The sequence below is a fragment of the Equus quagga genome, chromosome 14, assembly GCF_021613505.1.
Source record: "Equus quagga isolate Etosha38 chromosome 14, UCLA_HA_Equagga_1.0, whole genome shotgun sequence".
NCBI lineage: Eukaryota > Metazoa > Chordata > Mammalia > Perissodactyla > Equidae > Equus > Equus quagga.
The window spans coordinates 5,756,746-5,828,834 of NC_060280.1; positions in this window are offsets into that span (position 1 = coordinate 5,756,746).

Here is a 72,089-nt window from a genome sequence, read left to right on the forward strand (position 1 = left end):
ATCAGCCTATACTTAATTATCCCACAGGTACCTCAGATTCAGCATACTCAATACTATACCTTTGAGTCTCTAACTTCTCCTAACGCGAATCTGACTGTAGCGCTCTATTCCTCAGTTCAGGAAACAGCACCATCATCAGGGTATCATCCAACCGGGAGATCACATTCATCTTCTGACTCCCCTTGTCCACTCAGTGGCAGAATCACATCACCTTCTCAATGTCTTCCTCCCTGTAACTGCCAAAGTCTTGTTTTAGGCTCTCTTCATCTTTCCCTTCTGACTAGGCTTCTCACTTAGCCTCCCCTTCTTTCAGTCTGACTTCTGTACCGCAACTGTACTTTATAAAAATAAAATCTAATTAAGCAATCTCCTGTTTAAAATCATTTAGTTATACACTGTCACATATAAGATACAATTTAAAATCTCAGCTTATGATTCAAGGATCTTTATGAATTAGCTTCTGCCTATACACCGAGCATTATTTCCTGCTAAATCCTCATTCACACCCTAAATTCCGAGTGCACTGAGCTACTTTCACTGCCCTTTCTTACACCTCACTGGCTTTGCATACACTGTTGACCCTGTGGAAACTCTCTTTAAATTTCATATGCACCCTCTCCCCTCATGTAATTCTTTACCTGGCTAGGTAGCTCACAGTCATCCTTCAACACCCAACTCAGGCATCATCTCTGGGAAGTCTTTCTCGTCTGCCCATTCCCTCTTTTGCCTTCGTATATTTCCATACTACCTTTGAGATATATTATGCTGTTTTCTTTGGAAAGTTTAAGTCAGATTTATCAAGGTATAATTTTTATGCATAAAATAATCTCTTTTTAGATGTGCAGTTTAATGAGTTTTAACAAGTATAAACAGTGTTAAAATAAACACCACAATCAACATACAGAGTAATTCCATTCCCCCCATGCCCTTTTACTATCAACTGCCTCTCATCACTTCTAGACCTGGGCATCCACTGATCTGATTTCATCCCTGCAGTTTCTCCTGTTTCAGAATGTCATATAAAACACAAATTTTATGTGGCAATTTTTGTCTGGTTTCTTTTACTTAGCATATCGCCTTTGAGATTTATTTACATTTTCCCATGCATCAGCAGTTTGTTCCTTTTCATCACTATGTAGTATTCCATTGTATGACTTGCCACAATTTATTTTCAATTCATTAATTGATGGGCATTTAAGTCATCTGCAGTTTTGAGGTATTCTGAATAAAGCCTCCATGAATATTCACATACAAGTCTTTGGTTGCACATATTTCATTTCTTTGGGTAAATACCTAGGAGTTCAATTGCTGACCTGTATTGAAAGCGAATGTTTTAACTTACTATGAAACTAGCATATTGTTTTCCAAAACATCTATAGCATTTTTCATTCCCTCCAGCATTGTATAAGAGTTTGAGTTACTCTGCATCCTGGTTAGCACGTCTAAATTTTAGCCATTCTAGTAGATGTATTGATGTATCATTGTGGTTTCACTTTGCATTTCCCTAATGAATAATGATGCTGATGATCTCTCATGGACTCATTTTCCAACTGTACATCTTCTTTGTTGAAGTGTCCATTCAACACATTTGCCATTTTGTTAAATTTGGTTGGTTCATTTTGTATTATTGAGTTGTAGGATTATATATGTATATATATTATATGTGTATACATATATGTATAATCCTACAACTCAATAATACATATACATGTATATTTATATACATACATAAATATATGTATATATTATGTGTATATGCATGTGTATATGTGTGTATAATATTCTGGATATTAATATTTTATATATAATTTGTAAATTCTTCTCCAGATTGCGAGTTGACTTCTCATTTTCTTAAGTGTCTCCTGAAAATAGAAGTTTTAAATTTTAAAAATTTAATTTTAACTATTTTGTAAAATTTTTTTAACAATTATTTTTATCATTCATTCATTTTGTTCCCTAAGAAATCTTTGTGGAACCCAAGTTTACAAATATTCTCTGTTTTCAACTAAAAATTTTGTAGTTTTAGTTCTATAATATACTTCAAGTTTTTTATATAATGTGACACACCGTTCATTTTTATATGAGATTATCAATTGTTCCATTTGTTGACAACACTAACTTTTCCCCATTGAATTACAGTGCAGCTCTGCTGAAACTCAATTGACCATACACCTGTGCGTTTATTTCTGGACTCTCTATACTGTTCCAGTTATATATTTGCATATCCTTGCACAAACACTATACTCTCTTTATCAATCTGGCTTTACAATAAATCTTGAAATCAGATAATATGTCTTTCTACATTTTTTTTTCAAAGTTGTTTGGACCATACAATGTTACTAGAATTCCCAAATTTCAGCTTATCCATTTGAAGAAAATACACCTCTCCGGAATTCTGATTGGGCTAAGAGTCAATCTATATAGCAATTTAGAATGAAAATTTAATTTATCTCAGCAATGGTTTGTAGGTTTCAGTGTACAAATATATTTTTCAAGATTTTTCCAAAAGTATTTAATATATTTAGATGTTAGTGTTAATGTATTTAATTACAATTTTCAATTGCCCATTGCTTAAATATAAAAACACAGTCAAGTTCTGTATACTGCCTTGAATCTTGTCAGACGGATCAATGACCTAATCAGATCTCGTGGGTTTTATACGCATCTAGAGATTTTCTACACAGAGCAACGTTGTCTGGACTGTCATTTGACGTCTACCGTGCATAAATTCTAGGGACATATTTAATCAGTTATTTGCACCTCCTGGTAGCTTCGCTGTGCCGCAGAGGGCTGTCCCAGGCCGCGGGCGGGCAGGCGAGGCGGCGCAGGCCCCGCTCCCCACGCTGGATTAAACGCGGCGTCCGCGCAGGAGCTGGGGGAACAAGCACGCCCTCCCGGGTCAGCTCTGGCCTGAGACGTCGGTGTTTCTGAGGGACACGCGCCGAGAGAAGGGCCTGGGCCGCGCCTGACCCACCCGGGGCAGCACCGCGGGCGAGCTCTCACCTCCGCCTCTCCCGGGTTCGCGGAGTTCCTCTAGGCTCCCGCGCCGCCAGTCCGCAGCAGAGGCTCGTGTCGGTGGCGAGTTCTCGGGCCCCCGGCAGGGGTCGCGCCTGCACGGCCAGCGCGTGGCCCCGCCTGGCCGCCTTGAGACAGCGGCGTGGACGGCGCGGCCCTCTTGGGGGAGCTGCCAACCGCCGCGCTCCCGCCGGGCAGCTCCTGCACCTCGGGGCTCAGGGCCGGCTCCACCTTCACTGAAGGGCAGCCTCGGCCAGATCGGTGGTCCTTGAGCCCGTGCTGCGCCGACAGACCCAGGACGGGCCATGAGACCAGGCGGCCCCCACACGGCCCTCTCAGCATCACCGGGCCAAGCTCGGCCACCACCTCAGAGGGCGCTGAGGGCCAGCCTCCCTGTGGCAGGAAATGGGTCTCTGCCCTGAGGTATGCTGGGAAATGGGGCCCTCGGTGCACCATGGGAGACTGGGCAGGCCACGTGATGTCCCGAGGTCTCATGGGAACCATAGCCTCTGACTTTTCAGCCTCGTGAGGGCAGCCGCTGGTCCTAACCAGGGCAATACAAAGAAAAAGGGGTTTCGTGGGGGTTGGGATTGTTCCATCATGTTATTGCCAGTAGATTTTCTAGATCAGCCAGTGTAAGTCTTCTATTTCACATACAAGAAAATGAGAGTTTAGTCCATTTATTGAATACGTAGTTGTTGTGCACCGGACCTGTAACCAAGCAAAGAGGGGCTCGTTCTGCTCGTGGCAATCTGGTGTCAATCCATTATAGACATGCAGGTGGTTGAGAAAGGAAAGTTTATACGATGAGCTAGCATAATCAGAAGATGGCGGACTAGTGTCCTGAAGAACCATCTTAAAATCATACATGATCTTGAGGCAGTTATGTGGGGGACATGGGCAGGGAAGGAGGGGGTTTAGGAATGTCGGCTATCTAGTGTGAGGAATTTTAAGGCACCACGTATGTCTTTCTTCTGTCATTTGTGATGGGTACCGCCGCAGAATTTTTCCTTCTAGAGGTTGTCATGTTCCTGGGGAACTCAGAGAACACAGTTGTCTTATCACAGCTGGGAGATATATGTAAGCGAGAGTCATAGAACTAGCAGATCATGTATTTTGTAAAAGCAAGAAGTACTTAATCATATAGGCTACGTGCAGCCTAGAATGTATTTACAGAAACTAGTGAGACAGCATCATAGTTACAATATTGCTTCTTTTCCCTAAAATGGCTTCCTTTCTGTCAGCTTAAGATCTGGCTGTTACAGACCCGGTGCTGGAGGCTGAGGCATGAAGACAGGCCCTGTCCTCAGGTTTACAGAACTTTGGAGGAGATGGGCCCGTGAATAGACGATTGCAACAACCTGTGCTAAGTGCTATAGTGGGACTAAGCACAGGATGCTAAGGAAGCATGTCACCGGGACTTGGGGGCTTGAGAGAATTTCTAAAAGGAGATTTAGGGGAACAGTCTAAAAGAGACAGCGTGAAAATCCCTTTCTCAGTTGCCCTTTACCAGCCTGAGACAGCAGCACTAGCAAAGGCCAAGAGGAGAGAGAACTTGGGGGGAGTAGTTGCCGCCCACGTGTGGAGGTGTAGTTATGTATAGTGGGAGCCCAGAGAGCAGAGATGATGGTGGGGGGAAGCAGTCAGTGGATAGTGGTGAGGAAGAAGAGGCGAGGCCAGGACCACATGGCCTCATCCGCCTCCTTCAGAGGTTTTTTCCTCAATCCTAGGACTAGCGAGAAGTTAGGGACAATTTTAAGCAGGGATATAACAGGGTTAGATTTTCCAAGATGATACGCAACTTTTAAAATTTACTCAGATTTTACTTTATGTCCTTAAATATTATTTTTATAGACCTATTCACATTGTACTAGGCACTTCCCCCAACTTCTAATTTTGAAAAGTTGAACAATACAAAGGAATACTCTCTACCCTTTACTAGATTCATCACTTTTTACATTTGTATGTGTGTATATTTGTATATATTAGTAGACTTCATTTTTAGAGTAGTTTTGGATATACTACTAAAACTTGAGTGAAAAACACAGGAAGTTCCCATATGCCCCCTCACTCTCCACCCCCACACACTTTCCCCCATGATTAATATCTTGCATCAGTGTGGTACATTTGTTACTACTGATGTGCCTTGTACCTCCTACAGTTTTGACATATACACAATGGTATGTATCCACCATGACGGTGTCATACAGAGTAGTTCCACTCTCCTAAAAGTCCTCTGTGCTCCACCTATTCATCCCTCTCTCCTTCCAAACCCCTGACATTTACTTTTTCCTTGGCTATTGCTTACTTGCAATGTTGAATAAAACTAGTAAGTGGACATTTTGTTTTGTTTCTGATAATAAAGGGAAAGCATTAACCATTAAATATGAAATTATATGTGATTTTGATGCATGCCCTGTAACAAGTTGAGGAATTTCCCTCTGGACTAGTTTTTTGGTAATTTTTGTTATAAATAGATGTTGATTTTATTAAATATTTAGACAATTGTGTGATTTCTTAAGATGACCATATGGTTTTTCTCCTTTATTCTGTTAACATGGTGAATTACACTGATTCATTTTTAATTGGTAGACCAGTATTTTAGTTCTGGTAAAACTCAGTTGGTCCCAATATGTTATCCTTTTTTATGTTTCTTAATTCTATTTGCTAATCTTAAGAGTGTTTTTGTGTATACTAGTGATGGATATCAGTCTTTAGTTTCCTCTTCTTGAAATACTTTGGTGTGGTTTTTTTGTTGTCACACAAAAAGGAGTTTGGATATTTTCCTTTTTTCTTGTTTTTCTAAAAGATTTAGTGAAAGATTGATAATTCTTCTTTCTTAGATTTCTGATGGATTGGACCAAAGATGTCATCTGGGCCTGAAATATTTTATAGAAAAGTTTTAAATTCCAAAACCCAGGGCTGGCCTGGGGCCGAGTGGTTAAGTTCTCGCGCTCTGCTTTGGCTGCCAAGGGTTCTGCGGGTTTGGATCCTGGGTGCAGACTTGGCAGCACTCATCAATCCATGCTGAGGCGGCGTCCCACCTAGCACAACCGGAGGCACTTACAACTAGAATATACAACTATATACCGGGGGACTTTGGGGACAAGAAGAAAAAGAAGATTGGCAGCAGATGTAGCTCAGGTGCCAAATCTAAAAAGGAAATCCCAAACTCAATTTCCTTAATAGATATACGGCTAGTAAGAGTTGATATTTCTTTGAGCATCAACGTTTTACTTTGTATCTCTTCAAAGAATTTTTCCAACTCATGTAAAGTGTCAAATTTGTTTACATGAATTTATCATAATATAGCTTTTTATTTAATATTTTATATGTAGCATTGTAGTGATGGGTTGTCTTTAATTCCTGTTATTGATAATTTTGTCCTCTCTCTTATTTATTTTTGATTGGTTCAACTAAAGACTTTTCAATTTTCTTGATCTTTTCAGAATAACTGCTTCGGGTTTCAATGATTTTTCTCTGTTTTTATCCATTTCCTATTTTATTTAGTTTTCTTATTTATTTTTTTTCTGATTACTTTGATCATACTTTACTCTTGTTTTTCTAGCTTTTTAAGAAGTAGAAGCCTAGATCGTTGATTTTGTACTTTTCCTCCTTATTTAATATAAACGTTTAAAGCTATAAATTTCCCTATAAGAACTATGTTAGCTGTAGACATAAATTTTGGTTCATTGTTCATTTATTTTTATTTAGTTCTTAACATTTGATAATTTTCTTTGTGGTATTCTCCTTGAACTATGGGTTATTTAGAAGTGTGTTATTTAATGTTTAAAGTAATTATTTCACACATTGTGTCCTGTTTTCTGGTTTTTCTATAATGGGAAGTAAATTTAGCCCAAGTTATTTCATCATGCAGAAGTCCCATTTAATGACTTTGCAATGTCTGGAGTATTTGCCATAATTTTGGCTTGTGTACTATTTCCGCCCTTTTTTAAGAAAGAAGCCAGAATGTTAATTTCTCAGTCTTCCTTGCAATTAGAAAAATGAAAACAAAAACCTAGATCTACTGATCTAGGCACCAGTATATGACCTCAGTTTAGAAGAAAGTAATGTGAAGAAGTGGATACATTAAGAAATCCATTTTTTTCTAGTGATGTTGGTGATAAAAACAAAGCTATATGACGGGGTGGCTGAGGTTTTGCTGTCCAGTGCCCTGTTTCAGCAGTGTGGTGTCAGTGTTCTCTTAAGTTGGATAGCCTCTAAACTTAATACACTGCCCTTCCTTAAGCCCTGAGTTTTTGTGAGATACCTTTTAATAAATTGCTTTTACACTTGAACTTACTAGAGTGGCTTCTGTTGTTTTCAAGTAGGAAATCTGACTGATAAAGAGGTGATTGTTTTTCTAAATAATTTGACAGTCAGTTAATCAGCTTTTAAGCAGAGGCGTAGTACTTCAAGACAGACCAGAATGGTGTTGGACACCATTAAATGAGTGAATGGACACTCATTAAATATCGAGTTAATACTAATGAATTGATGTACATTCATGTTGTTAGAATATGCAATCATTCTTGAGATTGTCTTTCAGTATGATAAATTATCTACTAAGTAGTCACAATCTCTATTACATAAAATATTTTTGCTGATGTATTTTACCCTCCATATCTCTTCTATTTTTTCTTTATTCTATTGCAAATAGTTATGAAAAGAGTCTGGCATAACATGGGAGTCTGTGGAGCACTGTGTTTGACAATTCATTTCAAATTGCTGCCATGAAAATTTCTGGGAATTGATCCAATTTAGTGCCTAATTTGCCTATTATTATTGTAAGAAAGGAAGAACAAAAAACTATCCCTGACAAATGGTGCCAAAGCTTGCTCACCCTTCAGATCAACTCCATCATGATGCATGTGAAATTACGGGCCAGCCGAACAGTTAGTTCCCAGCTAGAGAATCTTAAATTTCAATTTTCAGAATGTGAAAATTATTGAGGATTGGTTGGCCTGACTCTATAAATCAAAAATTTCAGCACACTTAGTCCACAAAATTACTCATTGTTGTTATTATTTTATGTTCGATGGTGGGTGGCTAGGGCCCTGCTAGGTGTACCCTAATAGACACATAAGTGAGAAATTACTTGCCCTTGGCCTGTATCTTCTGTTGTTTCTATTATTTCCACTTTACAGCCCACTTTATGTTGTTCTCTGCCTCAGAAGTGTAATCCTTGTGAACGCTACCATTTGGAATGCTTTGGCTGGCAAACGCGAGACACGGGTAGGAGATCAGAGGGTGAAGAGAGAGGCAGAGAGAATTATTCCACCTCTTCCTTGCTGGTATGTGGTTGGCTGTGGATGAGTTCCTTTATTGAAGGTTGCAGCTTCTGTCTGGTTATTTCTACCTGAGTTTTCTTTCTGAAAACAGCTCCCTGTCTTCATACCTTCAGAATCAAAAGCGGTATTGTTTTCCAGTCCACTTAGCTCCAGGGTGCTTAAGCTTTTCTTGTTACTTTTCCTAACCTTGCCCAACAACTTCGTAAGTAGAGTTTCCTTGAATTTATTTAATCACAACTTTTGAGTAGATGGTCTGTTTTCCTGCTAAGACCCTCACTGATATAGTAATTAGGCCAGGAATGGCCTCAGGAAACAGGTTTTCCAAATGGGAATCTGGGATTGAGTTGCTCATATATTTGATGAGTACATGGATATCTTTCTTGTGAGGAAAAAATGAGAAAATTGTAATCCATGGCTTTCAGTGGCTTCAGAGTTACTCAAGTTATTGTTGGTTGTGGTAATGAAAGATGGAATATAGGCAGTACCAAGTCCATGGGCATACAACCAGTGCAGTCACAAAGCCCTTGTGCTTGAGATGTAATGCTCTGTAGTCACTGTCTTGAAATTCTTAATAATTTTACCTTTGAATTTGTGTTACGTAAGTGAAGTTCCATGGGACAATGGAGCATGTGACAAGGGCTTGGAGCTTCAGCTCACAGGCAGTCCTGCCTCCCCCTGCCTCTCCATCATCCTATGATTGGTTCTTGGTCACCTTAACCTACCCTCCCCCAGTGACTGCTGGCCCTCTCTGCCCCAAGTGGGGACCTAGGTGCTGGCACAGAAAGAGTTGAGGTCAGGCGTGCACACTCTGTTCCACTCTGTCAGGTGACAGACCTGGACACCTGTGAGGGTCCAGCACATAGTGGCTATGGTTAATACTGAGGATTACAAACAATAGAAATGTGCTGCAGTTTCTGACAAAACTAGAGAGTGTACACAAAGAAAAGAACAAAAGAAAAACTTTAAATGCCTAAAGAAGAGCACAAGAGGAAAATTGGAAGGCCTCTATAGCAATTTTTAGAAGTCCCTTGTCCCCAATAGTAGATATTGCTGAAAATCAGTCCTGGGGTCTGAATATAAGTTTGTTTTTTTTGAGGAAGATCAGCCCTGAGCTAACTACTGCCAATCTTCCTCTTTTTGCTGAGGAAGACCGGCCCTGAGCTAACACCTGTGCCCATCTTCCTCTACTTTAAATGTGGGATGCCTACCACAGCATGGCTTTTGCCAAGCTGTGCCATGTCCATACCTGGGATGCCATGTCCACACCCGGGACCCAAACCGGTGAACCCAGGCCACTGAGAAGTGGAAGGTGAGAACTTAACCCCTGTGCCACCAGGCTGGCCCCTGAATATAGGTTTTCAGGTTGCAGTACCAATTAAGTGTGCAGCCTGACACATCTGTTATGCTAACGCAGAAGTAGGCAAACTCCTGCCCAAATCTAGCCCACCACCAGTTTTTGTAAAAAAGTTTTTTTTATTGCAACACACCCATGCCCATTCATTTGCGTATTGTCAATTGGTGTTTTCTAATGGTGGAGTTGAGCAGTTGCAATAGAGAACATAGGCCAGAAAAGCCAAAATATTTACTATCTGACCCTTTACAGAAAAAGTTTACTGACCCTTGCACTAAAGTGATGACAATGCCAAGATAGAGTAGGATCTTGAGACATGGAATGGGGACATTTGGTTAGGACACACAAGGCTGAGAATTTTGAACCCTCACTTCCCCAGGGCACTTCTTTGCTAGCAAGGACCTACTCCTACAATGTCCTCTAGACTCATAGTGAGAACTTGATACCAGCCTAGCTATGACCAGAAACGCAAGGCTTGAACGGGGAATTTTTTATTCCTGTCCTTTACAATCTTAGGTTTAGTAAGTTTAGTAAGTTCGTGCCCAAGAGAGTACTGGGTCTATCAGGGAATAGAGTCATGGTTGTGTGGGCTCCTCATGTCTGTAAACCAAGAGACAGAGATGGTGCTTACTGTACTGGCCAGAATCATTGATCTCAGGATTACAGAGCAGACACTGGGCTTCTGCCAGACAATGGGGCTAAGGAGGACTCTGTCTGGAACCCAGCGGATTCAATATTTGAGGGGATTTGTGATGCAGCAAATGATAACTCAAACAGATTTCAGTACTTACAATTTTGTGCTACCATAACAACAACCTAAAACATACGACACTGACTTTGAGACCAGGTGGCAGGTGGAAGTCAGAAGAGACTTGAGGCAAGTGAGAAAGCCTAACGGGCATCAAGGAAAGTGATAGTGGAAGTCCAAATTACCTTGAACTTAAAGAGAGGAAAATGTTATAAAACTGGAGGAAACGGGATTCTTGTTATACAATGACAGAAATTTGGCAACACTGGCCTATGAAATAATGTGGAAAATAGGAAAGATTCCTAATGGACTTGGTGATCTGCCTAAAGAGATTTCTAGGTGAAATAAACGAAAGCGCCATCCTACTTCCTTCTGCTATGTGTGATAAAATGTGAAAAGAGAAAGATGTGCTAAAGAATGAGCTTAAGTAAAATAAAGCCAACATTCTGGGTACAAAAATTAAAGTTTCACATTTGCAGTATCTCCTCAGAGCAGAAGGGATCCAGGCCATAGATTAAAATCCAAGGTGAGAGTAGTATGACTTTTTTTAAAGATATCAGAAAGATCTTAAGCAATCATTCACAGAACCATTTAGACAGATGAATATTCTTTAGGGATTGCGCATGCCAAAGAGATCCACTTGGTTAAACAGTAAAGCTTCTAAGCATCATGAAGATGTTGTCACACAGGAGCATCATAGGGAAGCCAAAGTAGAAAAGGATGTATCTTAATAAGATTTGTGGTTTTGGCTTTTGCCTAATCCAGTAAACCCAAATTAGATTCATAGAAATCTTTAAATTTTAAAAGTCATTAGGTTTGGTAGAAGTACCACCAGCCTGTACTAAAAGTAGAGAGACCATAAGAAATGAAGGGAAGCCTTTGGGCCCTTGATCTAATATAGTTCAAAAGCTGGATGAGGAAACTACCTAGCAGCAATCACTGGTAATTTCTAATGAAAAAAGAAAGGGTGAATCAGAGCACAGAACCAAGAGCCAAGAGGACAGAGCCAGAAGCCACTCAGAATCATTCCCAGGGAGCGGGGCTGATCAAGAGATGGACACCATGTGCCCAGCTATATTTCAGAGTGACTATGGAGCAGAGACTGCTGTGTGAATCCTATTTCCCCCCCTTTTGAATGAAAGATATTCTTTGCCTTTCCTGACATCGTGTTTGGTTGTAGAAGGACAAAAAATTGTCTCTTTAGTTGAGAGTTCTTCATATTGAGAGGATATATACCAAAAAATGCATATTCTGGGAACCACACGCTGGGAGTTCATCTGGACATGCAACTGATGTAGATAGTATTCAGGACTTGAGCTAAGAATGATTCCATGAAGAGACGTTACTTTAGGGTAGAGTCTTGGAAGTGATTGAGAGTTTTGTGCATGTGGTTGATATGTAAGTAGTTTGTGGCCAGAGGACCAACTCTGGCAGTTTCAATATATAATCACCAAATTCACTGACATTTGTCCCATCGGGTGGTGGGACATAGGTCCCTTCCTCTTAAACTTAGACTCTCTCCTTGCTTGAAGAATAGAATATGGTAGAATTGATATGTGACACTAGGACAGTTTCTAGGCCTGAGGTTTAGGATTCTGGCAGCTTACTCTCTTTCTTTCTTAGAATGTACCCTTTGATCTTGGCCACCATGCTGTGTGGAAGCCTAAGCTACACGTAGAGGCCATGTGTAGGTATTCTGGCGGACAGCCACAACTTTAGGTCTCAGGTGCCAGCCAGCATCAACTGCCAGACACACAAGTGAAGAAGAGTTAAAGCTGAATCTAAGTCCAGACGCCATCTGACTGCCACTGTGTGAGAGATCTAGAATGAGAATTCCTTAGCTGAGCCCAGTCAACCTCCAGAATGATGAGGGATGATAATGAAATTATTCATATTGTTTTCAGTCATTAAGTTTTAGGCTGATTTGTTATATAACAATAGGAAACTGCAGTGGTGTTCATCTCAAAAAGAATAAATTCTCTTTTGAAATATGTATATTATAATTATCATACATAAAATGAACAATAATGAGAATAGAGATTTATTTTTAATAAAAAATTTACATACATGCTGTGTGCTAAATATGCCTTCATCCTATCTTCTATATGTAAAACTAAACATACTAAATAGGGAAGGCTATGTCTAAGACAGTTACTAGTAACTCAGAGATCCTTCATTATCTTTAATTATCCAGAAATAAATAATGTTCATTAGACTCTACACCTTCAGGCAACTCTAGGGTTGAAACAGACAAGAAAAAAGGGTTTCAACTTAACCTACCGTAATTTGAAAATATACAGGGTCTGCATCCTCTTTTTACCAAGCAATCCAATAGAGATCTTTCAGATATCTCTGATTAAAATGGTTAAGAGAAATGAATGAAACATTTGGGATGTGAAAGTATAATGACTGGTTGTCTATACATCATCCTATTGTCCATTTATTAACTCAGTTTTAATTAGTTACAATTGGGTTGGGATCATCAATTTCCCTTGATGTTTATATAAGGGATTCATAATTGAGACTTATCTAATTTATATCACATTTTCTGGGTTATGTACTCTTAGGAAATACCACTACTGTTTTTTTCTCTGTAGAGAGATAAGATTGGAAGTTATGTATACATATATTCCTCTAGTAAATAATATTTTAATAAAAAATGATTTATAGTCTTTTGTTTTGGATTGGACTCAAAATCCCACGTCTTTTCTCATATGTAACCACGTTCTACCATTTTATATAAAATTTTTCTTTGTATATTTTTGAAATAGTCATAGTGAACCAAAGTAATTTGTTTTAAGGAAGGAAGCACACAGGACTTATCGCCAGAATTTGCTTTTAGCCTTGAATCCGTGTAAAAGTTTTCTCAACTGTAAAATGGAAAAGGCAGTATCTTCAGTGCTTGTTTTATGGGATTGTTAAAAGTATCTGTGAGATTAGCCATGTGAACATGCTTTGCAATCAATATGTATTCATAACGTAACATCTATGGATCATGCACTATTCTAGGTGAGTTAGAACAAAATCCCCCATAAAATGAAAGATAATCATAAAATTCAACTCCTATAACAGACATTAAAGATAATCACTCTCAAACTTATCATTTTATAGGTAAGTATGACACAGTGAGTTTTTGAAGTTAAAATTTGTCTAGAATCAATGCCTCCTGACTCTTAAAATCATCACTGAGGAAATAAATGCTTCCTTGAATAACATAGTATATTTTCATTTTAATAGTTTTGATCCCAATGCAATAGCCTAGGGTAGATTTTACCGTCACCTGGGCATCCCCATCAGGGGAATGAATCAGGTGAAGCCCTGAGTTTCAGGCAACAGTAAATCATAATATCATCTTCAACAACAACAGTGTCACTAGTCTTGGCTCAATTCCTCAGTGCTGCCTAAATACTCAGCTCAGAGAAGTGACAGATGACCCCAGTGGCAAACACAGATCATGTTGAAAGACGACAATAAAGGAGCTGAAGCAAAGGCAGTCAGGGCTTTAGATTCTAGGTTCCACGCATTTCAGCTCCTCTTATCCCTCAGTGGAACAGAAGTTAATGTGTGGACATTTTGGTTTCTAAAAATTTATTGTATGCATTTTTAAGCAGAACTGAAAGCAGTATTGAAAACGTTATATATCGTATACGGAAAAATAATAGTAGTCTCTGTAGTTGGCAATGGGAGGGAAGCAAATTACAGTAAGATGTGGTTAACTGCCCCAAGGAGCTTATAGTTTGGTAGGTGAGATAGAACATATGTCAGCAATTAATGTATAAACAGAAGTCAGCATAGCATGCTATGAAATTGCAGAGAAGAAATATGTTAGTGAGTCCCAGGGCAATAGAAGTTTTTCTGGAGGAAGAGGTATTTGAACTGAGCACCAAAGAACAAAAAGAATAAGCCAAGAAACAAAAAGAGTGGAAGGGTTTCCTGGCAAAAAGAAGAGCATGCCTAAAAGGCTGGGAGGGAAAAGGTTATTCATTTAGATAACACTGGGGTCATTATTTATGAAACAGAAACGTATGCCATAAGCAGAGAACTAATATTTTTTGAATACAAAGAAAGTAGGTATATATTAATTCCTTTAATCTTTACTATTTTTTGGTTTGGTGTGTTTTCATTATCCATACTTTACAGAAGAGGAAATTGAAGGTAAGAAAATTTCATTAACATGCCAAAGGTAATATTATTAAGAAACAGTAACGCTAGCATTCAAACTTTCTTCCTGACTCTACAATCTGTACTCTTTTCATTGACTTTTGGTGCCGTGATAGTTAAATATTGATAAGATCAACCCGGGTATACAAGAAGTTTCCAAACAACAAACTTTTTCCCGTATAAACTAAGCATTTCGGTTGGCAACAATGTGTACCCACTATGAGGAGATATAAGCTTAGTTTTTATTTTTTTTCCTACCATGGTGTCAAGATTTGAAAATAATGCATGTGGTGAACAAAGGGTAAATGAGGCACAGTAAAGAATGCTCTGTGACTCTAGCTGGTTTACATATTCATTCCATTTATTTTGATCTGGATTGATTCAGATCAATGCTCTTTTCCCCTTACCGTAAAAAGTCAGGGACATTTAAAGAAAACCAATGTAATTTTAGCTAGATGATATTTTATTCAGAGACATTCTTTGCCTAGTATAAAAATGAAGTGATTTTTTTGTAAAATAACCAGTACACAAGTTAAAAATATCCTCTCCTGTGTCCATGGATGACATAACCTCTCCCACTTCTCTTTGCTTCTAAGGGTAAGCATGGCTTCAGAATCCTTTCCACACAGTGTTCCCGGCAGCACAACAAATTAATCAGAGAGTCAGGGTTCATAATAATTTCTCTTCCTTTGACTAGCAGGTCTGATGTCTCTGCGGTCTAGAAAATCACTATATGATTAAACTGTATTAGGATTCTAGGATGCAAATTGTTACTCAGCAAATGGTTAGTGAAGAATGATTGTGACATTAACTGAACCAATATCAGACTGTGGAAGAATTCCTCGTTGCTAGAATTGCCAACGTGTCCACAAAGTTACCAAAACTATGTTTGGCACAATGAGGAATATAAGTAGGTTCTATATATCATCTAGTTTCAAGGGCCTTAAAATCTTTCTAAATACCTGTTATTTTCTCCGTTTTGTAGTTCAGGAAATGCAGAAGAATGTGACATTCCATAAAGAAGTGTGAGATAACTTTATGCCTTACGTTTAGAGAAGCATCAGGAGAGTTCATGAGGACACAGAGTAGCGTCTCAATCTGTCCTCTTCCCTCATGCACTATTTGATATTAGCTCCATTCACAGTGACTTTATCTTAGACTATATTATAGCATGCTGAGATGCTTTGCCCTGAGTCACTCAGTCCCAATTGCCTTTTATCAACATTTTTGGAATTATTTAATGCCCGTCTTCTTCTGTAGGACTTAACTCAATGAGATTAGATCCTATGTCTCTCTTTATCACTGTATTCCATCATTTAATAAAGTGTTTGGCCTGTGGTAGATCACAGGGAAACAAACAAGCATGTGATAAATGAACATATTAATGCATTTACTCAACCACACCCTCCCACACAGGTCTAATGTCTGTTCATAACAGGAATGAAGATCCTCTGCTTGAGTGTACCTTACTCCAACTTCCTTTATTTCTTTTAAAAAATACCTTACAAAAACATTTATGTACCGTTTATATCATATCCTTTAATTTCCCCTTCCTCACAATCTCTACTTTTCTCTATTTTGTTACTTCTAATTACTTCCAAAATGTTTGGACAACACATTACAGTACATTAAGCAACGAGAGAATGACGTCTAGAGAAAATCCTTAAGGATGGTTTCTTAAGTTTACTCACAGGAAAGTTGACAGTATTGGAAATTTTTCTGATATTAATTATAATTGAGAGATGCAAGTTAATGAACAGACTGTGCAGTATGGCATCTCTTATCCATCTCCTAAAGGATTCTTCAACTACGGTCAGAGTCACCCAAGACTGCTGAAAGAACAATGATCTTAAATCTCCCATTTTTTAACATAAGACAAATTGCATCTGTTGGCATTGTGGTGCATCCAAATGTATTCTTCATTGTTTATTGAAAACAAGGATTGGAATATTTTATCAGCACTAATGGGTATGTATTCTAGAGCATAAATATCAAGGACACTAGATAATTGTTCAAAAACACAATTTTCCATGTAATATGAAAGCACCAACAGTAGCATTGTCAAGCAGACTAGTTGGGAAGGTAAAGTAAATATGGTTGCTTCGCTCACAGGTGTTCTCGCCTACACTGGAGGTGAGACTTCTAACTCTTTCAGAATATTTCCTGTGCCAGCTGTGAATATATTGCCTCTCAGGTACAAATCCACACTTCTTTGCCTTGTTTTTTCTTATTAGATTTGGACCTTGAAAATATTCTTCCTTTCCATATTGGCTTGATGTTAAACTTTGTCAACAGAGAGCACTGGAAGAACTGCCAGGTCACACAGACAGAAAGGGTCTTCTCTTCCTGGTTCCAGTGGACTCTTTCGGGTACAACTGCCTGCAGAATGGCATATGGGAGTCCTCTTAGCAGCTTTTAGGGACCAGCTGTGGTTTTACTGCATTTGGCAGCAAGTTTTTTCTCAGCCAGCAAGTCTTTCCTAGGGACCAACACCAGGATGCCTGCACCTTCCAGTCAACTCTCAACCACCTGGCTGGTCATTGTTATGTACTGGCCCTCTCCTACCCACACCATGCAGCAGAGTAGTCACCTATGATACTCGTGAAATTACTTGTATGGCACATTTAAAATTTGACTTGAAAGCAGAAACTTGATCGCAGAAAAATGGAAAGAAGAACAAAAATTTCTAGGGTCAGTAAAGTACAAGTTCTGAAATATTTACAAATTAAAAAAATTTTCTGAGCGCCTTCTAAGTGTGAGACATTGTACAAGATACGGAATTAATTTAAAGATGAAGGAAACTGGCCTCTGCTCTCAGGAGAGGTGGAGAGAGGCGACTTTCCTTCCTGCTACTGATAGTTAAAGAGTAGCCATTTGTGCAGTGCACTGATAGTAGATAGATGGAGAAAGAGAGAAAGAGAATTCTTGACTCAGTACTCCAACTTAATAATAAACAACAAGGAAGGTAGATGTTAAATAAATAAGGACAAACGTGATGTGCTTTCCAGAAAGTGTCGTGTGGCCAGGGCAGGACTTCTGTTCATGCTTTGCAGCAGGACCTAGTATAATTCCTGTTAAGCAACAGAAATTTAATAAGGTGTATTTAATGAATTCAAGAATGAAAACGTACTGTAGCTTTCCTTGAATATTCCACAAAGCATTGAGTACACATCTTCCTTAAATAATTCACAAAAGATTGAATAATTGCAAAATTCTTTCATAGACCAAATTCCTAATTTCTATGTTGAATGTCCTTACCTTTGCTTTCATTTATTTTTTTTTCTTGAAGAGGAGGTACTTGGCATTCATAAGGTAAACATCTGAAAGCTTAAGGAATTCCCATTATCATGAATGAGAAATAGCTGCAAAGGCTGTGAATTTTCTCTGAAGTACAATTCCACCAGAAGTCACAAAGCTGATGCTATATGCTCACACTAAAAGTTAACTGTTTTCCAAATTCTGCCTGCATTTTATTTCTTGCTTTTTGAGAAAATTTTACATCATCTCAACGACTCACATTGAAACTAACAAAATTTTTCTTATTTCAATGCGTAACATATGGTACATTTTTCAAATGATTGGTCCACCATAAATTTGATAATCTAGTCTTGATTTTGTCTAAAACTTTGATTTTCTGACTAAGAACCAAGAATTTATTATATCTCTTTTCTTCCTCTTTACTTCAAATCCAGGGTTAGCAGTTGGATTTTGATCTTTCCATTTTGCCATGGCTATTAAAATGGAGAAAAGTTGAGCAGAGAGCACTGTTATTTGGGTAACTGTTGTTGACTTTGGTCACAAACTGAGTGATTTATTGTTATTCGATGTGGTGCTTTAGTAAATCATAAATGATTTAAAAATGCAGTGGATTTTTAGGGATCAAGTGTACTAAAAACCATGGTAAACAGTAACAATACTTTGTTGCCAATTAGATTTTGCTTCTTCATAGGGTAAGATTTAGATAATCAGATCACAACCGTAAAAATACGTGATATTGTAGAAGTAGCAGAGAATAAGAGGAAGACAAAGGTGGTACCACTTCAAACTACCTCTCAAGTGTTGTGTAGATAAATCGCCTAATCTCTGGATCTTATTTTCCTCATCTACAGAATCAGTTTAATGAGTCGTGTTTTTATTTCTGACTTTGAGGATTTGTCAATGCTTAACACATAGCTTATAAATTGGAGACAATGTTCAAAAACAGAACACATGCAGAGTTATAGTAATGAATTTAGGCAAGCTAAATGACCACAGTGCTTCTGGTCTCTCTTTTGCCATTGATACTCATTCGTGAAAAACTCAGTTAGGGTATGAGACACAGCCTGTGGCCAAGGAACAGAATGAAGTCAATTATATTCTGGGGATGGGGTTCAAGACATGGACTTCATCAATGTTACTTTTTAACCCAGTCTTGTAGTTGGTTTGATTTAGGTAAGACAGACAGCAACATAAATTTCTTGAAAGTGTATGTCCAGATTCCTTGAATTATCTTCTAAATTGTAACTATTTATTGTGGATCATTTCTTAATTTTTCTAACAAAAATATTGCATAATTTCTATATGCTACACATCATTCTAAACATGTAAATGTTGAAAGTATGAAAGTTAAAATGACATTTACAGGGCTGGCCCAGTGGAATAGTGGTTAAGTTCCTGTGCTCGACTTCAGTGGCCCGGGGTTTGTGGGTTCAGATCCCAGGTGAATACTTACATACCGCTCGACAAGCCATGCTGTGGCTGCATCCCACATACAAAATAGAGGAAGACTGGCACAGTTGTTACAGATGTTAGCTCAGCAACAATCTTCCTCAAGCAAAAAGAGGAAAATTGGCAACAGATCTTAGCTAAGGGCCAATCTTCCTCACTTAAAAAAAAGAAGAAGAAGAAGAAGACATTCATTCTAGTCTCAAAAAAAGGGCAAATAGCCCTAATAAAATAAATGAGAATTCTCCTTTGTAGAGAACCAATCTAAGTTATTTTGGTCATGTACAGCTATTAGTTCTTTAGTAAATATAGTAGCTTCCAACAATTAAAGGTTGGTAACAACTATGGGCATTCTCCTTACAATTTTGCTACCACTTTACAAGGAAATCAGGCCTCAGATTGAATTCTGCTACACACATACAAATATTTATTAACAAATTGGCACAGATCAGCTATTCTGGTTCTGTGAGTTGAATGAGTTCACAGCTTTCTATTCTTCTAGATGATGTATCAGTATCTTCCAAGAAAGGCTCAGTGGAGAATAATGCCACACTATTCTAGCAACAGGAAAGCTAATCACCTAATTGGAGTCTGACAGCCAAGTAGCCTCTGAATCAGCAACTGAAAAAACTACTCTTTAGGAATCAAATGGAGATCATTATTCTTTACAGTATAGGCTACGGGCTCCCAGATTTGTGTCGATGTAAGGGTAGGACTACCGTATAAACTATTTATAGACAAACCAGATATTTTACAACTATTTCTAACATTCACTGGGCTCATTAACAAAGTATCTGATGTTGACTGCTTATAAAATTAGGTGACATTCCTTGACCAGTTTCACCCAACAGGGCTCCAGTGAAATTAAATTCGATAGAAACTTACTAAGCAATTACTAAGTGGAAGAATTGGGGCTAGATCTACTTAGCAAGAGAAAAGAAAGATTAAAATGTCAGGAATTACATGGATGTTATACTATGACCATTGCTATAATTGACAGTGGTGTTAACTGCTTTGTGTGGGGAATTTCTAGAATTTCTATTTCTAGATTTTCATAAGTGATCAGATTTCAAATATTGTGTTCCATCTTCAGAGCATACTCCTAAGCTTTGTCTTAGGATATATAATCATTAGAGAATCAAAACATATTGCTAGGAAAAGTCAGGATGTACTTTCTAGAGAATATGATATTAGAGCTGAATCATGAAGAATAAATAAAACATTCACATAATTAAAAGAAAGGAGGAAATATTATTTCAGAAAGAGAAAGCTAAAGATGCAAAGAAACAAAGGACACTGAAGAAAGAGGATGAGTCGGTGCTGAGGTATAACCAGAGCTACATTTCAACAAGAAGGTTGGTAGAGGACCCCACATCATTGCTTCTAGCTTCAGAGGTAGCATCCACGAGGAAGAATGTGAAGAAGAGAACTGGACCCAGAATGGAATCTTAAAGTGAAAATACAGTTTAAAGGGTGAGAGTGGCAGAGATTGCCAGCAAAGGAGCCTGAGAAGGAGCCATCTGGATGTAGGGAATTTTCACAAATATGATGTATGCATTGTGTAATAGACAAAATATGTATGTGGTATATTATAATACACCTTCTAAATTGGCAAATATAAATATACACATAGTAAATTACAAACATACTCTACTTCTAAATCATGTAGAAATGTGTATATAATAACAAATATAACATTGGAATCTTTTCTGTTTTTCTCCATGTGTGTGGTTAGCTATCTTGTCTGAAGCCGTGAAGCTATTGAGGGGTGGAGGTGGGATTAGGACTCACATTTGTGTGCCTCCAAAGCCCACACTGTGACACATTCTGCTGCTCTGCCTCAACCCCTCAGGGCCATGCCTTCTCTACTATATCTCTCAGGTACTCACCACTCTTCTTCAGGTCCTGGGTATTTTATGCCTTAGAAAATACCTCTTAACCATCTCCAGAACATCCCTTCTCCATGCCATCTTGAAAGATGTGGAGGAAGGTGGGAAAAGTATACCCTAGTCTTTTATAAATGTTTATAATAGTAGGTCATGAAACTATGAAAGTTCCTTTGTATCTGTCACACAAAATCATATTAGGTAGAACCCAGACTTTGGAGGTGAGAGGGTACTTGGCAAATTTAGAAAGTTGTCAAGGTCAGGTGCCACGTTCTGTTCATTTGTGTAACCCAAGTACATAATGCAATAGTCTACCCATGGCATACAGCTTGCTTTAGTTGGGAACCTTTGGACAGACGTGTATTTGAATCCTGACTCCACCTTTTACTATTTTTACTTAATTTCTCTAAGTCTAATTTTCTCCTTTAAAAAAATAGACACCTTTATCTTGCTTATCATACAGAATTGTTATGAGGGTTATATGTAACATAAATCATTTAGCACCTGCCTGGCAATCAGAAGGAATTCAATAAATATAACTTTTCAACACACACACACACACAGAGTTAATTTTCAAAAACTCTGCAAAGAAAAAATATACCTTATGAGAGGTTAGACAACAGAATCTGTGTGGAGGTGTGCCCTGGCATTTTGGAGAATAGTTAACATGATATGAATCTTCAGTGAGATATAACAGTCAAAAATTGGTTTGTGGGACATGTGTCGGCACATGTACGTGTATCTTTTATTGCATGAACGTTCACATGAGTACCTGTTGGTTCATGAGGTCTGGGCTTCCCAGTGTTAATTAACCAGGGTCTAAGTAGGTTCTCAGACAGCAACTCAAAACCGTGGGTCAAGGCAGAGGACGCAGAGGTAGGAGAAAGGATTTAATCTCTCTTTGTCTCTCTCTCTCAATGAATTTCATCAGACACCTGCCTGAAAGTAAAAGTTTCTCCTTCGGGGTAGCTTTAAGAATGTAAAATATACAGATAAAGTGTTTCTTTAACACTGCTATCTGCTGAAAAAAAGTTGAGAGTGTACCTCTCTGTCTTTATGCTCTTCTCCAGGAAGCACTTTCAATATTCATAAATACTGTAAAATAAGCCCTATTTGTAGAAGTGGAGTAATCAGTGATTTGGTTTTATAGTTTATATTGAGAAATACCCTCTGTAGTAATTTATCATTGCTCTTTCCATTCCAATATTCATTCTGGGACATAAAATCAATCAGTGATAACTACTTTATTTACATGGTTCCAATCGTGATGCCCATGTCCCTCTGGCAGACATCTCTGAGGTATTCTGTCCCTCTGAAGCCTCAGACTTCTTCTCAACGCAGCACCTCAGGCAGCCAATCCCAACTGTGTCTGGTCAGTTAGTTGAAACCTCTTTGCCATGTGTCTATGAAATACTGAATACTTTTAACGAGGTCTTTAATGCCTTAAACCTACTGTTTACTAAAGTAGAGTTTATGTCAGATCTGATGAAAACTCAGCACTCGGAAGAAGAAATAGTATAACAAGAATTGAAAAAGGCATTTTGCTGAGTGCTGCACAGACTGTTGCATGTGATACACACAAGAACCTCTTTGGCGAATTAGTGTTAACCTTATTACAGATAAGGAAACTGAAGCACAGCAGGGAGAGGTGGTGTGCCCACTGTCGCGCGAAGTAAGAGGTATTGCTGTGGATTGAATCCAGGGAGTCTGACTACAGACACTGGTTGTGGTGGGGCGGGGGGGGGGGGGGGGGGGGTTTGGGGGGGGGGGGGGGGTGTTTGTTCCCTAACTGCAATGTCAAACTCTTCTGTGACAGCAAAGATTTATGGTTTTGCTGATCATGTGAATATATAGTCCAAATTATAGGGCTAATATTTTTCAGTTGTTTAGAGTATACAGGGTACTCTCATGTCTTTTTCATATTTTGTCTTTTTAATAGTCATAGGAGCTAATTATGGTGATGATCTGCACCTTGTAGATAGAGAAACTATGACTGAGAGAGGTCTAATGATTTACCCAAGGTTCGGAAGCTATTGAGTCAAGTTGTAAAGCTCGAGCTTTAATCCAGCTCTTCTAATTAGAAACCATGTGCTATAAACTGAATTGTGTCTTCCCATTATGACTGTGCTTGAAGACAGGGCCTCCATAGCAGCAACTAAGATTAAACAAGGTCATAAGGATGGGGCCTTGATACAGTAGGATTAGTGTCCTTGTAAGAAGAGACACCAGAGAGCTCTCTTTCTCTTTCTCCACCATATGAGGACATAGCGAGAAGATTTCAATCTGTAAGTCAGAAAGACAGTCTTCACCAGGAACCAAATAAACTGGCACCATGATCTTGGACTTCCCAGGCTCAGAACTGCCAGAAAATAAATTTCTGTTGTTTAAGCCACCAATCTATGTGTTTTCTCATGGCAGGCCAAGCAGACTAAGACGCCAGGTTTAACACTTGCTTTGAATTTTGCTGTCAGGTGCTCACATGGTTAACAATGCATAGACTGGAAGCACAGATGGGAATCTATGGAGTAAGTAAACTCTAAAGTCCCCCAGTGGCAACTCATGTCACTGAATGACATTTCGATTTGGAAAACCCATCCAAGTGCATTGCAGTTACAAAAGTTAAGCCAGGAGTTTTCAGCAACTTTAAACTTCAAGGCATTATGTTAGAATGGAGACAGTTTTGTCAGAGGAACGCTGGTCTCTACATGAACTACCAAACAGCACTGGGCAAGGCCAGCTCTCAGTGGTGCCTGTGTGATATGCCAAAGAAACCAACTCAAATATTTCTCCTACTGTCCTGTTTTTGATGCCCTCAATTCCCCTAGCTACTCATTCCTTTGAGTTACAAGTTGTAGTTTACATTTAAATGCAGATGTGCATCAGGTGGTGAATAAATCAAGACACTAACACCATTCTGTCTTCTGTCAAAGATAAACAAAGCCAGTCACTAGTTAAAGTGGTAAGGACAGCTTTTTATCAGTAATGACTATTACGATAAGAAAAGAGTCCAGTGTGAACAGAACTGAACTTTGATTTGTGCAGAGATGACTGGGCATTGTTTATTATTTTAATAATTAACTAGTTATATCTCATTTCCCATTATGACTATCAATCATAGTTTCTGTTGCTTGTTGAAAAGCATATATACATACATTTAAAGACAGAATGAGGGACTAGAGAGGATGTGATGAGTGGGGACTTGAGAAGAGTCAGTGAAGTGGAAATTTATGAAAAGTGGGAAGGCAGGCAGGTTCATGTGACTAGGCCATCTGGGTTTGCTGACTGGGTTTGATTTATCAAAGTTGCATTCCTACCTTCCCAGAGAAACCAGGAGACAGAGGTTCTATCGTCACTTGTCGGCTGAAACAAGCAGCAATTTTTTTGGCAAACTTTCCCAGGCAGGAACTTAAGGGAGATGGAGTCATCGCCCTAGGGATGCAGCCTTGAGATGTTAAAAACTATGTTAGTGTTTGTTCAAGTCTCTTATTGTAGTAAATGGACAAAACCATTGGTGCTGAAAGTCTTCAGTTTTTATAGGCAAGTTTGAAGCCTAATTGAGAAGAGGGTTTGGAGGAGTCTGACTAGAGGTTGGTCAAGGAAAGACTGTTCGTTACTATTCTTCTTCTGATGTGTGAGTATGGGGGGCGGGTACAGTAGGCTCTGGGGTAGTGGACAAGATAGACTTTTAGAAGTCACAGAAGAACAGTTAGTTAGGCAACAAATACAAATTTCGCCTTTGGGAGGGAAAGAGAAGAGTGGAATGTATGTCCAACATTCCAGCTTTTCAGAGATCTGCTGGAGGGACTGGTTTTTCTGTCTCTCTTGACCCAGGGTGCTGATGGGAATTGGCATATTTTGGGTGCCTGGGGGCCACTGATGACAAAGAGCTCAACAGCTCATTGCAGCATGAGAGAACCTATGGAACCACGTAAAGACATCAGATAGAACAAGAGATTAAGAGCTCTTGAAAAAGAAACCAGTAAAACTCTCTAATTGGGTAATTACTCACACAAGCCGAGATACAATGCATCCCCAGAAAAAGTTTGAGAGGCCACCAGAATCTCTAGTCAGGCCAGTTAGTGAAGATCTTCCCCTGTATGAAGCCAGTACATAAAGACTGGAAGTAGCTGTTTTTATAAACACACAACTCCCAGCAAAAAATGACAAATCATATGAAGAAACAGAGAAACATAATCCAACCAAAGGAACAAAATTAGTCTTTACAGACCAAACCTAAAGAAACAGAGATCTATGAATTACTTGAAGAAGAATTCATAATTATCTTACAGAAGCTGAATGAGTTACAAGAGAACACAGGTATACAGCTAAATGCAATCAGGAAATGATAAATGAGCAGAATGAGAATATCAGCAAAGAAATAGAAACTATTAAAACCAAAGTAAACAGAAATTCTGGACCTGAAGAATACAATAACTGAATTGAAAAATTCACCAGGGGGGCAGATGCTCAATGGCAGATTTGATCAAGCAGAAGAAAGAATCAGTGAATTTGAAGATGGGTCATTTAAAATTGTCAAATCAGAGAAACAAAAAGAAAAAAAAATAAAGAAGTGTGATAAACCCATAAATCAGACCAATATATGCCTCATGGGTGTCTAAGAAGGAAAAGAAAGAAAGAGGAAGAGAGCTTACTTAAAAAAATAATAACCAAAAATGTGCCTGATGAAGGAATCTGATGAAGGAAATGGACATCCAAATACAAGAAGTTCAAAAGTCTCCCACTAAGATGAACCCAAAGAAGTCCACACTGAGACACTTTATAATCAAATTATCCTAAGTCAAAGGCAGAGACAATCTTGGAAACAGAGAGAGAAAAGTGACTTATGTAAAAAGGAGCTCCCATAAGATCCTTAGTGGATTTTTCAGCAGAAGCATTACAAACCAGAATGGAGTGGGATGATATATTCAAAGTCCTGAAAGACAAAACCTGCCAACTAGGAATGCTATATCAGGCAAAACTGTACTTCAAATCTGAAGGAGAAATAACGACCTTCCAGTTATCACTGCTGTACTGTACACCTAAAAATAGTTAAGATGGTAAATTTAATGTTATGTGTGTTACCACAATTAAAAAAAGAGACCCAAATGGAATTATGCATGATTCCCAATCTGTGATGTTCACCTGGATTCATTAATTCACTCTTTTAAAAAAATTCTTCTTTAAAATGCTTATTTTTAAAGTACTTTTAAAATACTTTTTAAAACTCCCTTATTCTGAACCAGGCACTATTTTAGGGGATATAGATTCAGTGGTAAGTATGATATTTTAAGTATCATGGGAGGTCCTTAGGGTGTTTTGAGTAAAATAATCCCATGACGTGATTATGTTGTAAAAGGTACACTCATTCTGCTCCAAGGAGAATAGACCATATAAGGTAAGAATGAAACCAGGGAGATCAGGTGGGAGTCTGGGATGATCAAAATATGATAGCATTATTACTTACCTTCATTCATTTGTGTAGTTCTTGATAAACTTTACTGAACACTGATGTCCCATAGCTTGGTGTATACAGTGTATAATGTGGAAAAGTATGGATATGTATAATAGGACCCTTGCCTTTAAGGCAATGTCATCTCTCTCTTAGACAACAACACCATCTTCTAACTTGTACTCTTTGGTCCATATTGTTCTCAAGATATGGTTCCAAGTTTTAGACACTAGTCTGAGAGGCTATACATGCCTGGCACCTGCCCACCTTCCTAATACCATCCTGGTTCCCTCCCTACTCCAACCCAACAATTCTTTTTTCAGTTCCTTGAATTCAGGCTGTGCCTCATTCTAACTTATGGGCTTCACACAGGCCTACTTCACTCCTACTCACTCTTTAAATTTTTGCTCAAAGTTCAAGAGATGTTTATTGAGCAGCTACTATGTGTCAAACAAATAGTAAACAACACAGGTAACATCTCTGTTCTCATAGAGTAAGAAAACAATAAATTGTATCAAGAAATACACAGATTAGTGAATTAAAACAGGGATTAATATTTCTAAAAAATTGCATTAGATTGGAATAAAAAACACTTTCAATCAAAAATTCACTTATTCAAAGATTTAAATTAATCGAACTTCTCCCATTTCTCTGTCTTAGTGTTCCCCTTTCTCCTCATAATTGCAAGTGGAGAATGGCAGTAGTATTAAAAATTCATAATAAGTCAAATATGATTAAATCCTGAGTTTGTCACTCTCTTGCCATGGAAATTTGTTTATCATATCTGTGTCTAAATTCTTCAATACAATGATATTATACTTTCCTTGAAGTGTTGTTGGAGGATTAGTTGGGGAAAAAATCATGTAAAAATCTTTGTAATCAAATCTAAAATCTCTACTTGGACCATTTAGACCAGAATAAGCCTCAGTGCATGTCCCTTCTCTTTCCCCAATTATTTTGATTAATATAAGATTGGCCTAAGTTTAACATAAATGTTTCCTCATGTTATTTTTTCACTGAGAGTCAGATACACTTTCATTAATTAGGTGAATATTAATTGAAGATTTTTTCTTTTGCTTGCTGAAACAATAGGGTTTTTATTAGGCAAGATTTATATATTATTTTATTTCAATATTCTGCACTTAAAACAAGGCTGATAGCAATAACAATAAATAGGTCTTAAGGAATTATTGTTTTTAAAATTTTTAGTAAAATAGATTAGCAAGTTTAAAGACAATTTTACCTTTAAAATTGCTTAAGCCACTGAGGATGTCCATGAAAATAATGAGTTTTATATCTGGATCTTATCTGAGCTGGAATTCTTTTTTTCTTTATATTTTTCAGTTTTGTACAGAATTCTCTACAAAAGCCATTTCTTTTTTATCAATAGAAAGATAGAAAAGGAGAAAATACAGATGCCAAAAGCATGAGATGAATTTAAGGCATCTAGTCTCTATTTCTGACTTGTATTCTGCAATTTTGGGGATTATTACCTTTTACTTTAGTCTTTTGTCTTTACCGTTATTTTTAAATGAATTTATTTTGAATACCACATGTTAGTAGAAACTTCTGTGATTCTAAAATAAATATTCCCATATTGTTTTGAAGTTAAGAATTGGACAGTTTACACGGAAAATTATTTAAACTGTATAATAACCATATAAACCAAGGTTTCCACATTTAAACAGTTTAGAGATTCTACGAAAATGTTTATCTCCCTTTAGAAGCACTCCTTGTGTATTGTACATAAAGTTATGTGCATGTGGATGTAAATACAAACACAGAAGAGACTTTTAGAGTTTATTTTACATTCAGCCCAATTAAACTTTCTTTTTGAAGATTGAATTATCATAGACATGTTCTAGTTCCAAAGAGGAAACCTATTAATAAAAATATAAAATCGCCCAAGCAACTGTACAATTTTTACAGATTCATGGAAAGTGAAAGCATCTTTTTTAATGCTAAAAATTAGCAAAATATTTACTTAGTATGACATTTTTACAATGACCAAAGTTAGATCTTGACTCAAATCATTCAATAATCATAGTTGTTTTTGAAAATTTTTATAGAGTGACTGTCATTCTCAACCTTGTGGTTGTACCTGTGCATACGATTCAGAGCACAAGAATAACTCTTGCATACAAAGTAAGGCTGTGGCTGAAGATGTAGGTAATTATGTTTTCAACCAATCCACTGCTTCTCTTGATGGGATAGTTGTTTTCAGAAACCCATTTAGGTTGGTGAATTGTAGAAAACAAATGCTGTGTAAAGATGGGCCATCTCAAAGCTGCAGGAATATATGACTGCTGGAATCTGCATTTGCTGCAAATTGTCTATAGTCTCTGTGATGCACTTTCTTCTGATGTTCCTCAGTCCTCTCATGTGTTAGCAGGAATATGTTTTCATTGAAATGGGTTCTCAGAGACTGGAAGTATCAGAATGAAGCTTTGCTAAAATATATTCTTTAAGTACACTTTTAAATTTGTATCCCAAATTTCTGCACAAAAATGATTTGGCAGTTTGGGTAAATAATGTGAGTCAAATTTCAACTATACTTGAAGTGTGATAGTAACATAATAATTCTCTAGGCCTAGGCATTCTCCAAAGCTTACATTAAAGTAATACTACTTTGTGAAAGGGACACTTTTCGTTACTTCTAAATGCCTGTGTGAGATTCCTCTGACTTCAAATGTGTCCAAGTCCTCTCATAAAAGCAGAAGTCGGACTCAATGGCATTATCAAAAGAGGGAAACCAGAAATAAAGTGCCTCAGAAGACTACTATATTTCTTCAGAAGTGAGAAAACAAAACGTTTCATGAGAGAGAAAATGGCCTTGGGAATTGATATTTAAGATTTTCAAATTGGTGCAATATGTGTAGAAAGAATTGGTAACTTCTGACATCCCGTGTTAAATTTTCTAGTCTCTTTAATAAAGCACATTTCTGAAATATAAGCGTTGACAAGAGCTCTGGCTTCAACAGTGAGATAGTTTGTGTGATGCAGGACTTATAAAGAAAATACCCCCCTCCTTATGCCTAAATCCTCATACTGGTGATTTATTCTAGAATCTTAAGTATTGCTGTAGAATTTTCACTCTAATTCTCCCAAGAAACGTAACAACCTTAACCAAGTTACTTCAATTAATCACAAGTTACCTCTCTAGGTGATTTATCCATTTGCTCAGACACATTTCTTATCTTTAAAGAAACTGCTATATTTGTAAATCAGGTTCTGATAAGGGACTTGAATCTGGAATATATAACGAACTCTTAAAACTTAATACTGAAAAGATAACTCAGTTAAAATTGGTCAAAAGATCTGAAGAGACATTTTTCCAAGAAGATATACAAACAGCTAATAAGCACATGAAAAGATGCTTAACATCATTACTCATTAGAAAAATGTAAATCAAAACCATGAGATAACATTCATACCACTAGGATGACTGAATTTGAAGCTTTTCAAATCTCAGCATTGCCACCTAAGTAACACTTAAATTCATTCAGCTAGCATTTAATGTCCTACGCCACGTGCTCTCTATCTCGATTTCCAGTCCTATGTTCTACCATCATCGCCCTCTGCTCAATCAATTACTTGCTCTGACTTCTATCAGCCCTGCCACTTGTTGGTGTGGTCCTGCAGCTCTGTTTTTAACAAGTCCCAGGTGATAGAATTGCAGCTGGTCTCTGAACTGTCGCCTAGCTGTCGTCTTGCAAACAATAGCTATGAAAACTCTCACTCCTGAAAAGTGGCGTGCTTATCTCTCCAGATGCTGCCACTCTGCACATAGTTCTTTTGTTTTCCCTTCTCAATGTTTTGTGTGTGTGTTTTTAAGGAAAAAAAATCTTTCTTTCCTTCACACATATCTACCCAAATTATGTGTACCTTGCAAATGCAGATTCCTTCCCGCTTATTTGTTTGGTTTACAAAGAACCAGGGAATTGTTGTAGTACTACTGTTAATAAAAACACTACCACATGGTGGTTGTGAAGGTGAAGTTGAAGTTATTGGCTGAAACAAATACTCACTTGAATTTTGAAGATGAAATTTATCTTCTGTTCCTGAAAATACAATTTAAAATGACTTCTTGGAATTTGTAACTTTTCCCTAATGAATCATGCCACACTTTGTTTGATAGGAAGCTACCAAGAAGTTTAATAAGATTAAAATGTCACATAGTATTGATTCTCAAACCAGAATCTCATGGGGGATTGTGAAATTGTTTGCTTTGTTGTTTTGCTCGTTTGAAGTTTTAAAAATAAAAATCCTGGGTATCATTCTGGAGAGTCTTGCTCAGTAGGGTTGGCTGCAGCTCAATAATCCATGCACTTAAAAAGCAGAGATGTAGAGTTTAACATGTTTATTGGAGAGCATGGTTCTGAATGTGAATGGTCCCTCCTGAATTTGGAGCCTTGGGAATAGAAACTGGGCAAGACATGTTGACTAAAATTTCAGTTTTAAAATTTGATAGATTGAGTGACAATTGAAATAGTAGCCACAGAAATAACTATATAAAAATAAAATTAAAAGATCAGGCATGAAACTTTGAGGAATGCCCTCATTCAGAGGGGAAAGGAGTCAAGGGAGTCTTTACACGAATTTGAAAAATATCAGACATGAGAGGAGGAAAGAATTTTCAAGAGCAGAGCATAAGAGAAGCCATTCAAATGCTGCAGAGTACTGGTTACTAGCTATGTAACTTAGATCTCTGAACTTGTATATGTGTCTATATAGTGGGAACAAACATGCAAAGGATGTTATGAGAATTAAAATAGATAAAGAAAGAGGCAGTGCGGTGGGTTGGATAAGAGTGCTAGTTCTGGAGCCTGAAGGCCTGGAGCATGTAATCCTGTCTCTGGCACTCAGTGACTGTGAATTTAAACAAGTGGCAACCTCAACACCTCAATTTCTTTTCTTTTTTTTTTTTCAACTTTACTGAGGTATAATTGACAAATAATATGGTAATATATTTGAAATGTACTTTGTGATGATTTGATATACATATACATTGTGAAAGGATTTCACCCTTCTAGTTAATTAACACATCCATCACCTTACATATTTACCTTTTTTGTTTTTACTGAGAACATTTAAGTTCTATTCTCTTAGCATATTTCAATTATACAATATAGTGCTGTCAACAATCATCACCATGCATTGTAAAGTAGCTCAAAGACAATGAAAGGAGCAATCCTCCATAGAATCAGATAACCTAGAAGGATATGCTAGACACGACTTGTTTTCCATTGAAGATACCCAGTAATCTTTTGTTCCACTTACAACTCTTTTACAATTTTGCCTACAGATTCACATTTTACAGACTAAGAAACTAAATGTAGAGAAGTAACACCTTAACTTGGATCCCACAATGATAGAGCTTAAATGGGAACCAAGATCTATCTGATTTCAGGGACATTTCTCTTAACCTATAGAGAATTAGTTTTCACCTGGGTGTGATTTTTGTGCCCCAGGAGATAGGTGGCAATGTCGGGAGATATGTTTGGTAGTCCCAACTTGAGCGTCTAGTGGGTAGAAGCTAGGGATGCTGTTAAACACCATGTAGAGTGGAAAACAGCCCCTCACGACAAAGAATCACCCAGCTCAAAATGTCAATAGTGCCGAGGTCAAGAAAAGTATTTTAGTGCATAGACTCCCCTAATCAACTCCAAGCTGAATACCCCAATTCCTTTGCATTTTTATTTACCATAACTCTTGTATCAAGTGGAATGAAACATTTGAAATAACAGGTGCCACCCAACATTAAAGCCATGAAACTGTTTGTGGGCTTTTCTTCCTCCAAAGCTTCAAATGATTTTAACAAACACATTTTCCTTAGTGATATTTGTTTTAATATGTGTGCAGGCCCTTGAGAGAATCTGTGATGCTGGAGGGCCTCTTTGCCATGGCACAGGAGGAAAATCTTGAGGGCGCAGAAACCAAAAAGAGCACTTTACTTTTTTCAGAAATGTAGCTTTGAATTAAAAAATATGTCACATACCACAGGTGATCCTGCATACCCTCTGGTTTAGCAGCAACCCCTTTAAAACTCTTTCTCCATGCCAGGAGAGGTTGCTAATCTTCTGTAGAGAAGTATCATAAAGAAAATAAGTGGACTTGACTTCCAGGCTTTCCCAAAGACCTCAAATAAGTTTAACAAATATTTCAAACTGGAACTATAACTTCTAGTGAGTCACATTGTTATAGTTTCGCGCCATTGTTTTCTTATTTGTCCTGGAAAATCAAGTTCTGATTAACTTTTGTATTACTGTTCTGTAAATATCATGACGTTGTGCAGATACATGAAGAGCAGCTTTGCTTCTTTTCCCTTCTGTCTTGCCCTCCATGGAGATGTACATAGTTTATGTCCTTTGAAGATTTAAACTCAGCCAACAGCCTAAGGGTTTTACTATCCCTAAGAAAAAAGTGACAGTGTCACACAGATTTTGACCATGTTTCAGGATCTGATCTTATCACCACAACTCATTTCCCTTGCCTAGTTTCTCCCATGCCTGTAGATCCCCCGCCTCAGATATATTTGTGTCTCCTGCCTTGGCCTTCCCACCGGTGTCTGTTGCTTCCTAACAGTCACCTTCCTGACTATGTAACCCATGGCTGCAGGTGTCCCCAGCTCCTCAACTTACGCCACAATCTGCAACTGCCAGGGCTCTACCATGACAAGATGTTCCTTCTACGATTGATCTAATGTTGCCTCTGGATGAGACAGGAGGGCAAGGCTTAGCATTTGGAAGGAAAGAGAGTAGATTTGTTTCTGGAAAATGAAGGGCTTGAAAAATTAAGTGAAAAATGTCTTAGTCTGCAAAGGAAATTAAGAACGTTTCATCAAATATGTTTTGCATCTATTTAGATCCTAATGTTTTGCATGAGGCAACTGTACTTTTTGGCTGTTGATCTGTAACAAATTATACCAAGAGTAATACTAATTTATTAAATCTCATGATCTTATGGTTCAGGAATTCAGACAGGATTCTGTTAGGCCAGCTTCTGCTTCATGTGGCATTGACTAAGTTCACTTGGTGGAATTCAGCTGTTGGCTTGCCTGGTTGGAAGGGTGCAGAATAGTTTCACTCACAAACTGACACCTTGGCAGTGGTGACTGGAAGACTGGGCTCAGGTGGAATTGATCACTAGTGTACCTACACATGCTTCTCAGCAAGGCATGCTCAGGGGAATCAGACTTTTTGTATATTGACCCAGGGTTCCCAGAGAGGGTGTTTCATGAGACAAGAAGTAGAAACTGAGTAAACTATGGACTTTAGTTATTAATAATGTATAAATGTTGGTTCATTAATTGTGAAAAATATACCATATTAATGTAAAACATTAATAATAGTGTAAACTGGATATGAGATACAAGGAGGCTTTCTATAGTTCCTTCACAATTTTTCTGTAAATCTAAAACTGTTCTAAAATAACAAGTTTATTTAGAAAAAAAAAGAGATTTAGTTTAAATTCCTCAGCATAAATTCAAGAGAATCTATATTCTGCCACATGCTTAACTTCTTTAGTGCTGAAATGTCCTATCAATCTGTCCAGGCACAGATCTTTTTTTTTGGTTATTCCTTAAATACCATAGTAAACAAAATGCCCCCACAAAAATGTTCACATTCTAATCCATGAAACCCCTGAATCCGACATGCTGATTGGAATAGGGACTTTGACAATGACATTAAGGTTATTATATTCCTTAAAATTTGGGAATTATTTTGAATTATCCATGTGGGCACAATCAAATTATATGAGCCCTTAAAAGTGAAGAACTTTCTCCAACTGAAATCAGAGACACGGGGCAGAAGAGAAGTCAGAAAGATTGGAAGCGTTAGTGGGACTCACCATCGTTGCTGAAGGGGCTACATGGAAAGTGATAGAAAGACTGGCATCAGGCTCCAGGGATAAAGTATGGCTCCTACTGGCACCCAGCTGATAGAAAGGAAAATGGGACCCCAGTTCTACAACCTGAAGGAACTGAATTTGGCAAACAATCTTGAGCCAAATGAGCTTAGGACTAAGTTCTTCTTCCAAATCTCCAAGAGGAAACACAGCCTTGTCAACATTTTGATTTTAGCCTTGTGAGCAGAGAAACCAGCCGAGCCCATCTGGTCTTCTGACTTACAGAATAGCGAGATAATACATGAGAGTTGTTTTAGGCCACTAAGTTTCTAGTAATTTGTTACAGAAATAGAAAACTGATACAAAGTCTTCCATTATGCTTTAGAAGTAAATCTTACATCATAATCCCTCTTACACATGTATGCATATACACATATACACAAACAAGCGAAAACAAACAGCAACCACAATGACGACCACAAAAAGAAAACTTAGCTAGATGTAGTAACTCTGGTCTTTTTCTATATTTCTCCTATCATCCATAAGTAAATGATGATTGACTGTTTCATTGCGGGACATGACTATTGTCATCTGATGTAGTTTTATGGTGGAATTATTGTTCTTCTGTGTTGGAATGACTAATAAAATTTGCAGACAATTCTTAATCTCTCAATATGAAGTTGTGCAAAGTTCTAGTCTGAACATAGTCTTTATTAATTGTATTTCTAAATAGATTTTCCCCCCACATTCAGCATACTCAAATTCTAGCTGCCGACTTATTTTTGCAGCTCTGCTCTTGGTCTCTCTGATTTGAAATATCCTATAATCATGCCCATATGTGTTTTCTATGTGCAGAAATAGAGAGTGAGATTATACTACATTCTTTTTGATAGGAACAGTAGCTTCCACATGGGTATGTTATGGAGTGAATTATATCCTGTCATAATTCATATGCATTAGCCCTAACCCTCAATGTGACTATATTTGGAAACAGGGCCTTCAAGAAACTAATAAAGGTTGAATGAGTCGTAAGGGTAGGGCCTTAATCTGATAGGACTAGTGTCCTTATTAGAAGAGAAAGAGACACCAGAGATCCTTCTTTCTCTGCTGTGCACAAAGGAAAGGTCATGTGAGGATACAGCAAGAAGGTGGCGTTCTGCAAGCCAGGAAAGGAGGTCTCACCAGAAACCAACCTTGCTGGCACCTTGCTTTTAGACATCCAGCCTCCAGAACTGTGAAAAGTAAATCTCTATTGTTTAAGTGACACAGTATGTGGTATTTTGTTATGGTAAGCTGAGCAAGCTAATACAGGTGTGAACTGGAAAAGTGTAGTCCATTTACTCATTCAGATATTAAGGAAAAATTGATTAAACTTTTACTATGGCCATGTACTCCTCTAGATTCTGGCAATAGAACAGAAAAATAAAACAGACAAATATCCCCAGAATCGTGAAGATTCCATTCTAGATGGAGAGAGACAAAATAATCAAGGTAAATATATAGGATGAGGGAGGATAGTAAATTCTAACAAGAAAAATAAAGAAGGGAGAGGAGACTAGGGGCATTTGAAGATGCAGATATGATTTTAGATGTAGCAGTGGTGGAAGGTCTTGATGAAGCCTGGGTTTTGACTAGGAACCTTTTAAAGAAATGGAGGGAGGGAGTCCTTTGAATAGTGGGGTGAAAGCACTCCATGTAGAAGGCACAGCAAGTGCAAAAGCTTTGGGAGGTGTAGCCACCCCTGATGCAGGAAGGGTTAATAATCACTGGAAAAGGCTTGCCAACAAACTGTGACCCAGAGGTGAGAAGGCCAGTTAGCCAATGATGGGTAAGACCTCCAGGGGGAGGCAACCTAAGCCAGGCACGGTCGCCGGGGGACACAGATGGAGACATGATATCGGGATCAGGAGGGACCATTGCCTAGGAGGGCTTGCGTGTTCCGAGATAAAATATACAAGCACAGCAATAACGTGATAATATCAAAACAGAGGCCGAGGGAGGGCTCCTTGAGAAATCACTAAGAATTCTTGGCATTTGCTAATTACATTGTCCAGAACACCTGTGTATGTTTAACAGATGTAAGCTATGTATATATTGAAACGCTGGTTATAATAAACTCAGAGTGGCCATCAGCCCTCTCCGCATCTATCCTGATGTGTACATTTGATTGCGACACCGACAGGAGGGAGTGTGCGTAGGCAGTGGAAAGAGCATGGGCAGCCGATCTGCCTGCACTGGAGGGAGTTCTCGAGGAGGAAGACTTGAAGGGAGCCTTAAATCCCTCTGAGGATTGTATGTCTTTTTCTCTGAGTGAGCTGGAACACCACTGAAGGGCTTTGAGTAGAAAGCTGAGGTGATCTGAACTCTAATTTTAAAATGATGACTCCAGGTGTTCTGTCAGGATATATTGCAGATGGGTTGGGAATGGAGCAGTGAATTGAGCCAGCAGGCTGTGATAATAATCCAGGTAAAAGAAGAAGATGGCTTGGATGTAGGTTGTAGTAATGTAAGTGGCAAGAAATGATCAAAATTTGGATATATTTTGATAAATCTGGATTTGGAATGCATTTAAATGGTAGAGCCAACAGAATTTGAAGACAGATTAGGTGTGGGATATGAGAAAAAGAGCAGTATCACGAAGTTTTTTGTCTTGAACAAAGAAGAGAATGGAATTGCCATTCATTGCAATAAGTAATTTTTACTGTCTGTAATTTCTCTTGTAATTCATATGTTCTAGAAAAGTTATTCCAATTTTATATCACTAGTTGCACTTCAGTTTTAAATTAACAATTTTTGAACAGTAAGTTGATGCACTTGAGAACAGGTAGGTGAAGAAGATTAATCCATTAAACAGATACATTATTTTTAGCATTTTTTATGTGCAACTGAACCTTATGAGGTTCAGATAAAATATCTAGTACTGTCTCCTATTCAGAATAGCATAATTAATTTCAGCATTTCTAAAAGTTGATTCCAAGAGATGTTAGTATGTATTATACACAGCAATACAGAGATGTGATTCCATAATTTAGATTCCCTGATTAAACTGCGTAAGTTCTCAAAGACTGAATACATTAATGTGCTTTGTAAATCTCCAAAAGAGGGGATTACATGTGACATTTCCCAAACATATTTAGTTACAGAAAAATATATTTAAAAAAATTCTGGGGAAAGTCTTTGGCAATAATGATCCAGTTGATAGCAATAAAAGAGAAAACAGAAAATGCTTAGGGAACAAAGTGGCACAAAACCAAAATGAGGATGATTGTTATTATGACTTTCTCCTTATTTATAGATCTATTATTTAAGAAGTCTTACAATGGTATAAAATGTGTCCACTTTAATTCCCATATTGGACAATTCACCTTTACTACTAAGATTAAAATTAAACAATTTTGGCACTTCCCTGTGAAATATGGAAATGTTGTTTTCTTTAACCACAGGAGTTGAGAACAGGCACATCTTTGTGATCTATGGTAGAAAAATTTGATTTCCTAGATGAGTCTGTTTTGAGGATGAATAAATAGAGCCTGTTAGGAAATGCCTTGAGCTGCAGGAAATCAAAAACATCATTCCAGTAGCTTGAACAAAAGGGGATTATTTTTCTCACCTGGCAAGAAGTCTGAATGGAAGTTGTTAGTATCTGTTCAGCTGCTCAGTGGTGATGTTAAGGACCCAGGTTCTTTTCTTCCACTCCATCGTCAGTTACTTAACCAGGACTAAGATCTGTGCCTTCTGATTCTACATTCAGTGATCTTTAGACAACAGTATCTCTCTGTCTCAGGGAGTAAGAAGGTCACTTAGTCAGTTAACAGGTTTAGGAAGTCATAAATCATTTTGCATAGAAAATAAAATGTGAACAAATAAAATGTATGAGCATAGAGTATTTGCAAAACAAAATTCATTCCTTCTTAGTAACTCGTATCAGAGAATTTAGAGAGGTGCAATTTGTTTTTCAAAAGGCTTTGTTACCAAATCTTCAGGATTTGACTTGGGAAATACGTGTTCTGTGAAGCCAGAAAGACCTGATTTCAGGTTCTAAATCTTCCAATTATTAGCTCTATAATTTTCCTTGGATTATTTAATACTTCTGAGACTGTGTAGACTAGAGATATTAATTGTATTCTAAGGGTTATGTGAGGATTAGTTGTTTTTTTTTTTAAAGATTGCCCCTGAGCTAACATCTGTTGTCAATCTTCTTTTTTTTTTTAATTTCTTCTTCTCCCCAAAGGCCCCTGATGCATAGTTGTATAGTCTAGTTGTGGGTTCTTTTAGTTGTGCTATGTGGGACGCCACCTCAGCATGGTCTGATGAGTGGTGTCATGTCTGTGCCCAGGAGCCAAACCCAAGAAATCCTGGGCCTCCCAATAGAGTGTGTGAACTTAACCACTAAGCTACAAAACCGGCCCAGGATTAGTCTTTGTATGGAAATGACAAAGAAAATAGATCCACACACCTTTTTAGAGTGTGTTGCATATCTGGAAAGATGCTGCTGCCTCTGATGTTGATGACTTCTTCATGGGTAACAAAAACAAAGGCTGCAGATTGTTTCCTTTCAAAAATGGCACACCAATATCTCTTGTCTTACATGTTCTTCCAGAACATCACCAATTCCTGACCAAGGTATGTAGTCCTTTCCTTTCTTTGAAACTTAGCAGGACCTTCTGACTGCCTCAACAACTAAAATACAGTGGGAGCAGTATTGCACGACTTCTAAGTCCAGGTCACACAAGGTGATTCTTCTTCTCCATGGCACTTTTTCTCTTGGGACACTCACCCCTAGAACTCAGCCACCAAGTTATGAGGAAGCTTGGACCACACTGAGAGGCCACCTGCCTGTGTTCTAGCTAAGGCAGTAGTCAAGAGTCAGAATCAACTGCCAGGCATGTCAGTGAAGTAATTGTCAGATAATTCTAGTTCCAGCCTTAGAAATATTCTAGCTGTGGCCGAGTGGATTTACAGACAAGCTATTCTCACTGAGCCATGCCCAAATTGCAGCTTCATAAACACAATTATATCACTGTTATTTTACGCTAAGTTTCACAAAGGTTTATCACATAACATTAGATAACCTGGTCACATAAGAAATTGATACTCTTAATACCCCCCTCATTGCAGATGATGGAAATGATCTTCCAAGAGGTGATCTTCCTTATCTAGTAGGGGACAGTGAAGCAAGCTCTGATCCAGATCTGTCTGACTTCATAGCACATTGTCTCAACTTGAAGGCTTGTCTTTTTGTTACACTTTAATCATCAGTTCCCTGAAGTAAGGGACTACCTATTTAAATACAATGTTGAATTGCTATTCTGTCTTAGCTTTGGCTGAAATGTGAACACCCTCGATATCTGATATCAAAGAGTTTGAAGCAAACCACCCTGGAGGAATTGCAGCCTTCCTACAGATAAATTCAGCATCATTTTTAAACAAAATAACAACTTGAGATTTAATAGGAAATAGTTTCTTTTTCCATATTTCAGCAAATGGCTTTTTAAAATATTATATACCTGTGGTAAAATAAGATCAGTGTTTCTTTCAAGTGTAAGAAGACTGTAAAAACCACAATTTTCTTTGATTTCTTATCTTTAGTAAGTATGACAAGATTTTTACACATCTTCTTAATCTTAAGGGACTAAAACATTCTTCCCATTTAATCCAAATATCCCTTGATGGAATCTAACTTTTTATCTTCAAAATATCTCTATGGCGAAGAGTCTTCATGATACAATGCTAGATCTGAGGGAAAGAATGCAATATAAAATGATCTAATCACCAGAACTTGAGGGGAAGAAAACCTCAGAGAAGAAAGGGTGTTGTCCCAATCATTTTAACTGCCATTTGTGGTGTATTTATCATGAACTTTGTCTGGTGCTAGGGGGCTTCACAAAATTATCTCCAATCCTCACTGAAAAACTGTCAGTTTAGGATGATTTTACTCCCTTTATAGATGAACAAGGGAGTTGAGAATGTTTCACTTACTTGCTGTTAATGCAATTATTAAATGGAAAAACCAGACATATAATTAGATTGCAACATTATTTTCCACAACTAAGGACATGAAACAGATATGTCAGTACTAATCCAAGTTCGCTTCTGAATAGAGAGCTCAGCATCTCCACCTGCCTGGTTGCAGGACACAAATATCCTCTTCCTATCTGCACGGTTACCAAAACACTAAACTTAGCTATTAAAACATTTAAATACAGCAGCTTTATATCCTGTAGAGCTATTTGATACTCAATCTGAGATGGAAACTGGTGTAGTACCTCCAGCTCATCATAAAACATATTTTGCCAAGCTATTTTGATACTATACAGAGCATCACGCACCTGTAAACTCATGAAATAAGAGCTACATTGGCTCCCCAGGAGGACAATTCACTAACCTAAGTGGAGGCTGAGAGGTCTGGAAGCTGAAAAACAAACCCATCTATCCTTTCTTTAAATGAGATGTGATAAGCTGCTTACGGCTATTCAGAAAGCAAGAACACCCTAGAAGCCATCAGAAAAGACTCTATTTTCTCTACTCTCTGCTCTTATTTATTTGGCTCCACTGGGCCCCTGCAGTGTTTATTGCTGAAGTACACACAATTTATTACAGATGATTTCTTAAATTGCTCACTAAAGGTAAATGTTGAGGGACTAGGAAATCCAATTCAGTATTTTCCAGAATCCCTAAAGCTAAACTCATGATTATCTCCAGAGATGCATTTTTTAATATTTCTTCCAACATGCACCAAAGTTGATAGAGAAAATGCTTTCAGAAAAAATATATGCGTACATATATATAAGAACCTCATTGATTCTAAACTATTAATATGATTTTCACAGTTCTTTAATTTTTAATGTATAATAAAATTATGGAAATAAATTATGTAGATTCATTAATATTGGCATTTCTATAGAAAAGTGTGTACTAGTATCTAAATATGGATATTTAAACTAATATCCAATTTAAGTTTTCCTATACAATTTTAAATAAAGCTATGAACAAATCTCAAGGTATGAAATCAATATGGTGTAGGAAGACAGATTAGTAAGGATCAAAGTACAATCAGCATCAATTATACCTAAACCAACAGTGAAAAGCCACTCATGTATTTTGATACGAATATCTCCTCTCGAGACTGCTAAGATGTAACTACTACGAACCATCTGATTCTTTCTGCTCAACAAACAATTTTAACTTTGTTGTGTCAATGAAGTAGTCAGTTGGAAATTGGAGAGGAATTTCTCCAAAGATAGGAATGAATGAATGAAAAAGGGCTGTTCTCCCTGGAAAATTCATTTCAGAACATAAGGAAATGGAGCATTCACATATGAAAAAAGAAGCCCATTTCTCATATGAAGCTCTTGTTGGCCACATATTTCTGAAGAGTAAAGAAGAGGCTTTCTTTCTCCTCCCCCTGGGCTATTTCCTGAGGGAGTCCAGGAGCCATACTATTAATTCATTTGTTCACTTAATTTCTTATACACTGCTGTATGTCTAGATTTGGCATATAAATAAGCCCTGACTCCTACCTTCAAAATATCCTTCCATCCCAGGTAAGCAATATTGATACGTAAACAAATAATACTGATCATATGACAGTGATAGAAAACTATGTGCACAAGCCGGCCAATGAGGGTAACATATGGAGTCATTAGTTCTCGTGGTAGGAGGAGAAACATGATAAGAAAATTTCATAGAAAAGAGACAAATTGGGCCTTATAAAAAGCATAAACTGAAGTGGGCCGAAATATAAAAATAATAATAGTGAACAATACAAATCCCACACTATGTGCTGGGCAGATTCTAAGTGCCTTATGAATGTTAAAATTGTATTTTATCTACACAAAGTCTATCAAAGTAGATATTATTATTTCCACTTTAAAGATAAAGAACCATATTTTGGAAAATGTCTTTAGCCAGGGGATGGAGTTGGGATTTGAACACAAGTTTCCAGGAACCCATACTGCCCCAGACTACTAAATTCTGCTGTCTCCTATGTGAAAGTAAGGAGGGAATCTCTGGCAGAAATCACTTGTGCAAAAAGCTGGAAGTGTGAAAATTGTACCCTCAGAGAACCATTAAGTATTTCAACATGACTGGAGCCAAAGCTCTATCGGGAATGCCTGGTTAGGGTAGGCTAGAAGGAATAGGAAGGAGATCAAAGAGGACCCTGTAGGATTGACAAATAAAAATGGCAAGCAATAGGATATATTGGAGAATGAGGAAGCCATTTGATATAAACCTAATTCAGCCTGACCTTGTCTTTCCAAAAGGGCCTGACCTTGGCTGTTGAGCATGCATTGTATATCTGCTTTAGATATTCCCTATGGCAAGAACAAAGGCCCTTGAAATAAAGGTGCAACTTCCCTCCCCCTCCCAAGGTTGGCATTTCCTTAAGGATTAAGCATCTTTCCTTAAGCTAGAAACTGATTGCTGGGCTCACCTGTGCCTGCCCAGCTCGAGACAATAGACTTGCCTCCTGCTACGCCCTCTGAGATAGCAGACCCACTACCTGCTGTGTCTATCAAGCGCTGTGCTGACAGGGCAATCTTGTGACTATTGTGGGAAGGACATTTCAATCATATGTGAAATGTCCTGCTTGGGGGTATATAACCACTCTGTACACCTCACTTCTTTGGTGCCCTTTCTTCCTTTGGGAAGAAAGGCCCGGGCCATGGTCCTCAGATTTCAGCTCAGAATAAACTCACCCAAATTTTCATTAATAGATTGCTTATGGATTATTTTCGTCGACAGGATATAGAAATACAAGAATGAAGGGAAGGAAGCTAGATGAGAAACCATCACAATAGTCATGCTGAGAGACTGATGGTAGTCTGAAGTAAAGTGGTGACAGTGAGGGAGAGGGGGAAAAGGGTAGTTAGCAATATGCTTAAGAGGATAAGTGTATGGGATATGGAGATGGAGTAATCACTGGTGATCATCTGGTGAGCAGAGAAGATACTATAATTACTCCTTGACTGATAAGCAGGGAAACTTGCTATGGCCACAAACAGGGCATAATGAAGAGAGCTGCTTTCCAAGTTGTGGCCTTTAAGGGTTTTGCATGTATCTTTCAGATATGTAAATGACTAGTGAACTCTTAGTTCTTGAATTACCCCTTGAGTCACCAGAGGAAGTTTCTCCAAGAATTGAAGGCCACCCTCCTTAATCCTTTTACAACTGTAAATAATTGGGTTCCCTATTTCACGCAAAAGGATTTTTCCCTTATCCTCAATCTGTGAAAATCACAAGGAAAAACTAATTCCATAGATTTGCTCTTCAAGTGCTTTGAACACATGCCAGCTTTGTGTGTGTGTGACATTCGAACTGGTCTGTGGAAAGTATCTCATCAATAGTCACCTCACCTCTGAGAAACAATTTACCTCTGTTTTTAAAAGGCAGAGAAAGGTTAAGTGATTCTTCTGGAGAGCTGGCAATAGAAAACTCAGTCTCTGGAGTCAGTTCTTGCTGTGTAGGAGCAATTGCCTAATGACTTCGTGAAAGGGCATAGTTTGAAAATTATTGATACTTCACAAGGCTTGAATTATTGGAACCTTCACTTATAGGTAAACAGTGAGCTCAGAAGAGAAAGGAATTCAGGAGGGATTTTTTTCATTATTTTTGTTAAATATGCCATTTATTGTTATTTCTTTGCAGCTTTGTTGTCTGACCTGTGAGGCTGAGTAAACAAGAATCTTAAGATGATATTCAATATCAATGAAATATACATAGCATGCAAAGAGAAATGATCATTGTGTGAAACTGATTTTTATATTAAACATCATTCTATACTCCACCCTAATACAACACTTAAAGTATATATTTCAGATATTGCTTCCATATAAAGAACATTCTAGAGCTATAGTTCTATAGAACCTAGTCTTTATTATGCTTATGTAAAGAACTTGGATTAAAAACTTCAGTGCACATTCCGTATGAGGAAATTTATTAAGTGTGGAGAGAGAAGGCAAATTATCACTTTTCTTTTCTCTGACCATATTGTCTACCCCACCTGATCTTTGAGATCCTTGATTTCCCTTCTGGTTCCTTCTCAAATCTATGACACACAGAATTTGGAGTACCTTAGGATGTAGTCCTTGGACATTTCCTCTCTCCTGTCTACACTCATTCAGTAAGTGATGTCATTAGCCTCTTGACTTCGAATACCATTTATGGCTGATCACCTAAAAGCACATTTTAAGCCCTCTTGCCTGAATTCCAAGCATGCATAGGCAAATGCCCATTCTTGATGGTTTTATATTGTGTCACATGTGCTAAGCTAGAACTGTGTTTACCAAAATTCCCTCCTAGCACATTTCAGGTTAGAGTTAGCCAAGTAAAGTTTTGTCTAAGAATTGAAACCGGACTGAAATAGCTGTTGTTATGCTCTAAGGTATAGGTATGTCATTGCTGTTGCAGCATAACCACGTTGTTGCTACTCCACTGGGTCAGCTTGCTGTTGTGCAATATCCAGATCCCCATCCCTTGGGTTGACATTAGACCCTTTCTTTTAGCTTCTCTGAGTCTTAGTCTAGGAGTGCGTGCAGCCCATGACAAGGGGCTTCAATCTCTTTTTTAGGTCACAATTAGATTAGGGCATTTGTCTTCTAAAATTTATCATATCCAAAACTAAGTTCTTGATATTCCTGCTGGCATAAACTTACTTGCATCACATTCTTTCTTAACTCATTTCATCAAAACTTTGTCTTTCTTGTAGGTCAGGCCAAAAAATCTTGGAGTCATCCTTGATGTTCCATTTACTCGCTTCCCATGTCCTGTGCATCAGATTCAACCCTGTTTACCTACTTCCACTTCTACTTCACTCCAAGACACCATCATATCTTGCCTGGATAATTGCAGTATGATACTAGTCTTCCTTCTTTTTATCTGCATCCAAAGTCTATTCCCACAGTGGATAATTGATTTCTTAAAATATTTTCTTAAAATATTAATAAGTAATGATACTTCTTTGTTCAGAAGCTCTGATGGTTTCTCAACTCATTTATAGTCAAAGAAAATCTTTAATATACTAGCCCCTCTGTGATATGGCTCCACTGTTACAATTGACCTCTCCTCACTCTTCCTCTTGCTCACTGGTTTTCTTCTGCTGTGAGTGCTTTCCAACAGACATTTACGTGGCTAACTTCTCTGCTTCCTTCAGATACTTACTCCTTCTTGTGGCTTTCCCCAAATACCTTATTTTAAAATTGTAATGCCAACCTCATACCATGTCTTATTTCCATGCTTCATTATTTTTTCTAAGGTCTTATTAGTATTCAACACACTGTACATATATTCTACTTATCTAGTTTATGTTTCTCCTTTCTCTATCTTTAGTTATTGTCCACTAGATTTTAAGCTTCGTGAGGGTGGGGATATTGGCTAATTTGCTCAATCCCAAGTGCACAGTACAATGGCATATAGTAGGCCAAGTATTCAAATATTTCTTGAATGAAAGAAGGAATACTAACTTTACCATTATTATAATAGCCTAAATTCTTTTGAAATATGTTGATTATTTGAAGAAATTCTATCTTGACTGAACTGTTGCTATTGTGGGGTAGATCCATGAACATATGTACCCATTCCATACATTAGGATGTACCACATGAAATTGCCAATGTTCTACTTTTTTGACCTAATAAAATAGCAGTGTCACACAATTCAGTCTATATGTAAAATGAGATCCATAAACATGGACAGCAATCTAGACAAAGCTGATTATTTTCTCCATTTACTTTCTGACGATTCAGAGGCATAGTTTCCGTATTCTCAAATCTACAAACTAAATAAGTACCAGTAACTTCAGTGAAAAAATGGGTTATCACTTATCCCAGAACCCAGCTCTTCAGGATTCAGCTGTTCGTCTGCATTTATGCACAGGTTGAATACAGGCACTAGATAACTCAGTGGAGAAAAGCTCTGAAATCCACTGTGATTTTGCAGCATCATGAAACGAGAGTCATTTAATGACTATTTTTTCTCCTATTATAAAAATACAAAAAGAAAAAATCAATATCAACTACTGAAGATTTTGAAATATTGAGTCAGGTTTTTATTTTTTCCTTCTATCATTATAATTCCCTTTTGTGTAGTCTTGCCCTGGGCAAATCCAACAATTGCACATTGCACAAAATCATGCAACTTGTCTCCCTTCGCAGAAGTAAAGAGGAAGATAAGATGAAAAAAAGAAGTTATCACTTTGCCCTTGAATGGTCAGTAACTACCAGAGACACACTCCTACACAAAACAAAATAAAATCATTAAATGACCCTCCATTCTTCACATCCTACCTACCTTTGTTGACTGCGCCAGATATTTATACCAGTTTATTTATGCTGGATAACGAGAAATTTAAAAGATTAAGTGTATTGAAACAGAAGAAAAGTGGGATTTCTCTTCATAGTATTCAGTGGGGTAGGGAAAATGAGTACTAAGTGTCCTTGGAATCTAGGAAGGCAGACCCGAAGGAGATGGTAAAATGGAAATGGGATGCTAAAATGAAGCTAATGTATTGATCATCTTTTAGCAGTCCATGAAGCCCTAATCCTTTATCATAAAAATCCTGCAAGTTAAGATTTTCCTATCCTCATTGTACAAATCAATAATCCCAAGTTATAAACATACCTAAGCTAATGTACTTGCTTGATTACTAACCTATGTATCTGTCCATCTATCTATCTATTCACAACTTGCCTTGTGGCAGAAGATTTGAGAAAACGTTGAGAATATACAGTTAATAATTAAGGGAGTCAAATCTAATTCCTTTTTAATCAAACTGTTTGCTCTGTCAACTAAACCAAGCTGTAATTTCTTAGTTATACGAAAGCTTGGCAGTGGCCAGGTAAGTATTTTTTGAGGATTCATCTTTACTTCATCCAAAACAATAGAAAGTAGCTATGTGGAAATCAGTCAAAGATACTAATGGCTGACATAATCTATCTGCCAAGAAAATCTGAAATGACTATAAATCATACTGTTCTTAGATATGAATTAAACTGTAGTAATTTCAGAATGTTTGAAGACACAGCACATCTAGGAAAATCCTTGATTTAAAAAAAAAAAGTCTCTTTAATGTAATACTGAACCTGCTGTTCTTTCAATTTTTAGTTCTGTAACTAAGCAATTACAGGACTCCTTTTGTTTCATTAATTTGATTGATGGGAGTTTCTAGCCTGACCTGGTTCCATCCCCAAAGGATGTTGCATATTAAAATCTAAAAAAAATCACCTACTCTGAGGATTCAGCTATCATGGCCAAAGCTCTCAAGCATTTCAAACAAAATTATTCTATTTAAATGTTTCAATTCCTACACTTGTTTTCCATACTTGTAAAATCATTTGCTTTTTACAATTCGTTAGAGGACAGATAGCTTTTCAGATAGCATTTCAACCACTGATGCTGAAACAGCCCATCGTCAATAGGCAAACAAAAAAACTCAATCTAAACTTCATGCATTATACAAAAGTTAGCTCAAAATGGATCTTGAATTTACATGTGAAATGTAAAACTATAAAAAATTTAGAATAAAATATAGAAGAAAATCTTCAGAACTTGGATTGAGTGAAGAGTTTTTCAATATGACATTGAGTATGATAAATAAAGTGAAAATTTGATAAATATGATTTTATCAAATTTAAAGACATTTATTCTGTGAGCGATCTTATTAAAAGGATGAAAGGAAAAGCTAGAGACTGAGAGAAAATATTTGCAAACCACATATCTGAAAAAAGACTTATTTCTAGAATATATAAAGAACACTCAGCAATCCATAGCAAGAAAATAATAGGAATAATCCAATTAGAAATGGTTAAAATGCATTAACAGATATTTCACTGAAGAGGATATGCACATGACAAATAAGTATATGAAAAGATGTTCAACATCATTAGCCTTTGGGAAATGCAAATTAAGAGCAGGTTGAGCTATCACTACATACCTATTAAACAGCAAAAATACAAATAGTGATAATACCAAAGCTGGCAAGGATGCAGAGAACCTGAATCTCTCACACATTATTGGTGGGAATGTACAATGGTACAGCTACTCTGGAAAACAGTTTGGCAATTTCTTGTAAAACTAATCATACACTTACCATACAACCCAGCAATTATCCTCCTGGGCATTTATTCCAGAGAAATGATTTAATGTTCACACAAAAGCCTATACACAAATTCCAAAGAAGCTTTATTTGCACTAACCTAAAACTGTGAACTACCTGAATGTCCTTATTGAATGAATGGTTAAATAAACTGTGGTACATTCATACCATGAAGTACTATTCAGCAATAAAAAGGAACAAACTATAGATGCATGCAACAATGTGGGTGGATATGAAGGGAGTCATGCTGAGTGAAAAAAGTCAGTATTAAAAGGCTACGTGTACCATTTTTGAAATGACAAAACTATGTAGGTGGAGAATAGATAAGTGGTTGCCAAAAGTTAGTGGTGGAATTGGAGGGGTTGTGTGGCTATTACTCTATAAATGTAGAATTAGCAGCTGAGTGTGTTGCCTTTAACTACACTCTGCTGCCTTGTGCACCAGCAAAATGGATGATACAGACCTAGACTGTTTCTCATGCAACTAACTTTTATATCTACATCTTGCAGGGGTATAAGTCTGACTAGCAAAGCCAATGTATGTCTGCCCCCTAGTTGCAAGAGACCTTGGAAAAGAGGGATGAGTGCTACTTTTTTGACATTTTTGTTGGAAATATGGGATTAATTCTGTGGAAACTCTCAAATTTTGGAAGCAATCTTCAAAAAGTTTGGGAAGTAATGTACAGTACGGGAACCTTCCTTTCACAAGAGCTGTAAGCACTGAAGACCCAGCTACCTAGGATCTCATCATGAGAATCCTCACAGAAACATAGCCCAAGGCCCCAGACCTCTGAACCCAGAGTGTGGAGTAAGACCCCTTTTAGCACCAAAGGGCAGAAGCGCATTCTCTTCCACCAGTGCTTAAACAATCAAGGAAACCTGAAAATCTATGTCTAAAGTTGGAGAGCAAGGCTGATTTCCCTAATTCACTATATATAGCATAGAATGGAGATTCTCAGTAGTGTAAATGGAGTAGGGATGGCTATAAAAGAAACGCTGAAATGGTAACAAAAAGAAAAGTTATATCTGTATATGAATATTTTTAAGGTGAGAGAACTCATAGCTTTCATCAGATTCTCAAAGGGAGATGGCTGAAAAAATAGGAAGGTTACCAACCACTGATCTAGAGAGAACTCCAGTGAGTTTTAAGAAGAAAACCAATTTTCATCCAACTCTTGTGGCTGTAAATCTCTCTAAAATAAATCATTCCATCTTCTTGCCTCATTAAGAACATGAAAGTGAAGATGATGGGTTATTTCATAATGTGACAGAGTGCTTCAGGGTCATCATTCTGAAAATGGATTCTCACACTGTCTGCAGATGAAATAGGGTAGGAGTTTGAGTCACATATATATTGAGTCTAAGACGTCTATATTTTTGTAATGATTTTATCACTGTGATTTGCTTTATTTCATTTTTACCCATCGTAAATGGTGAAACTTGGGAAGTTCTTGTTAATTGATTGTTTTAGTTAATTATGTATACAGTATTTAAAGTTCACCTTAACATATCTCTATTTAGTGTGTGTTTCAGGCAAACAGCAATTTTAATTAATAGGTAAAGAGGGAACATATAATTAGACAAAAGGCTGTTTATAGACTACTCTAATATTTCTCATTTAGTATATACATATAGTGAGGTTCATTTACCCAGACATTTTAAAAAATAAAAATATATTAATTCCTAATATTTTCCAAGCATTGTTCTAGGTTCTACAGAGGAATATAAAAATTATTAAATGTAAATCACAAAAAATAACCCCTATTCTGAATGTAAAGAAGACCAGTATTTACATATGACATAATAGATGCTATATCATACCATATCCTAAAATATATCATTATATAATAATATTTATAAAATGCATGTAAATTGCTTCAACACAAAATGGATTGAGATAAGTATCCCATTAAAATAAAATGCAGTTAAATTTTCTACAGGGTCAAATGAGGGCAACATCTCATCCAGGTGTGGTGACTGCTGAAAGCTTCATGAAAAAGGCAGCTTTTAAAAGGAATGACAGAGAAGCACAAGTCAAAACCACAATGAAATATCACTTCATGCCCGTGAGAGTGGTTGTCTGCAAAAAGACAAGCGATAAGTGTTAAGGAGGACATGGAGAGAAGGGAATCCTTGTACACTGTTGGTGAGAATGTAAATTGATGATCTTCTGCACAAAACAGTATGGGAGTTCCTCAAAAAATTAAAACTAGAGTTACCGTATGATTCAGCAACTCCATTTCTGGGTATATATCTGAAGGAAATGACATCATTATGTTGAATAGAGATCTGCAGCATTATTTACAATAGCCAAGACGTGGATGTGGAAACAACCTAAGTGTCCACTGGCAGATGAATGGATAAAGAAAATGTGATGTGATATAAAATATATATATTTATATATATCATGGAATTTTTTTAAGCCATAAAAAAGAAGGAAATCCTGCCATTTGTGACAACATGGATGGACCTACAGGGCATTACGCCAAGTGAAATAAGTCAGAGAAAGACAAGTACTATATGATCTCACTTATATGTGGAATCTAAAAAAACAAATTCATAAGAACAGAGAACAGATCTGAGGTTTCCAGAAGCGGAGGATTAGGGTGGGTAAAATGGGTGAAGGTGGTCAAAAGGTACTAACTTCTAGTTATAAGATAAATAAGTCCTCAGGATGTAATGTACAACCTGGTGACTACTGTTAACGAGACTTTATTGTGTGTTTGAAAGTTGCTAAGAGAGTAGATCTTAAAAGTCCTCAATACAAGAAAAAAGATTTTGTAACTATGAGAGGTGATGGATGTTAACTAAACTTATTGTGGTAATTGTCTTGCAACATATACATATTTCAAACCATTATGTCATACACCTAAACCTAATACAGTGTTATAGGCCAATTATATGTCAATAAAACTGGAAGCAAACATTATTAAAAAAAGATAGGAAAAAAAAGGAATGACAGCAGAGGAGCCTGTATCTATCCACGTACAGCCAAGAAAACAAAACAGCACAAGACTGATACCTCAAAATTTTGTTTATGTTGAAAAATTATGATTTGTTTATGTTATAAAGCCAGTTATATTTGATAGCTGCTGTAAGAGACTACAGTTTCAGGCCAACTTGTTTACAAAAACTGTCCTTGCGATCTTCAAATAAATGCTATGAATATCTGCTTTAAGGAATCACTTGAGCAGCCTCTCCTAATTGATACAGAATACACTGTGCAGAAAATAAATCTGAGAGTTTTCTCTATCAGATGTAACTACAGCCAAGAACCCCTACTTTGCAAGGACAGATCAATTTTACCCATATTTTCATTGGTTATTTGTAATTCTTGGTTCATGGCACATTTTCAACATTGGTTTTGCATTGTTCTCTTTCATTTGGTTATTTTTAATACCGCAATAAGCCCCAGTTTAGGTTGGGCCCTCCAAGATTCTCCTTTAGTATTATTAGTCACAGTTTATAAATGAGGAAATTGAAGGTTCTAGAGGCTAGGTAACTGCCCAATATCAAACAGCTGAGCTTCGAACCCAGGCTGCTTGTCTGCAGAGCTAACACTCTGTTAGGCAAAAATCTTACTGTGAATTTAAGTCACGTATTTCTTCTTCCAGATTCTTTTACATTAAGACTGATTGAGGATTTGACACATTTTGCGTTCTCTCCTTCAAATATAATTTCAATCATCAGCCAACACTTGCCCTTGTTTCTGCCTGTTTCCCCCTTTCCTCTTTCTCCCTCCTATGTATAAAAACCTCCATGCTTTCTTGGGTTAAAATATAGATTTATTTCAACTTTGAAGGAAATAAGTGATGTTTTGAACTCTGCACTGAAGGAAAATTTATGCCATTCTTGCAATAGATTTAACCATCATATCTGGTCTCTCAAAAACCATATCAAGACCCTTCTGACCTATGTCTGAAAGTTAAAGAAGGTAACATCCTTTGGAGGTTTTTCCTTCCTTAGTCAGTGAAACTGCACTCCAAGATTCTTTGCAGTCCTGAATAAGGAAAGCTCTTGGTAGTTTTCCTTTCTTTTCTTTTTTTAACAACACACTTTTCAATAAAACAAAAGTAGAATTTAAAGAAATTCCCTTTGATAGAAAGTTCACATACCAAAGGAACTCTGGGGACATCTAAAACCATATACTCCACTTTGGTTGTTGTCTTTGTCATTTACTTTTTGCTACCCCTAACCCAATGCTTTTTTCTTTCTTTCCTCCTGAAACTGTTGTCCCCAACAGTGCTTCTAGAACTTGGGAGTCTTGTGAGAATGTGTCTCATTCAGTAGCTCCAGGGTGAGAACTGATATTCTAAGTTTCTACGAGCTTCCTGGTGATGTTGATGTGGGTACTAGGCTCTTAAGGAGAGAATGCCAAATGCTGGTCAGTGCACAGGTGCTGCCTGGTTACCATCGATCACATACATTAATACGAAGAGTACTAAAATCTCTTTAGTGATTCTTCCTCAGAAGGCCTGACTTGAGACTTAAGAATCTGTACTCTTTGAATTTAGGTAAGAGGGATTTCATTGTATGGAGTAGGTTTCCATAGAATTGATGAGGAGGCTGGCAACCCATTAACTCTGAAGGGATAGGAAGGAGAAGCTTCTGGAGTGGTCTAGTAACATAAACAGTCTGGTAGGAATATAGCTACTATGCCTCCAGCCATCTTCACTTTTAGTTAGAAGGAGAGAAAATCCTTGGCCTGTGTGAATATCATATATTCTCTTAATCTAGGCAAAAAAGGACTTCTGATTAATTGGTCCCAAAAGACTGTATCCAATGAGAAAGAGTTCTGTTGTACTAATTGGGATGTTAGGACTGAATGCTAATGACCAAGAAAACCAAATGGGCATGGTTCATATATTACAGCTAGGACTTAATTTGCAGTTATGATAAATAGGACCTATGGATTTTTAACAAGCAAAATCCAGGTTTGAGAACCACTTCTCTGAAGTATACGTACGACCTGGTCTCCCTGCCATATAGCTACAGAACTGCAAGAACTTACTCTTCTTGCCACAACTGAGGGAGAACAAATCACTCATTGTGTGCTACATAAAGAATTATCTGACAGGGTGAATGTTACTCTTCCCATCTTCCCATGCACTCTTCTTTTCTAGATAAGGGATGTACTTCTGTTGCAGGATGAAGAGCTGTTTCTCTGGGTTTTCCATTAAATTATAGTTGCCCTTCTGTTCCAAAGAAGATCAGACTAATTTTATAACTTTTCTCTTACTTCCATTCTATCTGGGGAATGTTGATGTTTGGATATGATTTTTATATAAATCAGATCTCTTTTGACCCTCCCCACCCCCAGTCACCTATTGCTCTGTTTCCAAATAGGAGTCCGTTAATTTTCAAGTCTGAGAAATTGGTTCTTATAAAAATGATTGCACTTCCGTGGTATGCATGATAACATTTTACTAGTGATAAAAAGTGTGCACTTATAATTGGCAAATGAAATGTGTTTTCTTAAAATAATTTTTTCTGGGGACTGCCCAGTGGTGCGGGAGTTAAGTTAGCATGTTCCTTCAGCTGCCCAGGGTTCGCTGGTTCAGATCCCGGGTGCAGACCTATGCACTACTTGTCAAGCCGTGCTGAGGAGGCGTCCTACATAGCACAGCCAGAAGGACCTACAACTAGAATATACAACTATGTACTGGGGGGCTTTGGGGAGAAGAAGAAGAAGGAAAAAGAAGAATGGCAACATGCTGGGAGCCGCGGCTACATCATTTGATCGGCTGTTTGACAGGGTCCAGCCGATTAACGCCGAGGGGTGCAGGTTCGCCCCTTGGTGAAGAATAACCGGCCGGCCCCTCACATAGTTCTGAAACCTGTGCTGCTTCTAATTGCCCTTCATTCCTTTTCCTTTCTTAACCTCCAGTTTTCACTCCTTTGGGTGGCTGCTTGGGAGGCACTACCTCCCGGGAAAGTTAAATATAGTAAGAGAATGTGACCACCTGCAGGTAACTTTCAAGATATTTTTCAGGTAATTATTGGAGGAGCACACAGTCCCATTTGAGACAATCAGAAAGGAATCCTGCCTAGATAAGATGTCGAATTAGGTTTATGGCCTCTGTCTGCTTAATGTTTCCTTCTCCCTCCAGTTCTTTGTCTAAATATATATATGCATCGTCCTTCTAAGTTTGTTGGTTAATTGGATGATCAAGAAGTATCTATATATTATTCTTGACCTTCTGCTTTCTGTTAAAATGTTATAGAGGTTTTCTCCTAAAAGCAATAAATAATGAATAATTGATGAGTAGAAGGGCCGAGGGGTGCAAGAATGCCCCTCGGTGAAGGATGGCCGGCCGACACCCCTGATATTTTCTGAATTATATGCATGCTTTCTATCAAGGTTATGTGTATACTTATTTCTCTTTTTTATTCTTGAAGATATATACTTTAGCTTAGCTTTTCAGCCCTTTACTTTACTAACAATATGATACTTTCTCTGGCAGTGTACTTAAGGGACTGTTAGCTCTACAATCTAAAAGACAAAGGAATGCTTCCACCCCCTAAAGGGCGCGAAAAAGTAAAGATGTTTAACTGCCCGCTGAGAATGCAGATAGCCCTGGGGATAAGACACCCTGGAGTCGCCTTTTGTTCCCATTAACCATCTACACTAATGGCGTAAATGATTGAGGGAGGCAGGGATGGCTCCACCAGGATGTAACCAGACGGACTGCTGTCCTGTCCGGAGGCCTGGACCTTCTCTCTTTGATTTAACTTTACCATGAATTACAACAGATGCCTACGTACCTATCTCCTTTAGCTTAGAGACAACAAACACTAGTTAATTGCGGAGAAGACTACCATTAACCTTATGCTCTATAGAATAGAATGCTAATAAATATTCTTGTGCTCGTTTTTTACTTCCTTATCTCTCTGAGAATATTTGTAAAACTATTTCTGTACTAATCCTGAAAAATATATAAACGACACTTGTGCACAGTAAAGTCGGACTTGCTAACACCAACCCAAGTCTCACGTCCCCTTTATTTTCCCCCTCCCTCATTGCGCCGACGCCGTCCATCCCTCAGGAACCTGGACTCGGCCGGGGCGGGACCCCGGCAGCAACAGATGTAAACTCAGGGCCAATCTTAAAAATATAAAATAAAAGCAGTGCTACTTAGAATTCTGTAAGGGGTGCTTACACATTCTCTGCCATCCCTTCCTTCACCTGAATTCTGGACACTTGACTTTAAAATAATATAATGTGGCAAAGACAGTTAAATATATACCAGTATCTATTCTCCTAGTCTTCCTTTTGGTAGTAGAACATCTAAGTTTTAACTAGGCACGTATAACTTAGTTAGAGACTGCAATTCTTAGCCTTCCAAACTTCCTTGCAATTGGGCATTACCATGTATTAAGTTTTGGCAGCTAGAATTGAGCGGATATGATTGGTACAATCTCTGAGTCCTGCCCTTAACAGGAAGCTACTAGCCATCCACTTCCTGTCTCCCCTTGCCAATGGATGGCAAGTAACCTGGTGATGCTGGCCATCTTCAACTGTGCAACCTGGAAATACTCTAGGTAATGTTAAAAGAGAGGAAAAATTGGGTCCCCAGAAAATCTCATCAAACTGCTTTCTAGTTTCCATAAATATGACTGTCTCATTCACTATATTGAGAGCTCGTATATGTGTGTATATATATATTTACATATAAGTATATATGAAATCTATAATATATAAATACATGTATATTTAATAGTATACTATAATATATTTCTTTTCAGTTGAAAAAGGAACAAAGAAAGGAAAGGAAGGAGAGAAGAAGAGAGGGAAAGAGGAAGGAAGGAAGGAATTTAGATTTAATATCCACCAAGTTGGTGGATAAAGCTGTAATCATTAAATGATTAAAGGAGTAATCATTTAACTTAATTGTCAGTATGTGAATTATTAAATAAAGTGTGGACCTTGCTTGGAAATGTATAACTAAGTAATTTAAACAGCCTGTGAACTAGAAAGACTGTTATTTACCTAAGAGTGTGAATGATAGATCTGTAGAAGAGTCTGACATTTCATTAGGAATTTTACTGAGCTTGAAAAGACCTTGGTGACCTTTTCCATTCACAATGTGTTATTATAATATGACTATAATAAGGATAAAATAACATTTAAAACAAGTAAATCATTATGTTTGACAATGAAATTGTGGCTAAGATTCTAATTAAGTGATAGCGTCTACATGATCAGACCTAGAGGAGATTTCAGACAAGATCTAGTCCAGCCTATTTCTTTTACAGTTGGGAAGCCCTAGGCTGACAGAGGTTAAGCTCTTTTCCTGAAAGCTAGATTTCTCCTTGTAGACAATTTATTTCAAATTGACACTAGCTATTACCCACAGAAACTGTACTTAAACTTGCTTTTAAGCGTTCTCCAGATGTGGTTAATTGAGTTCACACTTTAAGTTTTGATTATCGAGGTAAAGTTGTGATTTGTGGCACTGAGCACACTTTTGCATTCACCTTATGTTCAATTGGTGGCAGCAGATGTCACCCACTGACTTCTGGGAAATGATGTCGTTTTCAAGCTAAGCTCTCACCAATTTCTCAGAGTTGTCAAATGATTATAATATACGGCTCACTTGTACAAACCTAAAGAAAGAGGCATATGTATTATGTATTTCACTAATACATATTGTTTTAAAATATAAGACACTTGAAGGAGTAACTTATTTTCCAAATAATAATGGCAAAACATGTTCATGCAGGAACAAAACACAGAAAGAAAATTACAGAAAACGATATTCCCTTTTCTCACCACACATGTAAGTACTTAGATAATATTGGCATAACATATATTTAAAAAATATAATTGGAATTCCACCATAAATAGATTTGTATTTGTTTTGTATCATCTGATCCTTCTCTTTTGTTTGCTAATTTTTTCTATATTCATTTTTTTTTGAGGGGGTGGGCATCATCTGTAGATTTCTATAACCAACAAAATTTTAAAACCAATTGTTTATGTTTTCTTTCTGTGCTTACTGATTAGAAAAATAATCTTTATGCCAGTCATCTATTAAATATTCATTGTCATTTTTTTATAGTTATTTTTTGTGACAAGCTGAATTTCAAAAAAGTAAACATCAATAAAGAGAATGAAAAGGATTATATATTCCTTGAGAGAATTTAAATTATCAAGAAATCATATCTGACACTAAAATATGACAGCATTGACAGGATTGCTTACTTCATTCATCCCCAGTTAATCAGAGTTTTTGAAATGAATATTTGGGTCAATCAAATGTCCTTGTTAACACAAGTAACACAACTTCAGCCCACTTCCTTCCCTCCACATCCTGTGCAAATAAAAAAGCCTTTATTCTTTTAACAGCTGTAAGTTGTAATCCTTCTAAAGCCCCAAATGATTAATTTTCTCTAACCATAAAATCCTCGAAAATTTAAGATTTTTCCAGTGTCTCAGGCTCATCATTTTGAGGGTGAGTTCTCATTATGGTAGACTCAACTGCTACAGTTCAAGGAGACTGGGCTGAATACTTACTGATTCTAGTAAATTCAATACCTCAGTTTTTGGGGAATTTTTTGCATCAGTCCTTTCATGTATATAACAGAGACAGTCATCGTCTCCCCCTCGTGAGTTTATTGTGAGGGCAGGACGTGTGGCAAGTGCTTGGAAAAGACCCAGGACAAGGTCAGCATCCCTTCGTGTCAGCCCTCTTCACAATCGTTGTTATTTTTATTTAATAATCATTAATTATGAAAGCACAATCATTATTATTTCTTATTTTTACCTAATGTAAAATTGGAAAAAAGTTACATTTTTTTCATCAGGTGGTTGTTCCTTTATATCTGTTAAGAGTCTGTGAGAGGTGCTAGGGTCGTGCTGCTAGGATAGACTTCTTAGTTGATGGTTCTAATTTACTTGTTCCTAGCGTCAAAGTCTCACTGACCCTTACCTCCCCACCATTCGTCTTTTTTATCTTTTTGCATGATGTTGAGTTTTAAATGTTATCATGAGACAGAGAAAGCAGGGCTTCGTGTATGATAATTGTCCTTTACTGCTCATAAAATTATTTCCTCAGCACAACACACTTGATTGTGGTATACCTGGGGGCGGGGGAGTCAGCATAATCTTTGTTATCATGGCCTGTATGTGCTGTGTGTAGAAAGCCCAGTTCGCTAGAAGATCCTGTGACTGGGAAACCATTGCAGCAGAACAACATGCTGCATTTATTCATTCATCTTCCTTGCTCAAGACCATTTCGCACAATTACACATGAACCGCTAAAATCAATGACAATCCCCCAACCTATTCCTCCCACAAGATACCTCATCTGTGGAAGTTACTCGGACAAAACTAAACAAAACAACAAACCAAAACTTGGAATCATCTTTGATAATTCTTTTTTTTCTCACACTCCGCAGTGGGTCCAGTAACCAATCCTGTCTGTTTTACTTTCAACACTACCATGCTGGTCCAGCCACCATTCTTTATTCTCTGAATTATTATAGGAACATCTTAATTGGGCTCCCTGAATCCCTCTATCCCTCTTAACATAGCAATCAGAAGAATTCTATTGCAATGTAAATTATATATGTCACTCCTCCCCTCAAAACCTGTCAATGGCTTCCCATATCACTCAGAGTAAAAGTCAAAACACTTGCAAAGTCTGATAAGGCCCTCAGATTTCCTCCTATGTTACAGCTCTATCTTATCTCACTCTACTCTATTCTGGAAACTGAAATTGCTTTCGTGTTGTAAGAATCAAGCTTCTTTTGAAATAAGTTTATATTTTGATTAGATATATATATATATATATAAATACACATATGCATGTTTCATGTATATACATTATGTATATGACATATTACATTATATTTTATCTATAGCTGATTTCATAGATTAGTTTTTGTTGGTACACAATCTGGTTGACTCTGATTCCTTTACATTCCTGAGAATTCGTGCCTCTGCTGTCCTTCCACTAATTCCACTGCTTTGCATTTCATCTTCCTGTTTCCTTGGTAATCCTGGGTGAAAAGAAAACTGCCATGGCATAACTGTTTGGATTTTGCAGTCAGAGGACCTAAGTTGGGATTTCAGTCTGCAACACACCAGCTGTGGACAAGTATTTCACTTCACTTTGTTCTGAAGGGGTCTTGTTCCCCATGTTGGTAAAAGTCCCACAGTGGCCCAGTGGACCAGGTCAGATTGTTTTGTGGTGTTTATGTCATTGTTAATGTATTAACTCTTGAGAGTTTGCTCTCTCTATTCATAGTTTGGCCTTTAAATTATAGAGCCTTTTTGCTTTATAGCATCTTTATTTTATATTGATTTCCATTATAATTTTCTGCTCTAATTTTTTGGTAAACAATTTCAGGTAACTCTGTGGAGCTATAAGAATGTTTTTGGGCACTGCCCTCACCTGGAAACATGAACTGCTGATGTTGACTTCCTGAAAAATGCCTGTGACTGCTCTCTGCTCATGGATTGGCTGTGATGAGGAGAGTTTTATGGATCATTCTGACAATTTGACAAAAAGAAAAAAAATAGCTGCAGCTGTTCTAGCATGCTTTTTCTAGCTGCCTTGAAATGCTGTAACTGTTTCAAGCATTGTCATAGTGAGTTACGTTTGTTAACATTTCTCTTTTCTCTTTTGTGCTCAGATGATCGTTAATCATTTACTGTTCGCAAGGAGAGAAACATACAGTCATTCTAATGCTGAATTTGAGAGGAAAGCAGAATCTATTTTCATTAACCCTGCCCTTTGCTTTCTCATTTCAAATAACCTGAGCTGAAAAGGATGCTTTTAAAATGTCAAGTTGTCCATCAGATCCTAGGCAGAAGGTTAAGAGTCTTACCCAAGAGCCTAGCCCTGCTAGTGTGGTAGAACTCCCCTTAGCTGTCCTACCAAGGGCTTGGGAAGAAAGTGTGTTAACTTCAGGCTCGTTAGAGGTCAAAGTGCAGGACCAGATACTTTCATTCCAGATGTGTGCAGACGAATCTTCTAATCGGCCAAGGTGTGCTTTTTGAGTTCAGTTTCCAAAAGTGAATGATGAGGACACACTTTCATCTTCAGAAATTCACATGCTCCTGATGGCACCCAATAGTTTTTTTATTCAGAATGGCTAGGATTGGGGTCTACAGCAGAGAAATCAAAAGAAATTACCAGACTTAGAGAAAATCAAAACCCCAACCCTGGACTCCTGAACACTTTGTTTTTCTCACTTGAACCAAATATTCGCAGAAATTTTGATATCATTTTGGAATGAAGAAGCATGTATAGTTCTGTAAACTGGTATGGAGTCAAACAATTTAGAGTGCTGTGATTCACACAAATAAAGTATTTAATCTGTATTTGTGTTAGCTTTTACTTAGATGAGAATAATAATCTCTGTCCCATTTTTCTCACTTGCTTTATTTCAAGGATCAAATAAAGCATGGATGCGAACACACATGTTGACTAAAGTAATTTATGATGTTATGTTGTTAATAGAATGGGAGAATAAATATGCTAATTATAGTAATCTTGTGATTATCTAGATTCTAGAAGCAAATTCCAAATATCACAGAATTTTAAAGGTTAGGGATCATTTGACTCTGGATAATCATCTCATATTTTAGTTGAATAATGGGCAGAGGAAAGTTAAATATTTTCAATGTTGACCACAAAAGTAGTGCTGAAATTTAGTTGTTTAAATTCCTAGCCTAATTCACTCTCCATGGTGTTCTTTCTTTATAAATGACAGCTTATAAATTTTGATTCTGGACCACTAATATGATACAAATGCGGTGACACATAGATAGTATTAGATAGTGTGCAATCTTTAGTGATAAAAAGGATACAATTATGAGTAGGGTGATTTTGCTATTTTTCACTATTAATATTTTTACTATTAATTTTTTAACTTTTTTTTTTTACTATTTTTACTGTTAATATGTTCTCTTTTCACATAAAAGTGACCTCAAATCTTCAGATATGGTGGAGGTATTTTACTCATTTTTATTTGTTTGTTCTCTTTATTTTATTCTGACTTTCTTTTCTTGAAAATTGGTACAAGGTCAGTAATATAAATTTATTTTTATTCCTGAAGAGGTTATTAATTATTCTCCAACTGTCTTATCTATACAGCACAAGAGTGTATAAGTTATGTGAATAAGAGGAAAATAAAAATAAAAAATATTGAAATTGTGTAGAGGGCTTTGTATCTCACAGAGCACTTTCATGAGCTTATTACATTTAATTCTCCTAAAACTGTGTGAGGTATAATTTATTACCTCATTTTATCAGTTAAGAAATTTGAGGGTTACAGAACTTAAATGATTTAGTACAAATCCCATTACTAACAAACAACTTGAAACCACGTCTTCTGACTCTGAAGCCGGAGTACCCCTCTGCTTGGACAGTTGCCTGTGTAATTTAGATTCAGGACTTTGAGATTAGGGAGACATGAAAAATCACATTGAACTAGACTATATTGAGATTATACAAACTCATTGTCAACCCCTCACCTCCTTTACCTCCCCCAAGAGACACAAGCTCTCTGTATGTTCTGTTCATGCCAGCAGGACCCCACAGCTAAAGAGAGCACCGGTGTGCAGTGACTGTGGTCTTGTTCTCTTCTGTGACTGGCTCGTGACCCGTGCTCCATTTTCTGCTGGCTAGAGAAGATTAGGAAAGTCACTTCCCTCCACAAACTCAAGCTTTCCCTCAAGCAAATTATTTTGAATTTTCTCAAATATGGCAGTTTTCTATTTAAAGTACAAGTTTGTTTTTGGAAACAATCACAATCCATTTAGAGTAAAATCTGGTGAATGAGGTTGAGGACGACATAGCGTCACATTTCTTGAGGGTAAGAATGTTTTAGTATCACAAACCTTAGACAAATGATACATGTGAAGCAAGTTGCATTCTTCCAAAGTCATGCTGATTTGTCTTTTTGAGTAACCTGATTCATATATTTCCCTTTGATTATATTCTCTGGCACTCAAACTTTTTATTTGGTAGGGAGGATATTAAGTATCATTTTATTATTAACCACTGCTCTGACAGTAATTCTCTGACACCCACTGGTATCCTGCAATTCAGTTCAATTCTGACACTAACTGCCTGGAGTTGGTGTCAGACTCCACAGATTTCAAGGGTCAAGTCAGTCATGCATGAGACTGCCCTCACTTCAGCTACTAGCTACAAGTCTCAGGGCCACGTATATTTCTGACTAACCAACTATAAATTTGGGCATTCCTATGATCCCATCAGTTTTGATAATATGCTGGAATGACTTACAGAACTCAGGGAAAAATTATGCTTATGATAAATAAATGAAAAGCAAGAGGATACATTGCAAATGAGGAAGCCATTTAGTTTAAAACTAATTCAACCTGACCTTGTTTTTCCAAAAGGGCCTGACGTGGCCTGTTGAGCATGCATTGTATATCCGCTTTAAACACTTACTATATCCTGAAGACAAGAATGATACCCTTAAAGATAGGGATGTAGCTTCCCCCCATATCAACATTTCTTTAAGGATAAACTTCTCTTCCTGGGAAATAAGGATTAATTATCGACCTGCTGTGCTCACCTTGTGATCACTGACCTGCTGCCCACCGACCTGCTGTGTCAGCTAAGCCTCTCCTGACAGTAGTAAAAGAGATATTCCTGTCATTTGTGATGTCTGCTCTTTGTTCTAAGATGGTATATAACCACTCTGTACACCCCACTTCTTTGGTGCCCTTTCTTCCTCTGGGAAGGTAGGCCCTGGGCTATAGTTCTCAATCTTGGCTCATAATAAACTTATCCCAATTTTGATTTATTGATTGACTATGGATTATTTGCATTGACACTTACAGTTCCAGTTTTATTATAAAAGATACAACTCAGGAACAGCCAAATGGAAGAGGCATATAGGGCAAGATCTGAGAGGATTCCAGCTGCTGAGCTCCCACACCAGAATGTGTCACCCTCCTTGATGTGTTCACCATCCAAGAAGCTTTTCGAGCTTTGGATGTCCAGAATTTTACTGAGGTAGTGTTAGGTCACAGCTGATGTGCCTGAGCTTGAGCTCCAGTCCTGTCTCCTCCTGAGAGGTAGAGCTGGGGGCAGGGGTGAGGCTGAAAGTTGCAGCCGTCTGTACAATTACCTTGTCATTCTAGTGTGCTCTGCCAGTCTCTGGAAACTAAGGGCCCACCATGAAGCACTCGATTAGTATAAATTCAGGTGCAGTCAAAGGGGCTCATAATGAATGACAAAAGATACCCTTATCATTCAGAAAATTCCGAAAGGTTTTGAAGCTCCATGTCAGGAACCCAGGACAAAAAACAAATATGTTCTTTGAAGCACAAACGCCTATCATTTGTAATTTACATTTTAAGTTGATTTAGACAATCAATTGTTTATAAAAGGTAACATAAACTACTATTGTAATTTGGTTTTAGAATAGCAAACATTGTATATGAGTGTGTTTTATTTGTGCCTGTGTTTGTATCTGCTGTGAAAGAATAAAGGACAGAAAAAACTAATGCCCAATCTGTTGCAAAGGGGAGACAGAGATGACTACAACACAAGCCATCCCTAACTGGAATGTCTGTGCCTGGGGCATTGGTGACATACGACGGCTTGGATTTGCTTGTGTTCAAATTCTACTGAAGTTCAGACCCCTATAATACTTCTTACAAGGAAGCACTGTTGCTTATTTGTCATATTTTCGATGATGATAGTTTTTGTTGGTTACATATCTAGGAAAGCTCAAATTAATGGATTGTGAAGCTACATAGACAGATATGTGCCACTCACAAAGCAGCTGAAACTATCTGCATGTTCATGTTTTATCCTTTAAGGCACACCTGAATTCTGTGACTCAGGGGCATGTTTGGAGGCGACATTGCGTCATACACAGGGTTTCAGGATGGACTGGATCAGCTGTCTTCACATCGAGCTCCATCCCTCACTCACTGTGTTCCCCTGGGCAAGTTTTCTTTCCCTGTCTCAATTTCATTGTGAATAAAGTGGGGAAAGCAACAGTATAAGTCTCAGGGCAGTTGTGGGAAGAAAATTAACTCTTAGGCTTAAGACAATTAGTAGTGCCCAGCAAATACTAAATTTTATAATAAAATGTTCATGGAGGATTCTGAGTTTTCATCCTGGCTTGAGAGGACTTTTACTGTAGCCCATGATCTAATACTCATTTTTATTTAGGGTTTCTGATTACCTCACTGAAAAACTAATGTTATTACATTATAGTTATACATAAATATATCCACATCTGTATCTACAATTAAATGACATATGGCTTATCAATCCAAGGCATTTGGACATTCTAGGAACCAAAGTTGATGGAGATGGTCATAAAGAGGAGAATGGTGACCACCTTTTCTTCGATAACTTATGTTTGGCATATACTGTATGAGTGTGATATGTACATTATATCATATAGTCATAAAAATAATATTTCAAGTTAATTACTACTTTCCTTCATTTAAAATGAGGAATTTTAAATATTTTCTTCAAGGTCACAAAGTAAACAAGCAGCAAAGCCAAAATTCAATCCTCAAAGTCCTTTCTTTTTCCAATTAGTCTCTCTATATACAGTGAGGATGCTCCCTGTCCATTTATGGAAAACTTTTCTCACATGGGAGAAAAACAGTTGTTCACTAATGTTTTAACTTCAGATTGCCAAGGTAACAACCATTCTCAGAATGTATCACAGAAAATATACAAAACAACTGATATCGATCGTGAGCTCTATTTATTGACCAAGGCCTTTTAAAACATTGACTGCAAGACATCAAGGAGGACTTTGGATTAAAATTTAAAACATGCTACTGAATTATACATTTTCCCCTTTATTTCTTTGAGGATATTTTAAAGACTTCGTGATTTGTGAAGGGAAATTCCAAGGGTGGTCTCTGAAATGGTATTAAGACAGATACAAAGTAAGGGATATAAAAAGGACGGATGTTGCAAATATGATAAGACATAGCAATACAAAGAGTATTTTTTAAGTTATTTTTCTTGACACTGATGCTCTCTGAAATACAGAGGGGCTTCAAAATAAGTCACCTTTTGAAAAATCAAAGTATTTTGCTGGCTCATTTCTTTGAAGCTCAAAACTTCTTATTTTAAGTTAAGGGACTTGCAAAAAATAGGAGCTGGAAAGGTGTGCTAGAGTAGATGCCTCGAAATTTTCACCTGTCCTGTGGGCAATCTGAGCAGAATACATGAGGGAGAGTCAATTTAGAGGATTAGGATGAAAAGCACAGCTTTCCCTCTACCTTTTTAACAAGTTGTTCAGGCATGTGAAGAACTGGTGTGCCTATGCTGAGCAATCCTGTAACCTCATCCCCACTCCCATGGGAGAAATGAAGACGTTGCCAGAGCTGGGGATGGGAGTGAGCAGGAGAAGAAGCTGCATTTCCAGGTTTTGTGGTGGACCTGAGGACACATTTCCCACAGAGACAGCACTGAAGTTAGTGATCAAGGGCAGTGGAAGCATTATGACCAGTATATGAAACAAAAATCAAGTGTGGCTTATGGTGGCTGAGGCTGGCTTTTTCACCATCTTTTTTTTTTTTAAAGCAATCCATTCTTGATTTTGGATATCATTAGCACCAAGGAATATTATGTTTTACCCATGAGAAGAGGGTGAAAACAGAACCCATTTCTTCTTCTCCACCACATCCTCCTCAGGTTCCTTCTCCCTTTTCATAATCGCTACCACAAACTGAGTACTCTCCACCTTCAGATTCTGTTCGAAGTGCTTTGTATTCAGTAACTCAATTATCACAGCATTCCTTTATGATAGAAATTATTGTGTCCACATTTTACAGATGAGAAAACTGAGGAGCAAAGAGGGGAAGCAACTTGTTCAAGTGTCAACAGCTAATAAATTTAATCCAGGCCATCTGATTCCAGAGTCCATCTCTCAATCACTGCGCCGTATAACCTTCTTGAGGTTTTTTTAGATCTTTGCTCTAGGTCAGTTCAAAGTGTGTTCAAATATTAGCCCTGCCAAATCCCAGCTTTTTGTTTCTAGCCAATTATAGTAAAGTAACTTATCATTCCAAGCCTCAGTTTCCTCACCTATAAAATGGAGTTCATAACATCTATCTTCTAGAGATGTTGTGAATATTAAGTAAAATGATTAGCATAGTGTCTGGCAGTAGGGACTCAGTATCCCAAAGGAAAACTTCATTAAACTTTCTTTTTGCTTACTTCAGAAAGAATTAATGAAATTTAATGTTCTCTTACATTCTAGCAGAGGTACTGATAAAATCTTGTTACTTGATTGCTACAGTCAAGGAGACTTTTCAATAGAATTGTTGTGGAAATAAATGAATACTACCCAAATGAGAACAAACAAAGGCTATTTATTCAGAATTAGCTTAACACTGGAGTCAGCCTCCGTCACTTGGCAGAGACTCAAAGGCAGGGAGGGGAGTTGGGAAGCTTCATAGTGGAAAAAAAGGGGAGGCTTCAGGTGTGCACTGATTGGAGGCGGTTCCCATTGTGAAGCTGAAGACTAGCAAACTAGATGCGGGGCATCTCACGTGATTCTTTAGGGGAGAGTTTAGGGCTTGGTCCTAGGTTGGATGCAGGGGCAAAAATTAGGGAAGCTGGCAGTTGTTCACCAAGTTTTGTCCATTTTGGGTGGATTATTGCAAAGGTTGGCTTCCTGGGCTGATTGCTAGACAATTATGAGTCATAATTCTATAGGTATATATGGTCTGGCCCTTGTCCATTTGTATAATCAGCCTTTCAGTGTTGAATTAATTCAGGCGATAAACGACACTGCTAGAACCCATGGTAGTGAGCCAGGGGGTGTGCAGATTTCCAGTGCTCTGGATTCCACTTCAGAGCACTCTGTATCTTCCTCTTTTTTGTGTCTTACTTCTCATACTTTTTTCTCCCCTGTGCCTTCCTATCTTCTTTTTTTTCCCTCTTTTTATTAGAAGGAAGATAATTTGTTAGAGTTGGAATTTGAGAATGAGAGAATAGTTCAACTCTTCTCCCCCAACCCTCTCCACACACATCCCTGAGCCCTGAAGGAGATGAGACTGAAAACCTCCCCCCCCCGCTGCAGACTTCCCAGAAAGGAATTATTTGGAAACCCTGGGAAGGAGCTTTGAGGCACCCTCTTGTCTTACACAACAAACAGAGCTAGCATTCTTGACCTTGTGTCACACTGTATTATACTGTGACTTTGTCGCATAGTAACTTCAAATTCAATTGAGTTAACAAAACCAACCAGGTCCGTAACGTTGTTGTTACCATCAACATCTGCTGGAGCAATTCAGGCAGGAGGTACTGAATAGTCAGAGGTGAAGTGTATGCATGTTCAACCTACCCATGTGACTTTCACATTCAATTCAGCAGTGACTCTAGGAAGACTAATGTGTCATTTGCTTTCCACAACATATTCTCAGTCATCTTCAATTCACTGTTCATGCTGGGAGAATGAGTAGCATCTGGCACGACTGTTCTCTGCGACTTTAGACAGACGTGCATTGTAGGTCAATTTTACTAAGGGTCCAGTCAGGATGTTTCCACAGCATAAGAGAAATGAAAAATGCAGCATTTTCTTGGGACCATTTTCTATTTGAAGTAATTTTGCTTTTTGTAAATGACTCCCCAAACTCTTCCCTAGAAGGACAATTCTTTAAATGGATTTTTTTATTTGCTTTATTTGCACTTATTTTACGGTTATAGTGTTAGTGTCTGATGCATTACCGAAAGACTATTGTGAATTATATCTGCATTTACCACCAGAATGAAAATGATTTGTCCAAAAGTGCAGAGTAGATCTAAATATTTTTTTGTTTCATGCTGCATCATGAAATCTGTTTTTTTTTTTCTATTTTTAATTTGCTTAGCCCAAAACATTTAAATTTGTGAAAAGGACCTTTGTTTATAATATACAATTCTCTGAGGGTTCATGGATCCCAAGGGAATGCTGCTCCTGCTGAGTCGGCATACTACCCATCACATCAAAGGTATTGATGAAAGAATGTCTAAAACTACCTCCACAGAGTTTGAATTTTATTAACCATGGATAATAGGGAAAGGTTATCTCCCTGTTCTAGAAATAGAACTGCCTACCTTTATGGCTCACATCCTCTGTCTTTTCAAAACCTTCTTGATACATCATTAAACTATCTTTTATTCAGATCATTAACAATAATGGCTTCTAGTTTTGGGTGATATGTTGTGCTCTAGGAATCACTTTAGATTTGCTATTTCATTGGCTCCTTAGACTAATACCATCAACTAGGCACTCTATTTTACCCTCCATTTTGTTTTATTTTTGTTTTTTGAGACCAAGAGAAATTAAGTAAGTGTCCCAATGTAATGGCTAATGAAAAATGGATCTGGGGCTGTGAAAACTGGGCTATCCCTTCATTGGGGTCTATTCATCAGAATTTACAAGGACACCTACTATGAAGTGTTGGCAAGTTGTTCTTAACTTTGTGTACATATGCATTTGTTTTTAAGGAAAAGGAGTGTGATATATTGAAAAGACTCTGGATTATACATACTTAAATTTGAAACCTGACACTAGCTTAATAGCTGGGAGACTTGGGGAAAAATTATTAAATTTTCTGAACATGTTACCTTTCCAAAAAATTAATAGAATACTAATTACTTCAAGTTATTTTTTATTAATATGAGATGAAAAATATATAAAATGTCTACTCTGCATAGAGCAGGCTCTCAAAACTGTCAGCGTTATTAAATTAAAGAGAGCCTTTTATTCCCAGAGTTAAAGGTGAATTTCAAAGGCTTAATGACTGAGTATTTTGTAGGTATTTTCCAAACTAAAATAAGCAAAAGAATAGAGAATGATACTAGGGGATTGAATTACTGGAGGCAAGTGGAATGGAGGAGACAAAGAGGCAGCACAAGTATTGGTCAACTGAAGAGGCAGTGGACAAATGACCAGGACACTCAGTTAGAGCCTAAATTTCTATTATGTTTCCCTCAAAATAAGAAGATTACAGAAGGCAACAACTGGCTTCATTATTTTTCTTTTTCAAACATCTATTGACATAACTATCGAGGACAATTAATTTATTCAGAAAACATTTACTAGATGATTTATTTAAGTCATGTCATCAGACATATTTTCTTGAAGTATTTAGGCCATTTAAAAGCAAAGCTAGGGGCCAGCCAGGTGGTGCAGCGGTTAAGTTTGCACATTCTGCTTCGGCGGCCCAGGGTTCGATCATTGGGATCCCGGGTGCGGACATGGCACTGCTTGGCAAGCCATGCTGTGGTAGGAGTCCCACATATAAAGTAGAGGAAGATGGGCATGGATGTTAGCTCAGGGCCATTCTTCCTCGGCAAAAAGAGGAGGATTGGCAGCAGATGTTAGCTCAGGGCTAATCTTCCTCAAAAAAAATAAATAAATAAATAAAGCTAGATATGGTCATGGAGATCATCTAGCCCAATATGTGTCTTAGTTTGGGTTCCCCCAGAAATATACCCTAAGAAAGCTTTGAGTGCAAGTGATATATTTGAGAGTGGAGGAAATACCAATAAAGGAGTGAAGAAGTGAGAAAAGGAAAGGATGGCAACCAATACACAGTATATTTTCAAGTAAGAAATGAAGACAAATAACGTTTAATCCTACCAGGGAAACAGTGAAAATCACCAAGGCGAGAAAGCTGGCAACTTCTCTCAGATAATGTCAGAAGACTTCTTTTGGGGACACTCACACCAGGTCACATTCTAGTCATGGCCCCTTTCACAGTTGACACTGGCCAGAGACTGTAGAGCCCAGTGGCCATGGTGGCAATCCTGTAAGGTAGAGCTGAGGTCAGAAGAGAAATAAAAGTGCAGACATCAAATGGAACTTAAGTCACATCAGAAAACTTTGGGGAAGGTTTTGCTAGAAGCTGGGATGGCTCCATTATCCAACTCTTGAAAGAATTCTAAAACTGATGTTACCAGGATAGTAAATGTAAAAATACATAATATTATTTTTAGCCCTTTGTCATTTGCAAAGCACATTCATACATATGATATTCTTCAATTTCAAATAATAAATAATTAAAGTTTCCCTTGTAAGGGAGAGAGGAGGTCCATATGAGTACTTTTGCCAAATCCTTGAGCCCTATACTCATTACACTTGAGTATAGACAGGAAAAGTATAATGTATATTCCTGAAAAGGTCACGACTGTGCCAAATATGTGTTATCAAAATGCTTTTTACTACATGTGCAATCTACTTTACTCTCAAGGGTGGTAAATTCCAGCAACAACAATAACCATTACTGGCAGATTCCTTCCCCCTTATCTAATAAAATGCGGCTAAGAAATTTTGAGTTCCTTTGTCAGGAATAGTACATTGTCATAACCAGGACACTAAGCTAAGTGTAGCCTCTAGATTCCAACACCAGGTTCTCCTAGCAGACAATAGCTTTCAAAATACACAATTCAAATCATAAAATCTTTGGTTTATTTCATTTATACTAACCATAAAATAAGCATCTTAACAATTAATTTACATGACATACATTAGCTTGAAATTTGCTTGAGTTTACCTTATAGGTTGGTTTTTGTTACCATGCTACAGGAATTTGAAAATCTACATGTCTAAACAGCTACTTTGTTAAATAGCAACACATGTAACAAAAATCAGTGTCAATGCTAAATGTAAGAAAAATATGTTTATCTTAGGAGATAGACACATGTGTTAGAGTAGTGCACTTTATTTCTACAACTATGATATAACCAATACATAACATAGTTTTAACACATAAAAGCATATGCATACTGTGTTAATGTTCAAAGTTAGAACATGTAATTAGTCCCTGCAATTATACAGATAACTTTCTACTTGATAAATATTCTAGGGACGACCTCTATCAACAGGAATATTTTAACATGAGACTCTCTCTTCTAAAGCTAAAAAGCACTATGATGATTTGTTTTACTTTTTAGTAGATATAGAAAGCAAATGTATGAATTTAAATGAGTAAAGAGAAGACATTTTCATGAAATGCCTGATAGCTGTAGACCATAGTAGCTAAAATCTGATCAAAGGTGATTTTCTCTCAGATTTGACTTTGCAATATCCTTTGGGATAGCCAAGCCAGGTAAGGCTAGAAATTTCCACCAAAAATTAATCAATCAAACAGTTATGAAGTTTGTGAGCTACAGAATTACCATTGAAAGAACTATAATGCTGAGGACATGTTTCTCTAAGAAGTCAGGAGTTTCATTAGAGGTAATGGTGTCATCCTAGAATGGTGCTGACTTAACTTAGAGATTCAAACCCCTTTTTAATGAGTTAAATGAATTGCTCTTACTCTTGGAAGATAGATAATACCAGCCTTAGTTCCTTGATCACATTTGCAAACTAGTAAATATAAACTCTTTCGAATAGAGAAAAGAAGCATCCATTATGAATATTTATCTGGTCATTAAACACTTTCATCTGCCTAAAGAATTATGACATAATTTACTTAACAGAGCAAAAAAAGTCATATCAGAGATGTGTTCTAAATTGACTTCCATTTCTTGTTAGCTGCAATATCTTAAAATTACCTCAAATCATTTTTATGACAAGGTAT